Genomic DNA, 72,089 nt, shown 5'->3' with positions numbered 1-72,089 from the left:
AGGATTACTTGATGATGATGAAATAAGAATAAGAATTACGTTATGGTTATCCTCATCCAATTTGATTGATGGCAAGCGGATTTGGCATGCAACTTATTCTTGTTGAAAAGGATTAATGGGAATATGGTGCAAAACTTGAGAAAGTTTTCATGAACCACCGGTAGGATTTGGAAAGAACGAATGAATTGATATGATAACAAAGGAAAAAGAATCTGAACGAACCACCGTAAGAATTGAAAATGAAAGTAGCAAAGGCACAATTCACCGGGAAGAAATGGAAAACGAATGAAGATACTTGAGGGGATTTAGATACATGAGAACGAAGAGGCCATGAGCTGATTAGAGGTTATTTGAATGATTCACCGGTAAGATTTGGAGAACGATAGCTACACGCTGAGAATGAAGAATTATGACATGATGGCCTTCGGAGGAAAGAAATGGAAACAACTCATGAAATGCTCCGGATGGGTGAAAAGAATTCCCACAATCGAAAACAATTATGAGAGGATGGCGTCAAACTTGAACTACGCATCTTTGGAAGAACAGGTAAGGATTTAAGAGGAACTCTTCTTCGGTCTTCAAAATCCGAGAATGACGAGGAGAAATGCCACCCAATTGTTGAGACACTATGGAACAAAGAAGAATAGAAATGATGAACCAACAATGAAAATATTCTGAAAGCAATCTTGGAGAAGGAATATGACTGATGAAAATTCATTCTTACGTCAACCTTCGAAAAGAATTTGAGAATAGCTCCGGAAAAATAAAAGAGTCAGGTAAGATCCTGGGAAAAGACCTGTGGGTTAGGGCCCACTCAAGAGAAACATCATTGAAATGATTTAAAGAGATATTGCACCGGTTGAATTAAATGGCTTGAATGAGATAAGAGCCTCAAAATAACTTGAACGGATTGAGAATGGAAACACAAATCTTCCGAGATATCTTCATCACTCCGGATATGAACTGGGAGAGGTAAATAAATAAGAGAGCCTTGGATAAGAAATTCACATGGGAAGATATGTGAAACAAAAGGAAGAGATATGATCAACATCGAATCTTGAATTGAATCCACCGGAGAAGAAACAATAATGAAGGATGATGACCTTGAAACTGTTGAGCATATTCATGGGAAATCACCGGATAAGAACATTGATGGGAAAGAGTGGACAAACTTCACATCCATAAGATGGATACTTGATTAAGATATCTGAGTCCATGAAGAAAAGGGTGGGAGCGCGGGAAAACAAAGGCAACTTCGGGAAGATGGAACAAACACCGTTGAGAAAACTTAAAATTGATCTTGCGGATGTTGAAAATGATCGGATCCACTTGAAGAGAAGCACACCGGTTGGAAAAGAGTTGACATGACAACCTCAGTGATCAAGAAGGATTAGTACTCCCATAGAAATAAGAGAACACCGTTTAGAAAACGTATGGAATCAACACTTGACATTGAAGCAACTCAAATACCACAACTCAAAACAAAACAAAGGATTGGCTTGTAGAAATAAGCCGGAACAAATACATATGATAGAGATTTACCTAATCCCATATCAGGCATTTTCGGAAAGATATTCTAGGAGCTACTTGAATTCCCACCTATAAACTCCCGAAACTTTCTGGTTATGCAATCTGGTGTTGGGGATACAGGGGAAGCAATATATCTCACCCAAACTAACAATCCCTACATCCAGCTATATCCAGCCGTCAACACATAACCAAGAAAACTCCGGAAATCGTGTACCTCAACCTTTGAAAAGAATCTGTTATACAAGCTATGGCAATACTCCCGAACTCCCTAGTACTGGGTGGCGTCGAGGTTATCTCACCAACAACTGCATAAAAGAGATTTTCGATGGCGGCAAAACTTAGGTATTCCAGAACTGCAACGATAAAATTGTGACGACAACACCTCGGAGCTCAACTCCCCGGGACACTGCCACAACCCCTAAATGTCAGGAGGCACCAAGAACAATGTTCTCGTCACAAGAATATCAGAACGATCCCAAGATACCCGCGTGATCCTAAAAAAATTGTGAAAATTTGAGGAGAGGAAAGACAAAACATCTACGTCGAGAGTCCTCACCAGAGCGATGAAGGGGGCTGAGGAGTAAAATGAATCCTACTCTCCGATATATATATTCCTAAGACTCAAAATAGTTTTCTTCGAGACTCAACAACGGCCAACAATCAAGGGGGCTCCTATGGTCGGTCAAGGCTCTGATACTAACTTGTCACGCCCAAGGTGCGACCCTATCCTAAAGGGACTCGAAGGTCCCACCAAGGATAGAAGCGCATCTTGAAGATGCTTTTGCAAGGTGGATATCATTACATCAAACCATTACATAATAGTTGGGGATACATACAAAAGACAAACAATGCCACATGAATACAACAATACAATACATAAGAGTAACATCCGGCTATGGGTGAAACAAAAACAGAAACTCCAACGACATCCACCCTGCTAGCTATGCTGCCGACCTGGAACCTATCCCCTAATCAAAGAAGAAGCAGAAGAAGAACTCCAAAACAAGCAAGCATCGCCCTCACATCATGATCATCACAAAACTTGTACCTACAACTGTTGTTGTAGTAATCTGTGAGCCACGAGGACTCAGCAATCCCATTACCATGGGTATCAAGACTAGCAAAGCTTAATGGGTAAGGAAGGGGTAAAGTGGTGAGGTTGCAACAGCTACTAAGCATATATGGTGGCTAACATACGCAAATAAGAGCGAGAAGAGAAGCAACGGAACGGTCGTGAAGCTAGCACTAATCAAGAAGTGATCCTGAACTCCTACTTACGTCAAACATAACCCAAAAACCGTGTTCACTTCCCGGACTCCGCCGAAAAGAGACCATCATGGCTACACACACGGTTGATGCATTTTAATTCGAATCTGGTGTCAAGTTCTCTACTACCGGATATTAACAAATTCCCATCCGCCACATAACCTTGGGCATGACTCCCGAAAGTTTATACCCTGCAGGGGTGTCCCAACTTAGCCCATCACAAGCTCTCACGGTCAACGAAGGATATTCCTTCTCCCAGGAAGACCCGATCAGTCTCGGAATCCCGGTTTACAAGACATTTTGACAATGGTAAAACAAGACCAGCAAAGCCGCCCGATGTGCCGACAATCCCGATAGGAGCTGCACATATCTTGTTCTCAGGGCAACACCGGATGAGACTAGCTACGAGTAAAACTAGCCCTCAAGTTTCCCTGAGGTGGCCCCGCAGGCAGCTCGGTTCGGACCAGCTCTTAGAGAAGCACTGGCCTGGGGGGGGGCTAAAATAAAGATGACCCTCGGGTTGGCCGACCCAAGGGAAAGGTATAGGTGGTTGTGAGGCAAATGGTAAAACCAAGGTTGGGCCTTGCTGGAGGAGTTTTATTCAAAGCGAACTGTCAAGGGGGTGCCATAAATCACCCAACCGCGTAAGGAACGCAAAATCAAGGAACATAACACCGGTATGATGGAAACTAGGGCGTGAAGAGTGGAACAAAACACCAGGCATAAGGCCGAGCCTTCCACCCTTTACCAAGTATATAGATGCATTAATTAAATAAGAGATATTATGATATCCCAACATAATCTTGTCCATCATGGAGCAATTTTCAACTAGCATAGCAATGATAGTAGTGAGATCCAGGGTAGCGGTCATCTTGCCTGAAATCCCTCTAGGAAGCAGAACGAGTCCATGAAGAAGATGAAGCCACGAAGAGGAACCAAGCATAGACGAACGAATCCTCACAATCGCAACGAAACAGGAACTAACGAGAAGGAGCACAACCGGAAAGAAACAAACAACATGGTAAACACACAAGCATAAACATGGCATGATGCACAACCAAGTATGATGCATGTCCGGTTTAAAGAGCATGGCATGGCAAAGTGCAACAAACAACACCACAAATTAAGTGGAGCTCAATATGCAACGAGTTGCATATTGACGAAACACCACATCAATTATTTAGTTCTCTCTCGGTTTTGTACCCAACAATATTAAATGTTATTAAACATGGCAAGGGGTGAAGCATATGGAAACTACCTATCTAGGCAAGTTTAAATGAGGCCGGAACAACAAACAACAATTCCGGAAAATCCTCATGTGCATATTTCGAATTTGGTACTGCTCTGCTCTAAACCATATTTTAATGTTGTTAAGCAGTAAAACAAAGTGCACCAAGTTAATCTATGCATTTTTTCCACCCCACTTACATATAAAGTTTATTAAAATTGGAGCTATGGTTATTTAGTTATGAAATAAATCATTTTAACATGGCATTTAAGCAAATTAAATGCAAACAACATTTTAAACATTTTTAACATGGATGAAAGTGACAAATTATTAATCTACACACAATTCTAAGCATTTTACATATATAAATTATTTACATGTGATGCACGGTTTGTGAGTTATTAAATGCATGATCTAGAGGGACTTTTCTGTAAAACAGTAAATCCTGGATAATTAGCTAAAATCGTTTCGTGGAAAAAACATGAATCGGGCCGAAACTGATTGGGCCAGCAGTGCACAGGAGGGGCTGGGGGGCTGCTCACCCTTGGGCTTCGGCCCGGTTCGAAGCAAACGCTGGAGGAGGCCGGTCTCTGGGCTGCTCCTGGCTGGATCGAACGAGAGGTGGAGGGGACCCGGTCAACGCACAGACAACCTGCTACTGCTCGATCTGAACGAACAAGAGGGAGCGTGCACAGGGGAAGCAGAGCTCGACTGCGCTCGGTGCAGTTCGTGAAGACGACAGCGGCGCGGGACTTGGTGAAGGGCGGCGCGACAAGGGGCTTGGCGCAGTCGAGGACGACGGCCTCAGGTCAGGGGAATCTCAGGTGTGGAGAAGGCACTACTCGTCTTCCTCCCGCTCCATGCAGAGGAGGATGAGGGACTTGGCGGCGCCACGGCTTGGCGTCGGACTCTGGTGATGGCGAGGGTCCGGCGGGACGGCAAGAACGAAGCATACGGGCGAATACGGGCTTGGGTTGGCCGGTCCGTGCCAGATCGAAGAAGGTGCGGCGGCGCACCAGGGCTCGAGCGGCTCCCTGGTACAGAGAAGAGAGAGTGGAAATAAGAGAAGAGGGGGAGCATCGGAAGGAGCAAGGGCAGGGAGGAGGCCACTGACATGCGGGACGGGGAATCCGATGCGGGAACGACGGGGATGGCTGCCGGCGGCTGAACATGGAGGCGACCCGGGCAGCGCGGCTCATCTCCATGGACGGACGGCCATGGCTGCTCTCCTGTCCAGAACAAGAGAGAGAGATGAGTCCGAGGGGACCAGAGGAAGGAGAGAAGGGAGCCAGGGCGGCCCACATCTGAGACGGCGAGGGTCGAGCAAGGTTTGGTCTCGGGAGGAGCTCGTCTCCCTGGTCGAAGAGGAGAGCAAAGACGAGTTGGATCGAGGGGAGGCCTTGGGTGGAGTCTGGTTGGTGGGATTGGATCAGGGGGAATGAGGGGATTCCGAGGAAGAAAGGTAGGTGGGTGGCGGCGGTGGATGAGATGGATGGGACAAGGGGAGAAAATTTAGGGTTGTCCACAAATGGACTAGGGGTGGACTATATATATACGAAAGGGGAATGATTTGGATCCTTTGATCGTGATCGGGCGGCCAAGAAATAAATAGGTAGGGAGTCCAAATAAGAAAACAAAGATGTTTTATAGATGTTTGGAGATGATCTGAACCCATCGGTAATGAAAGCCCGAGTCGGGTTCGGGGAAGTTTTCGGACGCATGCAAGGGGGGTGGGTGGTTCTAGAGAGGTTAGGTGTTTTGACAAGAGGGAAACGAAAACACGGTTGGTCTCGGAATGGTCAATGGAAGCAAGGGGTGACGTGGCAACTACGAGCGGATACGGGTTTTATGAAAACATATGGATGCGATGCACATGATGCTATGAGATGAGATGCATGGCATGAACAAAATGCAAAACAAACGGCAAAAACCCAACCACAAAGGAAATCTCATATCGCATCTCCGGAAAAGGCAAGAGTTGGAGTTACGAATATGGAAAGTTGTATCCGGGGCGTTACAGTCACGAGCACCTCGCGAGGTACCCCTGCCTTGATCTCTCCGCCTCCACGAGAGCCTGCCTGGTGAGGCCGTCCCTAAGGAAGCCTTGTGTTGTCCGCCCCGTGAGGCTTGGCCCTTCACGAGGGTCTTGAGCTTGAGTTAATGCAGATGGGCCGTGCTGGGCCACCCCTTGAGCCACACCGCAGGCCGCAGGCAGGCAAGTCTGGGGACCCCCGTTCCCAGAACGCCGACAGTAGCCCCCGGGCCCAAGGCGTGCTCGGACTTGGCTTTGCAGCGAAGCGAAAGGACAGGTGCGGCCACAGGCCGCTGGCAGGCAAGTCTGGGGACCCCCATTCCCAGAACACCGATAGTAGACCCCGGGCCCAAGGCGCGCTCGGACTTGGCTTTGCAGCGAAGCGAAAGGGCACATGCGGAGCCCCGTGGGCCCCAACAGCCCGCGGCCTTGGTCGCCGCGTGGAGGTTGATTGGACGTGGGCGTCTCCACTTCCCCATGCTGCCTCGGCAACTGCCCGATTTGACGAGTCCCTGCTGCATGCAAAAAGAGTCATGATTACCTGCGATCGTGGAGGCCGATGGTTGGCCTCGCTTGGGTTATAAATGCGGGAGGGCGCAGGCCCCCGCTGCACATATCCCTTATCCCACTCTCTTCTTTTTCCTTCCTGCTCCAATCGCTCACCGTGTCCCATGGCGCCGACGAAGAGGTTCTCGGCCGCGGAGAAGGGGAAAACTCTCGGGAAGGGCCTGACTCCCCTCCGCCCAAGCGTGGTCGCGGTCGCCCCCGTAAGCACCCCGCGACTCCTGCGGTGGCTCCTCGTGGTCGCGGCAGTGGTCCCTCGCGCGGTGTCGGTCGTCCGGTGGGTGAGGGAAGGCACGTTGTGGCCGCGCGGCCTCCTAGGCCGCGCTTCCACTCGGTCGAGGTGCTGCCGGAGTTTGTCGTGTGGTCGGTGGACCCAGCCGGTAGCTGGCTCCAGCTTCCCCGCTTCTTTGCCAGCGAACTCCCGACTGGCGCTCCTGGCGGCCTCTGGCTCCAGGCGGATGGCTGCTGCAGCGGGGCTTCCTGGGTTCCGGTGGAGATCTCCACCGCCGGGAACGTGGCCTTGGCCCGCGGCTGGCAGACATTTGCCCGCACGTGCGGCCTGCGCCGGCGGAGCATGATACGTCTCCAATGTATCTATAATTTTTGATTGATCCATGCTATTATATTTACCCTTTTGGATGTTTATGGGCTTTATTTTACATATTTATATCATTTTTGGGACTAACCTACTAACTAGAGGCCCAGCCCATATTGCTGTTTTTTGCCTATTTCAGTATTTCAAAGAAAAGGAATATCAAATGGAGTCCAAACAGAATGAAACCTTCGGGAGCGTGATTTTTGGAACGAACGTGATCCAGAGGACTTGGAGTGCTAGTAAAGAAGCGATCGAGGCGGCCAGGAGATAGGAGGGTGCGACCACCCCCTCTGGGCGCGCCCCCCTATTTCGTGGGCCCCTCGGGCAGCCATCAACCTACTTCTTCCTCCTATATATACCCACATACCCCGAAAACATCCAGGGAGCCAACGAAAAACAATTTCCACCACCGTAACCTTCTATATCTGCGAGATCCCATCTTGGAGCCTTCGTCGGCGCTCCGCCGGAGGGGGAATCGACCACAGAAGGCTTCTACATCAACACCATATCCCCTCCGATGAGTTGTGAGTAGTTTACCACAGACCTTCGGGTCCATAGTTATTAGCTAGATGGATTCATCTCTCTTTTTGGATCTCAATACCATGTTCTCCCCCTCTCTTGTGGAGATCTATTCAATGTAAACTCTTTTTGCGGTGTGTTTGTCAAGATCCGATGAATTGTGGGTTTATGATCAAGTTTATCTATGAGAAATATTTGAATCTCCTCTGAATTCTTTTATGTATGGTTGAGTTATCTTTGCAAGTCTCTTTGAATTATCGGTTTGGTTTGGCCTACTAGATTGATCTTTCTTGCCATGGTAGAAGTGCTTAGCTTTGGGTTCAATCTGGCGGTGACAGCAGGGGTTGCAAGGCACGTATTGTATTGTTGCCATCGGTGATAAAAAGATGGGGTTTATATCATATTGCTTGAGTTTATCCCTCTACATCATGTCATCTATCTCAATCCGTTACTCTGTTCTTATGAACTTAATACTCTAGATGCATGCTGGATAGCGGTCGATGTGTGGAGTAATAGTATTAGATGCAGGCAGGAGTCGGTCTACTTGTCACGGACGTGATGCCTATATACATGATCATGCCTAGATAATCTCATAATTATTTGCTTTTCTATCAATTTCTCGACAGTAATTTGTTCACCCACTGTAATACTTATGCTATCTTGAGAGAAGCCAGTCGTGAAACCTATGGCCCCCGGGTCTATCTTTTATCATATAAGCTTTCAATCTACTTTTATTTGCATCTTTACTTTTACAATCTATATTATAAAATACCAAAAATATATTTATCTTATCATACTATCTCTATCAGATCTCACTTTCGCAAGTGGCCGTGAAGGGCTTGACAACCCCTTTATTACGTTGGTTGTGAGTTCCTTGTTTGTTTGTGTAGGTGCGTGGGACTTCTGAGGAGCCTCTTACTAAATTGATACCTTGGTTCTCAAAACTTAGGGAAATAGTTACGCTACTATTGCCGCATCACCCTTTCCTCTTCAAGGAAAACCAATGCCAGCTCAAGACATAGCAAGAAGGATTTCTGGCGCCGTTGCCGGGGAGGTCTTCGCTCAAGTCAAGACATACCAAGTACCCATCACAAACTCATCTCCCTCGAATTTACATTATTTGCCATTTGCCTCTCGTTTTCCTCTCCCCCACTTCACCCTTGTCGTTTTATTCGCCCTCTCTTTCCCAATCTTCCCCTCTCTTTTTGCTTGCCCTTTTTTTGTTTGCTCGTGTGTTAGACCGTTTACCTTGTCGTTATGGCTAGTCCTCCTATCCTTGTTATTACTCCCGAACATGAAATTCTCAATTTTAAGCAAAGGGAGGGAGAAAACTTAAAAGATGCTTGGCATAGAATTTGCAATGCTCAAAATAAATCTACTAGGAAGCTTTCTACTTCCATACTTCTTCGCAATTTTTATGTGGGCATTACTCCTTGGAAAAGATGAGTTCTTGATACCGTTACCGGAGGGGATTTCTTGAGTAGCCATACGTTTGATGCTGATAATGTTTTGTTAGATTTGTTTGGCCCACCACCTCTTTTGGTTAATGGAACTGTTTTAACTTTAGAACATGTTATGCAACGGCTTGAGATTATTGAAAATAAAATTGCCACTGTTGAGTTGATAGAAAATTTGGATAAAAAGATTCATAATCAGATTACCCAATACGGATCTAGGGCTGGAGTTACTTTGAAAATTTTTAAAGGGAAAGAACCTATAGTTAATGAAAAAATAGATCTAGATTCTGCAAGAATCGGTAAACTTGAGGATATCATTACCAACTTGGGTTCGGCTTTTCTTCCATGAAAAAAACTCAAAAAACCTCCTACCAAAATTGCCAAATTTATTTATGTTCCTAAAAATAAGGGTGAATCTTCTAGTAAGGGAGACGTGGATCTCAAATCCATAAGTGTTCATCACAATTGTCTCTCTATCATTAAGGAACCTTTTGCTACAAACAAATTTCTTGAATTTTTGCCTAAAGGTTTAATCATTGCTAAAAAGGGAGAAACTCCTAAAGATTATAAGTGCTCTATTGAGGAATTGAGTGCCAAAAATGGCACTACTTAGATCTATCTTCGCTTTTATGCCTAGCTAGGGGCGTTAAACGATAGCGCTAGTTGGGAGGCAACCCAATTTTATTTGTGTTTTTTGTTTTTGCTTCTGTTTAGGAATAAATTTTGCATCTACCTTCTGTTTAGATGTGTTTTTTATGTTTTAATTAGTGTTTGTGCCAAGTAGAACCTATAGGATAACCTATGGTGATAGTTAATTTGATTCTGCTGAAAAACAGAAACTTTGCACGCACGAAATTACTTTTGTTAAATCACAGAAACGTGCTTTTGCGTTGCTTATTTTTGCTGCTGATCAATAGACAAATTTTCCAGGACTTCCTATTTTTGTAGGATGTTTAGAGTTCTAGAAGTTTGCGTTAGTTATAGATTGCTACAGACTGTTCTGTTTGTGACAGATTCTGCCTTTCGTGTGTTGTTTGCTTATTTTGATGCATCTATGGCTAGTATTAAGTGGTATGAACCATAGAGAACTTGGAATACAGTAGGTTTAACACCAAAATAAATAAAGAATGAGTTCATTACAGTAACTTATGTGGTGGTTTTCTTTTCTTTCACTAACGGAGCTTATAAGATTTCCTGTTGAGTTTTGTGTTGTGAAGTTTCAAGTTTTGGGTAAAGATTTGATGGACTATGGAATAAGGAGTGGAAAAAGACTAAGCTTGGGGATGCCCATGGAACCCAAAGATATTCAAGAATAGCCAAAAGCCTAAGCTTGGGGATGCCCCGGGAAGGCATCCCCTCTTTCGTCTTCGTTCATTGGTAACTTTACTTGGAGCTATATTTTTATTCGCCACATGATATGTGTTTTGCTTGGAGCGTCGTGTATGATATTAGTATTTGCTTTTTAGTTTTGCACAATCATCCTTGCTGCACACACCTTTTGGGAGAAGCCTACTTTATTAGTAATTTATTAGAATACTCTATGTGCTTCACTTATATCTTTTGAGCTAGATAGTTTTGCTCTAGTGCTTCACTTATGTCTTTTAGAGCACGGCGGTGGCTTAATTTTGTAGAAATTGCTAGTCTCTCATGCTTCACCTATATTATTTTGAGAGTCTTTTAGAACAGCATGGTATTTGCTATGGTTATAAAATTGGTCCTAGAATGGTAGGCATCCAAGTTGGGTATAATAAAAACTATCATAGGAAGTGAATTGGATGCTATGATCAATTTGATACTTGATAATGGTCTTGAGATATGGAGGTAGTGATATTAAAGTCATGCTAGTTGGATGATTATGAATTTAAAGAATGCTTGTGTTGAAGTTAGCAAGTCCCATAGCATGCACGCATGGTTAAAGTTGTGTAACAAATTTGAAACATGAAGTGTACTTGGATTGTGCATTCTTATGAGTGGCGGTCGGGGACGAGCGATGGTCTTTTCCTACCAATATATCCCTCTAGGAGCATGCGCATAGTGCTTGGTTTTTGATGACTTCTAAATTTTTGCAATAGTATATGAGTTCTTTTGACTAATGTTGAGTCCATGGATTATACGCACTTTTACCTTTCCACCATTGCTAGCCTCTTCGGTACCGTGCATTGCCCTTTCTCACCTTGAGAGTTGGTGCAAACTTCGCCGGTGCATCCAAACCCCGTGATACGATACGCTCTATCACACATAAACGTCCTTATATCTTCCTCAAAACAGCCACCATACCTACCTATTATGTCACTTCCATAGCCATTCCGAGATATATTGTCATGCAACTTTCCACCGTTCCGTTTATCATCACGACATACATTACTTTTGTCATATTGCCATTGCCTGATCATGTAGTTGACATCGTATTTGTGGCAAAAGCCACCATGCATAATTTTTCATACATGTCACTCTTGATTCATTGCACCATCCTGGTACACCGCCGGAGGCATTCATATAGAGTCATATCTTGTTCTTGTTTCGAGTTGTAATTCATATGTTGTAATCACTAAAAGTGTGATGATCATCATTATTAGAGCATCGTCCCCAAAAAGAAAAAAAAGAAAGGCCAAAAGAAAAAAATGGAAAGGCCAGAGAAAAAAAAAAGAAAAGAAAAGAAAAAAAAACAAAAAAAAAACTAAAAAGGGGCAATGTTACTATCTCTTTTTCCACACTTGTGCTTCAAAGTAGCACCATGTCCTTCATATAGTGAGTCTCATATATTGTGCTTCAAAGTAGCACCATGTTCTTCATATAGAGAGTCTCATATGTTGTCACTTTCATATACTAGTGGGAATTTTTCATTATAGAACTTGGCTTGTATATTCCTACGATGGGCTTCCTGAAATGCCCTAGGTCTTCGTGAGCAAGCGAGTTGGTTGCACACCCACTAGTTTTCTTTTGTTGAGCTTTCATTCATTTATACCTCTAATGCATCCGTTGCATGGCAATCCCTACTCCTCATGTTGACATAAATGTGAGACTTTCTCCTTTTTTGTCTTCTCCACACAATCCCCATCATCATATTCTATTCCACCCATAGTGCTATATCCATGGCTCACGCTCATGTATTGCGTGACAGTTGAAAAAGTTTGAGATTATTTAAGTACGAAACAATTTCTTGGCTTGTCATCGGGGGTGTAGAATTTGGGAACATTTTTGTGTGATGAAAATGAAGCATAGCCTAACTATATGATTTTGTAGGGATGAACTTTCTTTAGCCATTTTATTTTGAGAAGACATGATTGCTTTTATTAGTATGCTTGAAGTATTACTATTTCTTTTATCAATATGAACTTTTATTTTGAATCATTTGGATCTGAACATTCATGCCACAATAAGGAAAATTACATTGAGAATTATGCTAGGTAGCATTCCACATCAAAAATTCTGTTTTTATCATTTACCTACTCGAGGACGAGCAGGAATTAAGCTTGGGGATACTTTATACGTCTCCAACGTATCTATAATATTTGATTGCTCCATGCTATTATATTACCCATTTTGGATGTTTATGGGCTTTATTTTACATATTTATATCATTTTTGGGACTAACCTCGTAACTGGAGGCCCTGCCCGTATTGCTATTTTTTGCCTATTTCAGTATTTCGAAGAAAAGGAATACCAAACAGAGTCCAAACGGAATGAAACCTTCGGGAGCGTGATTTTTGGAACAAACGTGATCCAGAGGACTTGGAGTGCAAGTCAAGAAGCGATCGAGGCGGCCAGGAGATAGGAGGGCGCGCCCACCCCCTCTGGGCGTGCCCCATGTCTCGTGGGCCCCTCGGTCGGCCACCGACCTACTTCTTCCTCCTATATATACCCACGTACCCCGAACACATCCAGGGAGCCATCGAAAAACAATTTCCACAATTGTAACCTTCTGTATCCACGAGATACCATCTTGGAGCCTTCGCCGGTGCTCCGCCGGAGGGGGAATCGACCACGGAGGGCTTCTACATCAACACCATATCCCCTCCGATGAGATGTGAGTAGTTTACCACAGACCTTTGGGTCCATATGTCACATCCCTGGTCCTGTTATGCACTAGGCTAGACCTCATGTGAGCATCATGTTCAAATTCAAATGAAATTTGAATTGAGGAATTTTCAAAGCCTCAGAAACCTTCTAAAAATGATCAACATTAAAATCTCCTCAAAGAAGTCCAAGAAAATGTTCCTCTTAGTCTCTGAAAATATTGCAAAGAGGTAAAACTCAAAACAATATTTTTGATATCTCAGAGTTAATTATTTTGGGCCTTTGAATTAAATAAATAGCTATCTGCATTGGATATATATTTGATATATAAATAATATATGTCCAATAATTACTGGAACATTTTATGTGGTTTGGTATATTTTACCTCTAGCCACATAACTATTTTCAGGATTTTATAAAATGGTTTAGTACTTTACTAAACTAAAACAACACAGAACAAAATAGATAAATAAAAACAGAAATAGAAAGAGAGAGAAGCCCAGTCACTTACCTGGCGCTCACCTGCAGCCCAGCCGGCCCAGCTCCTGTGCGGCCCAGCCCATCTCCACTTCCCCCCCCCCTGTCGTCTTCCTCCTCGCCAGAAGGACCGAGGTGTGGCGCGCGCGCCCGAGAGCCCCGGCCACCTCCTGCTTACGTGCTCGCCGCTGGAGGCACTTGACGGTACCACGCACTCCCCTCGACCCTCTCCTACTCTCCCCGTGCCCCTCTCGCTCTCCCTCGCCCTCATCCTCTCCCCCTCCTCTGTCCTCCTCACCTGAACGGAGCCGCCGCCACCGACGAGAACCACCGTGGCCACCGGCCACCCCACGCCTCACCGACGCCCCAGGAAGCTCTGCCTCGACCTACCCATCCTCCCCACCACTCCAAGCAACACCAGGAGCCCTGCAGTGACGCCATCGCCGCCATCTTCACCGACGGGCATCGAAGATCGCCGGCCCGATTCTCCGTCTCCCGGTCGCCCCCGAGCCCACTGAGACGCGCTCTGCAACCACAGTGAGCTCATGGACCGATTCCCCCTCCTCTCCTGCTCGCGTTCTTGCTCTAGCCCCGTTCCCCACCTCCGCCGAAGCTCGCCGCCGCCACGGCCGACGAGCTCCATGCTCCTGAGCTCGTCCGCTCGCCCGAGCATCACCAGCGTGCTCGCCGCGCTCCTGTGAACCTGCAGCACCCACGGGTTCTCCCTGTTGTGCACCGTAGCACCGTTTCCGCCAATGCCCGAGGTCCGGCAGCCGCTGAGCTCGACGCCGGCGAGGATTACGGCCACCCCAGCTCGCCCCGGTTGCACTGTTGGATGCGCGGGATCGCCAGCTTCCCGTAGAGCCCAGCGGCGCCTCGAATGGCTCCCTGTATCGCAATTCCGAGCCGCCCCGCCGCTACTGTCGTCGCCGGCGACATGTCGCCGGCAGGTTTGACCTGATCGGCCCAGGGGTTGACCCCCCCTGACGTGTGGGCCCAGGCGCCTGCCTAATTAGTGTTAGGTTAGTTAGTGTTAATTAACTTAGTTAATTAGGTGAGCCACTGACATGCGGGCCCCGCCCGGCTAACTAAGTTAGTTAGGGCTAATCATATTTAGGTTAGTCACTGACCAGTGGGCCCAATCCAGTTAGTTAGGGCTAACTAACTTGGTTAGTTGACTGGGTCCCACTGGTCAGGTTTGACCTGGTCGACGCCTTTGACCTGCTGACGTCACCCCGGCGTCATGCTGACGCAGTATATGCTTCTGGGATTTTAAATAAGTCAGAAATGATTTATTTATTTTCAGAATATGCCCTAAACTTCAATAAATCATAGAAATTCAACCGTAACTCCAAATTAAATAATTTATATATGAAAAATTATCAGAAAAATTCAAGGAATCCATCTGTACCATTTCCATGCATGTTAGAACAACTTATCACCACTGTTTAGGACAAATCAATTAAATGGCATCTGAATAATCACATATGGAGTTTGAATTTGAATCCTGGATTCAAACCAACTTCATTTAATCTGGTTTAGTTGCATCAGCACAAATCACATCATATTGCCATGACACATTCATGCATCATATTGTCGCATTGCATTGATTGCGTTCTTCCTTGTTTGCCGGTAATTGTCCCCTCTCGATAGACGTGTACCGGCGATGTGATCGATGACACCGATGAAGAACTATATTATCTTCAGAAGTGCCAGGCAAGCAAAACCCCCTTGTTCATTCCGATACAATCCCACTCTCTCGCTCCTGCTCTCTTTTACTGCATTAGGACAACAACGATTCATCTGTTACTTGCTGCGGTAGCTGAACCCCTTTATCCTTTGCATGACCTGTCATTCCACAGTAAATAGATGAAACCCACTAGTATGAGTAGGAGTTGTTTGAGCCCTGTTGTGCCTACTCATTCATGTTTGTTTGTCATGCCTGCTACTGCTTAGAGTTGAGTCAGGTCTGATTCATCAGGGATGAATCAGAGGTGTGTGAACATGTCCTACTATGTGTGAGCTAAGTGTGTGAACACGATTTGGTAAAAGGTATCGGTGAGAGGCCATGTAGGAGTACATGGTGGGTTGTCTCATTGAAGCCGTCCTCAGGAACTGAGTTCTGTGTTTGTGATCCATGATTCAGCTACTACCATACATTGGGCCCTGAAATATGACCCCGCTCGACTTCTTATTCACCCTAGTCCTCTGTCCAGGAGTTGCAAGTAGTTTCTGGTGTTTGTAGTATGCTGGAGGCCGTGGACAGCGCTGACCGTAGGGGTGGGCTGTGATGCGGTAGGCACGTGGCCGGGTATACCGGGCGCCCGTTTGGTGTCACGGAACCCTGTTCACATCGTTTGGGGCTGTGAGCGAAACTCCGGCCGGATCTCCTCATGGATGGAACCCGAATAGGCGATAAACCTGGACTAGAGACTTGAGTGTTTAGGTAGGTCATGGTCTACACCCACGTCGGCTTTCGCTTGAAGTCTGCCGAGCACATGTCGTGTGCAGACGCTAAGTGGTGGAAACATGTATGAAGAAGTACACCCCTGCAGGGTTAACATCATCTATTCGAATAGCCGTGTCCGCGGTAAAGGACTTCTGGGTTGCTTATATCAGTTCATAGACAAGTGAAAGTGGATACTCTAAAATACGCAAGATAAGTGTGAGTTCTATGGATGGCGTTCTCGTAGGGAGACGGGAGCGGATCCATAGTGGTGTATTGATATGGTGAATATGTGGACTCGTGTGCGCCACCTCAAAAGAGTACTTGCAGTCGTAGTTTAGGATAGCCACCGAGTCAAAGTTGGCTTGCTGCAGTTAAACCCCACCATCCCCTTGGTTGATAATGATGCATATGTAGTTAGTTCTGATGTAAGTCTTGCTGGGTACATTTGTACTCACGTTTGCCTATTTTATGTTTTTGCAGAGAGACTTCGGTCTCACTAGTAGTTCCACGTGGACTTCGACGTTTAGCTTGTTACCTCAGCTACGATCTTGTGCCCTCGGCAGGATCTGATAGATAGTCAGGCTTCTAAGCCTTTTTCATTTATAGATGTCTGTACTCAGACATGATAGCTTCCGCTTGTGCTTTGCTTTGTATGCTCTGAATGTTGGGTCATGAGACTCATGTTTGTAATATCTCGCTCCTCGGAGCCTATTGAATAAATACTTGAGTCGTAGAGTCATGTTGTGATGCCATGTTGTTTTGCACATATCGAGCATATTGTGTGTATGTTATTGAAATGCTTGGTATGTGTGGGATCTGACCATCTAGTTGTTTATCCTTAGTAGCCTCTCTTACCGGGAAATGTCTCCTAGTGTTTCACTGAGCCATGGTAGCTTGCTACTGCTCCGGAACACTTAGGCTGGCCGGCATGTGTCCTTGTTCGTTCCTGTGTCTGTCCCTTCGGGGAAATGTCATGCGATGAATACCGGAGTCCTGTTAGCCCGCTACAGCCCGGTTCACCGGAGTCCTGCTAGCCCAGTGCTACAGCCTGGATTCACTCGCTGATGACCGACACGTTCGATGCTGGGTCATGGATGCCTGTCCCTGTAAGTCTGTGCCACTTTGGGTTTACGACTAGCCATGTCAGCCCGGGCTCCTTATCATATGGATGCTAGCGACACTGTCATATACGTGTGCCAAAAGGCGCAAACGGTCCCGGGCAAAGGTAAGGCGACACCCGTGGGAATACCGTGCGTGAGGCCGCAAAGTGATATGAGGTGTTACATGCTAGATCAATGTGGCATTGAGTCGGGGTCCTGACAGCGTTGGTATCAGAGCTTGACTGCCTGTAGGATTACCAAGCCAAACTGGTCGAAGTTGAGTCTAGAAATTCTTTGGTTATATAAGGGAATTGATTGTGGGATGGAACGTAAGGCTCTTTTTACTCCTTATACCTCATGGCCTTCTGATCTGAGTCATCATCTTCTCTTCTACGGGGATTAAGAACTAGGTTATCTCTTCTTTCCATCAGGATCACGTGTTACTAATCCGTAGACTTATAGAATTGTTGGAATTAAGCCTTGTTTCAGATCCTATTACTTCCGTATGTTAATTGTTGATCTCGAGACCTTGATATTGTGCTTCTGAGTGGTTATGCCACCATTTTTGTGAATGTCTCAAATCTTTTCTGAGCATTTACAGCCGTTATGCTGTCCGAGTCATTCCGGGTTTCTAAATAGTCTGGTGCATTTGCAAAATCCTTTCCCTCTGGTTTCGATGCTCCTTTATGCCAGCTCAGTCACACTAATTGTTGAGTTGAGGTATTCTACTGCCTCGACCTTTATGTTGGAATAATTATTATAAACCTAGGTGTCTCAGGGGATCATCTAGTGGTCTAGCCATGATTTGTGTCCTAGTGTGATGATTCTGGCCTTTATTCTCGAAAGCATTCCGTGATGCTACTTAGTAGTAGGTATTCTATTTCTGGGTTCTTGAACCCGAGATTCATCCTACTTACATCATGTTGATAGTGTTGCTAGTTCCTTTAGGATAATAGTAACCTTTGCGATAGTCCTCGAGGTTCATGGTACATCCTTCTTCCAATTACCATGAATCATTCTTGGCAGGAGTTCTTCTGAACCAAAAGATGACAACAAGAGCGCTCTCGATGAGTTCTCCATGCTATATTGTGACTCTGCCAGCTCAACCTTTCTGCATGGGTCATCTGGAAGAATTATGTTGAACTTGGTTCGACATACTAATTTATGCATCCACAACTCAGAAAGTTATATGTTCCTTTGAGTTGTCCCTCTGTAGTTGTATTTTGATCCTTGTCTATCAGTTGATAGTCAAGTTGATGGCGTGCGTTCATTCATCGATGCCTATTACTCTTGTGGTCCGTCAAGCCATTCTATTCCAGAATGACTAGGAGAAACAAACTCCAGTACCTCATCCGTATCCAGGATCGGGTCAAAGAAGTTGTATTTCGCAGATCAAATGCCAATCCAGCTTTTGGTTCTGTTCTACCTTGGAGTATTACCATCTTTATATCGGGATTGTTATAGGAATTGCACACCATCCTATGAACTCTTGGTACAGTGATACCTCTTGCCATCATTGTTCATTCCTCGGTTCCTGGGTTATTGTAACCGGAATGCCGACAAGTGAATCGTGATGTGTGAATTCAATACCCCTAGCAACCTTGTTGCTTGGTAGTTAATGGACAATAATTTCATTCTTAGCGTGTTGGTTATTGAATCATCATTCTAAGATTGATTGTGCTACCTAGTCCTTGTTCCCGGTGCACTCCTCGACCGATGAGTTAGGATTATGTTAAATCTTCGCTCTATTAATCATATCGTCTTGCCTCAAAAAGCAAGATTGTTCTCGAGCTAAGTAACATATCGGTGGTTCGTGATTTTTCGAATATCCTCTCGAAGGTATCACCAGGTTGTCACCTGACTGTTATGTTGAGCTCGTGATCAAGTTGGTTTATCCTGTAAACCACCCTTTCCCCAAGAATCCGTGTTGGATACCCCTGAGCTAGTTGGTTAAGCTAGACAACAACTTGGAGAGTTGGAAGATAAAAGCTTGCCTGACTTAGTTTGTTTCAAAGGGATATTCTTGTGTAGTGTGTGTTGAAGAAAGATGATATCTTCATCGATTGGTCCCTGTGATCAGTTGCTGGACCTATTGTCTTATCAATCCTTTGATTTGAGTGTGGGCTATCGTCAAATCAAATCAGTACCAACGATATTCGTAATGTTGTCTTACTCGTGGTTGATCCCTCGAGCATACATTATTATATCTTTTGGGTCTGACCAATGCTATCACTTGTTCACTTAACTATGGAATTCCTTTTAAAAGGAAACCCAGATGAATTGTTGTTGAGCCATTGACAACATCCTTATCTCCTCCATGATCTTGTTGGACAACAAGTTAGTGTTGGAAACTTTTGAAAGCATTTTCTTCATGCTAGCTCATGAAGTAATTGTTTGATGAAAGGAGTGACTTTCTCTTAGACACGTGCATTGGTGAAAGTTGCCGCCATGAAATTGAGAAAGTTAGTTTTGCTTCCTCTGGAATCATCGCAAGTCAGTCATGCATGTGCGAAGTATTCTATGGTCTGATAGACTGATCATCTTCATTCCATATGTATATCCTAGCACACCAAGCCACTGATTGAGTTGTTCAAAGATAAAGGAGTCTGTCCAAGGTGAACTCTTTGGACTTCCACGCGCGGAGACTTCAATGTCATTAATGATGGTTCCCCACCTGAACTCGGTGGTGTTTTATTGCAAGACTACCATGGGATCATGTTTGTCTGGGACAGCGTGCTCACATGTTTGTAGCAGAACTAGCTCATGTTTTGGAGCTTACTATCGTAGTTCATTCCCTGAGAATCTCGCAACGTCATCTCGTCGATTTGTGTTGCAAACTTTCATTTTTCTTCCTAGACTCGATGAGTCTGGAATATCCTGACACCAACCAGATCTGAATCTCAGGCAGATATGATGGTTGGAACATTTCCCCAAGAACTATAATATTGGTTCCTCGATAACTGGTAAAGTGGATGTCGTGGCCAGCACCACCCAGCCGAAAGACCTATTATTGTAGTATCTTGATTGAAGAAGTTGGCCACCTCCCCATAAGGATTTCGTAGGATTTGCCTCCGTAACTGTTCCTTATGGATTCTATTGCTCCTGAAGTCCGACCTTTTACTTGATGTTCTAGTTATCAAACCATATCTATGAATGGGATACACTAGCACATCAAGGAGAACATTAGAAGCGGAGTGCTAAATGTCTCTCGGTCGATCATCCAAATTTTCTTTCCTTGGCATTGCTAGGGTGAAATCTGAGAAAGTGTTATCTTCCTTGCATCTGCATCATCCATCATCATTCATCATGGTAGCAAGTTGTGTTGCCAGGATCCTTGACACGGATGTTGGTAAAACCTTCATGATTGTGGAAATGCTCAAGTTCTTGAGAGCACGCACAAGCGCTCCGTGTTATCATCGGCACTAACTCGGATTCCTCTCAGTTTCCTCGACAATGCTATGACCTTTTCAAACAGTGAATCCACTCTCTATTGTTGGGTTCTTCCCCAGTTACCAGAATCATTCCCAGCATTTGCATTCTGTTCCCAGCTTGCACCGCCATTGTGCCATTCTACCGACCCCCTCCAAACGATCGCTCGAAAATTGCCTTAGGCTGGTTTAAAGAGTTTCAATGATTTCTGAATCAAAGGTAATTCTTTTTGCCACTTAAGGGGATATATCTACGAGTCACCATCCCTAAGGTGCCTCGTTGTGGTATCATGGCAACTCAACTCCTTGCTACGTTGACAATCGTCTACCACCTTCTTAAGTGTGGAATTGTTGTCTACCTAGTGACCCTCGTCATCTGCCTCACTCCATCTCTTCAGATGTATGCTTCGCGTCTCAGCTCAAGAGATGTTGCTACGACTCATTTTGCGAGCTGATCCTAGGTTGATTGATCTTCGAGAAGATAGATTCTTCTAGAGTTTTCCTTTCCTCTTCTCGTCATGCTAGTTGGAGTTCTCAGAGGAAGACTTCGAGTCAAAGATGGTGATTGAATCAACGTTCATTTGAAGTGCAACTGGATCGTGAAGATTGTGCTAGTTTGAGTTCCCCCTTCACCTTACCCTACGCTTGAATCTCGGGACGAGATTTTTGTTTAGTGGGGGTGAGTTGTCACATCCCTGGTCCTGTTATGCACTAGGCTAGACCTCATGTGAGCATCATGTTCAAATTCAAATGAAATTTGAATTGAGGAATTTTCAAAGCCTCAGAAACCTTCTAAAAATGATCAACATTAAAATCTCCTCAAAGAAGTCCAAGAAAATGTTCCTCTTAGTCTCTGAAAATATTGCAAAGAGGTAAAACTCAAAACAATATTTTTGGTATCTCAGAGTTAATTATTTTGGGCCTTTGAATTAAATAAATAGCTATTTGCATTGGATATATATTTGATATATAAATAATATATGTCCAATAATTACTGGAACATTTTATGTGGTTTGGTATATTTTAACTCTAGCCACATAACTATTTTCAGGATTTTATAAAATGCTTTAGTACTTTACTAAACTAAAACAACACAGAACAAAATAGATAAATAAAAACAGAAATAGAAAGAGAGAGAAGCCCAGTCACTTACCTGGTGCTCACCTGCAGCCCAGCCGGCCCAGCTCCTGTGCGGCCCAGCCCATCTCCACTTCCCCCCCCTGTCGTCTTCCTCCTCGCGAGAAGGACCGAGGCGTGGCGCGCGCGCCCGAGAGCCCCGGCCACCTCCTGCTTACCTGCTCACCGCTGGAGGCACCTGAGGGTGCCACGCACTCCCCTCGACCCTCTCCTACTCTCCCCGTGCCCCTCTCGCTCTCCCTCGCCCTCATCCTCTCCCCCTCCTCTGTCCTCCTCACCCGAACGGAGCCGCCGCCACCGACGAGAACCACCGTGGCCACCGGCCACCCCACGCCTCACCGACGCCCCAGGAAGCTCTGCCTCGACCTACTCATCCTCCCCACCACTCCAAGCAGCACCAGGAGCCCTGCAGTGACGCCATCGCCGCCATCTTCACCGACGGGCATCGAAGATCGCCGGCCCGATTCTCCGTCTCCGGGTCGCCCCCGAGCCCACTGAGACGCGCTCTGCAACCACAGTGAGCTCATGGACCGATTCCCCCTCCTCTCCTACTCGCGTTCTTGCTCTAGCCCCGTTCCCCACCTCCGCCGAAGCTCGCCGCCGCCACGGCCGACGAGCTCCATGCTCCTGAGCTCGTCCGCTCGCCCGAGCATCACCAGCGTGCTCGCCGCGCTCCTGTGAACCTGCAGCACCCACGGGTTCTCCCTGTTGTGCACCGTAGCACCGTTTCCGCCAATGCCCGAGGTCCGGCAGCCGCTGAGCTCGACGCCGGCGAGGATTACGGCCACCCCAGCTCGCCCCGGTTGCACTGTTGGATGTGCGGGGTCGCCAGCTTCCCGTAGAGCCCAGCGGCGCCTCGAATGGCTCCCTGTATCGCAATTCCGAGCCGCCCCGCCGCTACTGTCGTCGCCGGTGACATGTCGCCGGCAGGTTTGACCTGATCGGCCCAGGGGTTGACCCCCCCTGACGTGTGGGCCCAGGCGCCTGCCTAATTAGTGTTAGGTTAGTTAGTGTTAATTAACTTAGTTAATTAGGTGAGCCACTAACATGCGGGCCCCGCCCGGCTAACTAAGTTAGTTAGGGCTAATCATATTTAGGTTAGTCACTGACCAGTGGGCCCAATCCAGTTAGTTAGGGCTAACTAACTTGGTTAGTTGACTGGGTCACTGACCAGTGGGTCCCACTGGTCAGGTTTGACCTAGTCGACGCCTTTGACCTGCTGACGTCACCCCGGCGTCATGCTGACGCAGTATATGCTTCTGGGATTTTAAATAAGTCAGAAATGATTTATTTATTTTTAGAATATGCCCTAAACTTCAATAAATCATAGAAATTCAACCGTAACTCCAAATTAAATAATTTATATATGAAAAATTATCAGAAAAATTCAAGGAATCCATCTGTACCATTTCCATGCATGTTAGAACAACTTATCACCACTGTTTAGAACAAATCAATTAAATGGCATCTGAATAATCACATATGGAGTTTGAATTTGAATCCTGGATTCAAACCAACTTCATTTAATCTGGTTTAGTTGCATCAGCACAAATCACACCATATTGCCATGTCACATTCATGCATCATATTGTCGCGTTGCATTGATTGCGTTCTTCCTTGTTTGCCGGTAATTGTCCCCTCTCGATAGACGTGTACCGGCGATGTGATCGATGACACCGATGAAGAACTATATTATCTTCAGAAGTGCCAGGCAAGCAAAACCCCCTTGTTCATTCCGATACAATCCCACTCTCTCGCTCCTGCTCTCTTTTACTGCATTAGGACAACAACGATTCATCTGTTACTTGCTGCGGTAGCTGAACCCCTTTATCCTTTGCATGACCTGTCATTCCACAGTAAATAGATGAAACCCACTAGTATGAGTAGGAGTTGTTTGAGCCCTGTTGTGCCTACTCATTCATGTTTGTTTGTCATGCCTGCTACTGCTTAGAGTTGAGTCAGGTATGATTCATCAGGGATGAATCAGAGGTGTGTGAACATGTCCTACTATGTGTGAGCTAAGTGTGTGAACACGATTTGGTAAAAGGTATCGGTGAGAGGCCATGTAGGAGTACATGGTGGGTTGTCTCATTGAAGCCGTCCTCAGGAACTGAGTTCTGTGTTTGTGATCCATGATTCAGCTACTACCATACATTGGGCCCTGAAATATGACCCCGCTCGACTTCTTATTCATCCTAGTCCTCTGTCCAGGAGTTGCAAGTAGTTTCTGGTGTTTGTAGTATGCTGGAGGCCGTGGACAGCGCTGACCGTAGGGGTGGGCTGTGATGCGGTAGGCACGTGGCCGGGTATACCGGGCGCCCGTTTGGTGTCACGAAACCCTGTTCACATCGTTTGGGGCTGTGAGCGAAACTCCGGCCGGATCTCCTCATGGATGGAACCCGAATAGGCGATAAACCTGGACTAGAGACTTGAGTGTTTAGGTAGGTCATGGTCTACACCCACGTCGGCTTTCGCTTGAAGTCTGCCGAGCACATGTCGTGTGCAGACGCTAAGTGGTGGAAACATGTATGAAGAAGTACACCCCTGCAGGGTTAACATCATCTATTCGAATAGCCGTGTCCGCAGTAAAGGACTTCTGGGTTGCTTATATCAGTTCATATACAAGTGGAAGTGGATACTCTAAAATACGCAAGATAAGTGTGAGTGCTATGGATGGCGTTCTCGTAGGGAGACGGGAGCGGATCCATAGTGGTGTATTGATATGGTGAATATGTGGACTCGTGTGCGCCACCTCAAAAGAGTACTTGCAGTCATAGTTTAGGATAGCCACCTAGTCAAAGCTGGCTTGCTGCAGTTAAACCCCACCATCCCCTTGGTTGATAATGATGCATATGTAGTTAGTTCTGATGTAAGTCTTGCTGGGTACATTTGTACTCACGTTTGCCTATTTTATGTTTTTGCAGAGAGACTTCGGTCTCACTAGTAGTTCCACGTGGACTTCGATGTTTAGCTTGTTACCTCAGCTACGATCTTGTGCCCTCGGCAGGATCTGATAGATAGTCAGGCTTCTAAGCCTTTTTCATTTATAGATGTCTGTACTCAGACATGATAGCTTCCGCTTGTGCTTTGCTTTGTATGCTCTGAATGTTGGGTCATGAGACTCATGTTTGTAATATCTCGCTCCTCGGAGCCTATTGAATAAATACTTGAGTCGTAGAGTCATGTTGTGATGCCATGTTGTTTTGCACATATCGAGCATATTGTGTGTATGTTATTGAAATGCTTGGTATGTGTGGGATCTGACCATCTAGTTGTTTATCCTTAGTAGCCTCTCTTACCGGGAAATGTCTCCTAGTGTTTCACTGAGCCATGGTAGCTTGCTACTGCTCCGGAACACTTAGGCTGGCCGGCATGTGTCCTTCTTCATTCCTGTGTCTGTCCCTTCGGGGAAATGTCATGCGATGAATACCGGAGTCCTGTTAGCCCGCTACAGCCCGGTTCACCAGAGTCCTGCTAGCCCAGTGCTACAGCCTGGATTCACTCGCTGATGACCGACACGTTCGATGCTGGGTCATGGATGCCTGTCCCTGTAAGTCTGTGCCACTTTGGGTTTACGACTAGCCATGTCAGCCCGGGCTCCTTATCATATGGATGCTAGCGACACTGTCATATACGTGTGCCAAAAGGCGCAAACGGTCCCGGGCAAAGGTAAGGCGACACCCGTGGGAATACCGTGCGTGAGGCCGCAAAGTGATATGAGGTGTTACATGCTAGATCGATGTGGCATTGAGTCGGGGTCCTGACACCATAGTTATTAGCTAGATGGCTTCTTCTCACTTTTTGGATCGCAATACCATGTTCTCCCCCTCTCTTGTGGAGATCTATTCGATGTATACTCTTTTTGCGGTGTGCTTGTTGACATATGATGAATTGTGGGTTTATGATCAAGTTTATCTATGAGAAATATTTGAATCTCCTCTGAATTCTTTTATGTATGATTGAGTTATCTTTGCAATTCTCTTCGAATTATCAGTTTGGTTGGGCCTACTAGATTGATCTTTCTTGCCATGGGAGAACTGCTTAGCTTTGGGTTCAATCTTGCGGTGTCCTTACCCAGTGACAGTAGGGGTTGAAAGGCACATCTTGTATTATTGCCATCGAGGATAAAATATGGGGTTTATATCATATTGCTTGAGTTTATCCCTCTACATCATGTCATCTTTCTTAATGCATTACTCTGTTCTTATGAACTTATTACTCAAGATGCATGCTGGATAGCGGTCGATGTGTGGAGTAATAGTAGTAGATGCAGGCAGGAGTCGGTCTACTTGTCACGGACGTGATGCCTATATACATGATCATGCCTAGATAATCTCATAATTATTCACTTTTCTATCAATTGCTCGACAGTAATTTGTTCACCCACCATAATACTTATTCGATCTTGAGAGAAGCCACTAGTGAAACCCATGGCCCCCGGTCTGGGTGTCAAAACCGGTGGATCTCGGGTAGGGGTCCCGATCTATGCGTCTAAGGCTAATTGTAACAGGAGGTAAGCGACACGATGTTTTACCCTGGTTCGAGCCCTCTTGATGGAGGTAAAACCCTACTTCCTGTTTGATTGATATTGATGATATGAGTGTTACAAGAGTTGATCTACCACGAGATCGTAGAGGCTAAACCCTAGAAGCTAGCCTATGATGATTATGATTCTGTCTCTAAGGACCAAACCCTCCGGTTTATATAGACACCGGAGAGGGCTAGGTTTTACATGGAGTCGGTTACAAAGAAGGAAATATAATATCCGGATCGCCAAGCTTGTCTTCCACGCACAGGAGAGTGCCATCCGTACACAGGACGAAGTCTTGAGTCTTGTATCTTCACGGTCCAACAGTCCGGCCAAAGTATATAGTCCGGCTATCCGGATACCCCCTAATCCAGGACTCCCTCAGTAGCCCCTGAACCAGGCTTCAATGACGATGAGTCCGACGCACAGTTTGTCTTCAGCATTGCAAGGCGGGTTCCATCTCCGAATACTCCAAAGTAATTATTGAACACCTAAATCGTGTCCGGATCTGCAAGATGATCTTCACATACCACCATAGAGAGAATGATATTTCACAAGTGTAATCTGCTGACAACTTTAGACAACGTGGCATAACACTACGGTCGGGTCATTATTCGAACCATTTTCCCACAACCAGCCATAGCTCATATTGCGAGGCGGTTTCCTCGGCATGTCTTGTCAAAGCAGACATCATGTCCCCTTATCACGGGATTCCCATCAATACGGGTATGGGTAACCCAATCGCACAATCAATCGTGGCGCTTGGGAAATAAGCGACCCTCAACGGGCAAGTGGGGAAGCGCCCCATTTTCGTCGCCTCTATAAAGGGACAAGGATTCCTCATTTTTACCCATGCCTTCTTCCTCCTCTGCTTATCCATTCCCACACCCTCAAGCTCCAGCGCCCTAGTTCACGCCTTCTCCGCACAGCCAAACATGTCCGGAGTAGGAGGCAAGTGGGTGGCCTCCACCGTGAAGGAGGAGCATATTGTGAAGCTCCGGGCGGCCGGATACTTGGCCGCAAACATCACGTACCGGCTACCAGACGCAGGGAAGATGATTCCAACTCCGGAACCCCACGAGAGGGTCGTGTTTCTCGCCCACTTCGTCCGTGGACTGGGATTTCCACTTCATCCCTTCATCCGCGGGCTCATGTTCTACTACGGGCTAGATTTCCATGATCTAGCCCCAAATTTCATCCTCAACATCTCGGTGTTTATCGTCGTGTGCGAGGCCTTCCTCCGCATCAAGCCTCACTTCGGCTTGTCGCTACGAATCTTCTGTGTGAAGCCGAAGATCGTAAGCGGACAACAAGCGGAGTGCGGAGGCGCCATGGTGGGCAGGATGCCCAATGTTACCTGGCTTGACGGCTCCTTTGCGGAGACCGTGAAAGGGTGGCAATCGGGGTGGTTCTACATCACCAAGCCGCGCGATGCCAACTGGGCGGCGGCCCTCGAATTCCGATAAGGAATTCCCATGCGGCTCACCTCCTAGGAAAAGAAGGGCCTGGCCTGGGGTGAGCCCTTGGAGCTGACCGGACAAGAATATGATGGACAAGAAAATCAAGCTTGTCAACGTGGTCCAGGTCATGCTCGTCCGCCGAATTCTTCCGTGCCTAAGACGGGCATTTAATCTGTGGGAGTTCGTCCCAGCCGAACACCAGACACTTTGAGAGCTCTAGGGCACGACACACAAGGACACGTGGAAGGCGCTATTTAAGGCCTCCGAAATTCCTCCTCCCACATCCGAGGACCGGGGACTTCACGCCATGCGGCTCCCCCGCCCGACGAGTTTTTAGACTATCACCAGATGTAGTTTTTCCAGCGTACTCATGAGAGGGTCTTAAGTCATCGTGTGTATTTAATCAGGAGTACGTGGAGACGGCAGAGCGGATTGACTGTTCGGCTCCACTGCCAGAGGGTCCAGCAGATGCTCTCCTGACGGAGATGCTAGTCCCGGCGCCCTACAAGGCGTCGGAAAAGAAGGCCGAAAAGAAGGACCCGGGGACCAGGAAGGGTCTCCGGCGTAAGGTCGTACCGGACGCCTCGTCCGAAGACGACGAGGCACACTCCTCCCCTGAAGGAGAGGAGGGAGAGGAAAGGGCCGCCCCACCTGAGGAGGCCGAAAGGCCTAAGAGGGAGGCCCAGGGGATCAGGAAGGGTCCCCAACGCAAGGTCGTCCTACCATAATCGTCCGAAGATGACGAGTCAGATTCCTCCCGCGGAGGCGGGGGGAAACATGAGTAAACTCCGCCTCGCCGCACTGGGGAGGAGAGGAAGAGGAAAGCCGCCCCGGAGGGGGAGGCTAGGACGCCCAAGAAGGGAAAGGCGTCCCTTCCGGACTACACCACCATGGGAGAAGATACCATCCCGAGTGATTCGGCCGAATCACTCAAGGACCCATCCGAAGAAGATACCTAGGGTCCATCCCGAGGTATCTTCTTCGGATGGGTCCTTGAGTGATTCGATGATGAACTCGCTCCCGACGGCGACTATCCCTCGGCCTGCGGACGACACGGAGGTGTTGTCCCAAAGGCTCCCAGAGCAGGGGGAGGTGACTCTGGAGATGCCCCAAGGCGAAATTCCAGACACCGGGCACACGGGGCATAAGATCCCCGCGGATTGTGCCGACGGGAGCCGCAACAAGAAGGGCTCCCAGCCAGACACTACACCGGAACCCCCAAAGGTTCCGGATTCGAGCAGGCAGCCCCTCGCCAAGGAGGGCGAGCCGTCCGTGCCGATAACTTCCCTTACACTAGTGGCGTCGGATAGTCTGCTGGAAGCGCTTCGCGGCGCTTCCATGGATGAAGAGCACCGTACTCTTATGAGTGTGGTGATTCAGAGGGTTCTGTCCGCCAAAAGCAAATTGACCGAAGCCTGTACTAGCCTCCTAACAAGTTTTGAGGTAAGTAATTAAAAGTTTGGAAATTACCGCCCAATAGACAGTAGCCCCTGATACTCTGTTTGGTGTTCGGAAAGAAAAGCCGAACATAGGGTCAATTAAAGTCTGCAGGAGTCTAATAGTAGGTGTCTATGTGAATAAGCAGGCGGTGCTGCTCGCCGTTGTTGTCCATAGAGCAGAGGTCACCGGACTCAGATGGGACCTAGAGCAGGCCCAAGGAGAGCTCGACCTCACGAAGGGGCAGCTCGAAGAGAACAAAGGTGAGTGATACCCCGTTCACATATCTTTAAAGAATAGACAAAGTTAGTGATGCTAACGAAAAGACGTCACGATTGCGTAATAGGGGCCATGGCCGAAGTGGCGTCCCTAAAGAAAGCATTGTCCAAGGCCGAAGAGAAGGCGGCCATGGAGCGCATTGAGCGTGAAAAGAAAAATGCTTGGGTGGGAGAGGTACAGCAAGAGCTCCGAGAGCTCGGCAAGAAGTTCGAGTCCTTGGAGCATGACCTCAAGACGAAGGAGTCTGAGCTTGCGAAGGCCCTTTCGAGTATGAAAGATGCCAAGGCCGAAGCCGAAAAGACCCAGCAGGAAATCTAGGCAGCCAAGAAGATTGCGGCGGGTAAGACATTCTTTATGCAAAGAAAGCATGTGGAGGAGACGTTTCTTTTACTTACCTGAATTCGGAGCTCTCCAGGGGAATTCGTAGATCTGCCTCGGAGCGTATCAGATGCTGTGGAGTTCTACCGTGCCAAGGAGGGGAGCTCAACGGAGAAGCTGTTCTGGTCCCAGTATGCTGGAGCCGAACACCCGATGCCTCTGAGTGACCAGTTGAAGCAATTGGTTGAACTCCACAGAGCGGCCGAAGTAGCTATGAAAGATTTCATAGTCCGGATGTGGCCTGGTGAGCCCCTGCCCGCTAGCTACTTCGGCCTGATAAAGCGGATGGTGAATGCCTGTCCGCGGCTTGAAGTGATCAAGCGATCCATTTGCATTGAGGGTGCCCGCCGAGCATTTGCCTGTGTGAAGGTGCATTGGGGCAAGCTGGATGCGGAGAAGCTGGTGAAGGATGGACCGCCGGAGGGTAAGGCGCGTCGCTGTCCCGAAAAATATTATGATGGCATTATGAAAGGCGCTCGTCTCGTGGCCTATGAATGTACCAAGGACACGATCTTTGAGTGAATGTACTTCTGTCATTTTTGTAATATAAAGACGAAGTTACTTGCACTATATAGCGCTTTTTGATTTAAAATATTACCTTCTGTGCGGCTGTTTAGAAAATTCTGAAACTAGGCCAGTCGTCGGCTTTCGCCCCCGCATAACTAGTACCGGGGTGTTCTTGGAAAAAACCTAGACACTCTTTATCCAAATTTTTGGTCCGTGAAGGAGGTGTTTGGCACAGTGAACAAGGCAATCGGACTATGCGGCTTTATAACTTTCACTTAGCCATAGAAGTCTATAATTTTAAATTTCGGTGAATCCCCAAGAATTCGGAAAGCCTAATTGGGGCGCTATATACGCCTAAATCATACGGGGCTGATTGCTCGCCTAAAGCGGATTTTTAAAAGGATTTTAGGATCTCTCGAACAGCGACCAGCTCTTGCCGCATCATGCCGGTCTGTTTTCGGCTTTCTCTACTGAGGTGCTCGTCCGGAAGAACCAGGACACAATCGCAGTAGTTCTCCCTTTGCTACCTTAGCTGATATAACGGAACGTAAGGTACCAAAACAAGGGAGCCGGGCAAACCCAACTATTGACCCGAGACATGATTCGGAGCTGATGCATATAATGCTATAAGTTCGGGGTGCCGCATTGTTGAAAGTGTTCGGACTTGTCTTGTCGTATTATGGGGCGCCATAAGAAGCCCCTGGAAAACTGAACGTACCAAGGTGTACAGATGCAATATTAAATAAACATTTATAGGAAAAATGTGCAAATAGGAATAATAAGCTGACGCTATGTATTATCTCCCATTGATGAATAATACGTCTAAGCGTATGTTTACAATGAATGCGTTAAGGTGAAGTAAATAGGACTATTTAACATGTCCTATCCAAGGGCGGGCCGCATGTAGGTATATAAAACAGGTATTACAATCGTGAACAGATTCCCTGGGTATTCCCTTTGTGCGCAAAGCCATTTGCCTCCTTGGTTTTCTCTCCTGTGCAAGTCCGACAATCCGACTCTTCTGAAGAGGCTGCCTGAAAGCAGTGTCCTGAAAGATAAAGGGGGTTATTAAAGTATGTTGAGGCTGAACCGTACTGTTGACTGAGTCACTATTGCGCCTCCCCCTATGCCCATGGTATTTTTAGTGCATAATTGTGTATGCGCGGCAAGAATGCTGCCTTGATGGGGCTGGAGCGGAGGCCGGACTGCTAGTCACGCTCTTGGTGTGCCTGGTAATCCTGTTGCGGGTTGCTCCGGACTCGCTTGGTGGTGTTCGGGGTTGTTGTTGCCGGATTGGTGGTTTGCCGGAGAAGGCTGCATTGTACTTCTGCGGCGAGGGCTGCAGTATGCTCTTTTGTACAGAGAGAGCGATCCATGTTTCCGTTGACTGTTATGACCCCACGAGGTCCAGGCATCTTGACCTTGAGGTACGCATAGTGTGGTACCGCATTGAATCGAGCGAATGCGGTTCGTCCAAGCAGTGCGTGATAACCACTTCGGAAAGGGATGATATCAAAGATTAACTCCTCGCTTCAGAAGTTATCCGGAGATCCGAAGACCACTTCTAGTGTTATGGAGCCCGTGCAATGTGCCTCTACTCCTGGAATTACACCTTTGAAGGTGGTTTTGGTGGGCTTTATCCTTGAAGGGTCGATGACCATTTTGCTCACTGTGTCATGATAAAGCAGGTTCAGGCTGTTGCCGCCATCCATGAGGACTCGCGTGAGGTGTAATCCATCGATGATTGGGTCTAGGACCAATGCGGCTGAACCGCCGTGATGGATGCTGGTAGGGTGATCCCTATGATCGAAGGTGATCGGACAGGCTGACCATGGGTTGAATTTTGGGGTGACTGGCTCCATCGCGTAGACGTCCCGTAGTGCTCGCTTCCGTTCCTGTTTGGGAATGTGGGTGGCGTAGATCATGTTGACTGTTTTTCACCTGGGGAGGAAATTTCTTCTGTCCCCCCGTGTTCGGACACCAGGGCTCCTCATCATCGTCGCTGTGCAGCCCCTTGTCCTTGTTTTCGGCATTTATTTTACCGGCCTGTTTGAATACGCAGCAATCTCTATTAGTGTGGTTTGCTGGCTTATCCGGGGTGCCATGAATTTGGCACGAGCGGTCAAGTATGTGGTCCAGACTGGATGGTCTGTGATTGTTTCTCTTGAACGGCTTTTTTCGCTGACCGGATTTCGAGCCACTGAATCCGGCATTGACTGCCGTGTCTTCAGTGTTGGCATCGTTGTTCCGTCGCTTATGTTTGTTGCATCGTGGCTTGCCGTTGTTGTCGCGGACATCTGAGATGCAGGAATTGATTGGCGTGGTGCTAAAGCGGGTCATGAGTGTCGTGAGGGCCGCCATGGACTTTGGTTTTTCCTGGCCGAGGTGTCGGGCAAGCCACTCATCACGGATATTATGCTTAAAGGCCGCCATGGCTTCGGCGTTCGGACAGTCGACTATTTGGTTATTTTTGGTTAGGAACCGAGTCCAGAATTTCCTGGCTGACTCTCCGGGCTGTTGGGAAATGTGGCTCAAGTCATCGGCATCCGATGGTCGCACGTATGTGCCCTGGAAGTTGTCGAGGAATGCGTCCTCTAGGTTTTCCCAACTGCCAATGGAATTTGCCGGCAGGCTGTTTAGCCAGTGTCGGACCGGTCCTTTGAGCTTAAGGGGAAGATATTTGATGGCGTGTAGATTGTCTCCGCAGGCCATGTGAATGTGGAGAAGGAAATCTTCGATCGATACTGCGGGGTTTGTTGTGCCATCGTATGATTCGATGTTTATGGGTTTGAACCCTTTTGGGAATTCATGATCCATCACTTCGTCACTGAAGCAGAGGGGGTGTGCGGTGCCTCTATGCCGGGCTATGTGGCTACGCAGTTCGAATGATTCTGTTTGGCTGTATTCGGCCCGGCCGGACTTGTAAATAGTGTATCCGGCATGCCGATCATCATCACGTGTTGGGGCGCACCCCCGTGATACGTAGATCGATCTTGGCTGTCCTGCCTTGTTTTCCAGTATGTATTGCAGGTCCTGCCTATTACCCCGGATCGTAGTGTATTGGCGTAGGGGTGCAGGCTGGTATTCGGCTTAATACACCGTTTTATCCCGGCCACGAGGTGGTCGGTCAGCCGTGTGGTGCTCGAGTCCGTATTCCTCCGCTGCCAGGACTTCGGTCCTTCTGTCTGTGAGCAGGTCTTGATCAGCTTGGAGCTGCTGCTGCTTCTTTTTCAGGCTCCTCGCAGTGGCCATAAGTCGGCGCTTGAAGCGCTCCTGCTCCACGGGGTCCTCAAGCTCGCCAAACTCTTCATCGCCGAGGCTAATCTCGTCTTCGGAGGGGGCATGTAGTTGTCCTCCTCCGGATATCCGTCCGTCGCCTGTTCGTCTAGGCTGACCTGCCTGTCTTCCTGTTCGGCCTGCTGAAGGCAGGTTGATTGGGGTTGTATTCATATTCGGCATTATCCAGATTGTTTTCGTCTCCTGTGCCAGTATTGTTGTGGCGGGGCTTGGAGCGGTGCCGACAACGTCCATGCTTTGCTTTCTTCCTTGAGGGGTTATCCTCCATTGCTTCATCGGCATTGGTTTCTTTCGAAGTGTCCACCATATATATATCTTATGAGGAGGTGCCTGTCCACTGTCCCGTGGGCGGTGGTTCTTCTCCTACATCTTCGTCCATACCGTCGATGTCTTCAGAGTCGAAGTCAAGCACGTCGGTTAAATCATCGACCGTGGCAATGAAGTGGGTGGTGGGTCGGCCACGAATTCCTTCGACGCCTGCTTCCCACTCGAGCCGGACATAGTTCGGCCAAGAGTCTCTTGACAAAGAGAGAGACTTTAACGAGTTCAGCACGTCGCCAAAGGGCGAGTGCTGGAAGATATCCGCAGCGGTGAACTCCATTACCAAAGCCCAACCAGATTCGGCGGGCTCGGGAGTGCGCGGACTGGAACCTACAGTCGGATACGAGTCTAGGGGTCCGGTGTCACAGGCTTCCTTGTGGGTGAAGCCTGTGTTCGGCTCTACCGCCGATGAGTGTGCGGCTTCCGGGGCGTGGTCCATCCACCCGTCCTCGCAGATATCCCGAGTATTGTCCGACAGCAGGCCTAAGCCATGCTCATCGTGACTGTCCGGCGCTCCTGGCGCAGGCCCAAATCCGTTGAAGATCAAGTCCCCACGGATATCGGCCGTGTAGTTCAAGTTTCCGAACCTGACCTGATGGCCAAGGGCGTAGCTGTCGATCTGCTCCAGATGGCAAAGCGAATTGGCCCGTAGTACGAAGCCGCCTAACACAAAGATCTGTCCCGGGAGAAAAGTCTCACCCTGGATCATGTTGTTGTTGATTGAAGGAGCCATCAAGCCATGCAGCGACGACACAGAGGAACTCTCAATGAAAGCACCAATGTCGGTGTCAAAACCGGCGGATCTCGGGTAGGGGGTCCCGATCTGTGCATCTAAGGCTAATGGTAACAGGAGGCAAGGGACACGATGTTTTACCCAGGTTTGGGCCCTCTTGATGGAGGTAAAACCCTACTTCCTGCTTGATTGATATTGATGATATGAGTGTTAGAAGAGTTTATCTACCACGAGATCATAGAGGCTAAACCCTAGAATCTAGCCTATGATGATTATGATTCTGTCTCTAAGGACCAAACCCTCCGGTTTATATAGACATCGAAGAGGGCTTGGGTTTACATGGAGTCGGTTACAAAGAAGGAAATATAATATTCGGACCGCCAAGCTTGTCTTCCACGCAAAGGAGAGTCCCATCCGGACACGGGATGAAGTCTTGAGTCTTGTATCTTCACGGTCCAACAGTCCGGCCAAAGTATATAGTCCGGCTGTCCGGATACCCCCTAATCCAGGACTCCCTCACCCGGGTCTATCTTTTATCCTATAAGCTTTCAATCTACTTTTATTTGCATCTTTACTTTTCCAATCTATAATATAAAATACCAAAAATATATTTATCTTATCATACTATCTCTATCAGATCTCACTTTCGCAAGTGGCCGTGAAGGGATTGACAACCCCTTTATTGCATTGGTTGCGAGTTCTTTGTTTGTTTGTGTAGGTGTGTGGGACTTCTGGGGAGCCTCCTACTGGATTGATACCTTGGTTCTCAAAACTGAGGGTAATACTTACGCTACTATTGTTGCATCACCCTTTCCTCTTCAAGGAAAACCAATGCAAGCTCAAGACATAGCAGTGCACCCTACACTTCAAGTTTGACGGCGACGCGACCCTCTACGTGAGGGTGTTTGGAGAAGATGGCCGCCGTGTCGGGTGCTGACCTGAAGATGATGACGGTGACCAAGTGCTTGGCTTGGCGACGGCCGCCACGAGGACGAAGGCAAGCTTGCTGCTGGCGGCGCTCGCAGCTCGCCAAGCTTCAGCGGCTACCCCTCTGGTGACAGCTCCTCCAGCGATGGCCGCGATCAAACACCCTCACGAGCATGAGGAGGAGTCTGATTGAGCTCAGGAGGGTGGTGTGAATCCCCCCTCATGAGTTGTCACCGGGCACGCCACATTTATTTTGTTATCTCCTTTCTTGCTTGGAGAGAGAGAAGTATAGAGCCCCGTGGGGGCATGTTTGACTATTGCCCTTAATTATTATGCCATTTCTATTATTCCAATGTTGTGTTGTGGTGTTGCGGCTGCATGCTTGTGCGTAGGAACAACGTAGATCGAGGGGCTCGCTGCCATTTTGGCCTCGCGAGGTACCTGCCTGAGGCCTCGCTGGGTGTCTTGAAGTCTGCAAAATTTAGCCGGGAGGATAGCTTTCGAACCTTAGTCGTGAGGGTGACCGGCTCAGGTCCTGTGTTCGTGTCGTGATGCCCGTGGGGGCATGGACCGGGAGGGGTGCTCCCGCTGTGAACTTGAGTGAGGAAGCATCAGGAAATTAGGCAAGAAGGTGCTCACGAGGGCACCCGCATAGCCCCCTCGCGAGGCTTGCGAAAGAGAGGTCGAGTCAGGCGAAAAATAGAGACAAAGAATCACAGGCTGGGGACGACAAACAATAGTAAAAGCAACTCCAATAAAGTTTCGAACAAGGGTGAACAAGCCAACTGCGGAAAGCAAATGAAAAGCTGTGTCGGGCACCTAATCTAGTCTTCGACGTCTTCTGACCAGCGCGGAGCTAAGTGCTGCCACTGGACGTGGGCGGGAGCCCTCGAGGCCTAAGGGCGGCACTCCAGAGACTCTGGGGCGTGTACGGCCTCAACTCATTATTACGTGAGAGTGTCATGGGCGTCGAGCTTCACAGGCATTGGCCTTCTTCACAGGCACCGGGCCTTTTCTTGGGGCGACGAGCTTCACAGGCACTGGGCCTTCTTTGCAGGCACTAAGCCTTACTTCAAGGGTAAAATCTGCGGCGTTTGGGATGGGCACCCCCTCCTGGGTCTCCAAGCGTGCGGCGCCTGGTCTGGAAACATGAACAACCTTGAACGGGTCCTCCCACATGGGCGAGAGCTTGTTTATCCCTTCCCTGGAGAGCACCCGCCTGACCACGAGGTCACCTACCTCGAGTCTCCTGGGCGGATGTTGTGGCAGTGGTACCGCCGCAGCGCCTGCTGGTATCTTGCAGCTCGAAGCGTGGCCTCCCGACGGTGTTCCTCCCCCAGCACGAGATCCATCCCCTGCATGGCTTCCTACTGTGCTTCGTCACCGTTGTTCCGGTTGACTTGGTGGCGGTAGTGCGGATAGACCACAGCACGGACTGAAGCTTGTCGTACCAGCCCCTGCTGCAGGCCTCTAGCTTCTTCTTGAAGGTCCTAGTTTTGAGGCCTTTTAGGACCTCTGCGTTGGCGCGTTCAGCCTGGCCATTGCTCTGAGGGTGTCCTCCGAAGCGTAGCATATCTGCGTTCCAAGGTTAGCACAATATGTTTTGAAGAGATTGCTGGTGAACTGCGAACCGTTGTCGGTGATGATGTGATTAGGCACCCCGAATATGCTCACGAGGCCCTTGATGAACTTGACTGCGGAGCCAGCTGGGATAGTGCAGACAGCTTCCACCTCTGCCCACTTGGTGAACTTGTCAATGGCAATGTAGAGATAGCGATAGCCCCCTGGCGCCCGAGGAAACGAGCCCAAAATGTCCAGCCCCCAAACCACGAACGGCCACGAGAGTGGAATGGTCTGCAGACCCTGAGCTGGCTGGTAAATCTACATGGCGTGGAATTGACAGGCTTCACAAGCCTTCACTAGGTCGATTGCATCATTGAGCGCTGTAGGCCAATAAAACTCGCTGTGAAACACCTTGCCAACGAGGGTCCGTGATGAAGAGTCGTGCCCATAGTCTCCACCGTGAATGTCCGCTAGCAACTCCTTCCCCTATTCACTGGAGATGCAACAAAGGGAAACATCATTGGGCCGCTTCCGGTAGAGCTCTCCGTCTTGGATGCAGTAGGTCGTGGCCTGCCGGGCCACGTGTTCCGCGTCCTCTTCTTTCTCTGGTAGAGTCCCTTGCATCAAGTAGTCCTCGAGCTCCGCAGTCCAACATCCTTCCTGAGGCTCCAGCGCCAGGAGCAAGCGCGCTCCTAAGGTTGGGCCATAAGTGGGGGCTCCTGAGGCAGGCGGTTGAGGGAGCTCCTCCCGAGGTTGCGTTTTGCTTGATAGTGACGGTGATGCTGAGGGCTTGAAGAGTCGTTCCTCAAAAATGCCAGGCTCCTGAGGTACCGCCTTGATGACCTCTTGGCAATGTCATCAGCCTCCTCATTGGTGCCGCAAGGCACATGCTGCAGCTCCAGCCCCAAAAACTGCATTTCCATCTTGCACACTTCTACAAGATACGCCTCCATGTGCTCGTCCTTGAGCTCGTGTACTTTGTTGGAGAAGTTGACGAGGAGCTGTGGGTCACCCTTGATGATGAGGCGCTTCACCCCCAGGGCGGCTGCTGCCTTTAAGCCAGCTATGAGGCCCTCGTATTCTGCTATGTTGTCGGAAACCTTTTGGCCCTGTTGGAAATAGAGCTGCACGGCGTAGTAGAGCTTGTCCTGAGTGGGGGATATAAGCATTGCGCCTGCCCATGCTCCATGTCGCGAGAATGCACCATCGAAGTGCATAACCCAGCTGTCTGGCGCCTCCCTTCCTGGTGAAAGCGACTGATCTTCTCCTGCTTCGAGCCCTGGCGCCTCTATCCATTCTGCCACAAAATCTGCACGTGCGGCTCCCTTGACGACTCTGGTCGTGCTGAATTCTAACTAAAACGCTTGTAGCTCGATGTTCCATTCAACGACCCTTCCAGCGGAGTTAGGACTCCTGAGCACCCTCTCCAATGGGTAGGCTAAGACAACCTTGATGGGTGACCTTGGAAGTAGTGTCGCAGCTTCCGAGAGGCCACCAATATCGCAAGCAAGAGCTTTTGGGGCATGGGGTATCGTGCCCTTGCATCCTGCAGCACCGTGCTGACAAAATACATGGGATGCTCGACGAAAGTGGGCACACTAATGGAGCCCGCCCCTCCGGAGAGTCGAGCGCCTCCTGCGGCATTTGAGCCCCCGACTCCTGACTGCTCAGTGAGGTCCCCTCATCCCCGGAGGCGCCTTCCTGCTGAGGCTGATCCCCATCTGCCGAGGTCGTGGCCCTCACGAGGTCTTCCTGGCCCTGAGTTGCTGCAGTCGGGGTTGTGGCAGAAGCGGCCTTCACCCGGCGCTCCTCCCGAACCACCACTAGAGCTGCGCTAGCGGAGTAGGGTGTGGCAGTGAGGTAAAGCACCAAGGGCTCCTGAGGGCGTGGAGCCACCATCACCGGAGGGCTGGTCAGGTACTTCTTGAGATCTTGGAATGCTTCGTCAGCCTCTTGAGTCCATTCGAATGGACCCTTCTTCTTCATCAGCTTGAAGAAGGGCAGGGCTCGTTCCCCCAGCTTGGAGATGAAGCGTCCTAACGTGGTTACTCGCTCGATGAGCTTCTGCATTTCCCTTAGGGTTTGCGGCGCACTCATGCCTTCGATTGCATTGACCTTCTCTGGGTTAGCCTCGATACCTCTGTGGGACACGAGGAAGCCCAGAAGCTTGCTAGAAGAAACACTGAACACACAATTCTCCGGGTTGAGCCGGAGGTCCACTTCACGAAGGCTCACGAAGCTTTCTTCCAGGTCCTATACCAGGGTCTTGGCCTCCCGAGACTTCACCACGATGTCGTCGACATACGCTTCGGCGTTTCTCCCAAGCAGCCGGCACAAGGCGATATGCATCAGTCGCTGAAAGGTTGCGCCTGCATTGTGCAATCCAAATGGCATGCAGGTGTAGCAGTACACCCCGCACGGGATCAGGAAAGCCGTTTTCTCCACATCTTCTACCGCCATCTTGATTTGGTGATAGCCCGAGAAGGCATCCAGGAAGCACAATAGGTCACACTCAGTGGTTGAGTCGACGATTTGGTCGATGCGAGGGAGCGGGAACGGATCTTGTGGGTAGGCCTTGTTGAGGTTGGTGAAGTCGACGCACATGCGCTCCTTTCGTCTCCTCTTCGGCACAACAATACGGTTTGCTAGCCATTCCGGATAGCGAACCTCGTGAATGACTCCCGTAGCTTCTAGCTTACGAGTTTTTTGGACGATGAAGGCCTGCTTCTCGGTGGACTGCTGCCTTGCTTTCTGCTTTGCGGGGCGCACATTAGGGCACACATTCAGGTGGTGCTTGATCACCTGCCTTGGGACTCCCACTAGCTGCTTGGGTTCCCACGCGAACACCTCCTTGTTTGTGTGCAAGAATTTCACTAGAGCCTCCTCTTGCTCGTGGTCGAGATTGGCGCCTATGGTGAAGGTGGCGCCGGAGGATCCATCCTCATCGGCTGGTACCTGCTTGATCTCCGCCTTGTCTTGGGTGAACAGCTGCTTCTTCTTGGTTGGCGCAGCCCCCTTGGCCTTCAGGGTGTCGGCGCCGGTGGGCTGCGCCACTCCGGCCGCCTTGAAGGCGAGCTTGAGCGCCTGCAGAGCATCCTTTGTATCTCCAGCCACGGTGAGGGCGTTGCTGCTCCCCGGGCATCTTCATAAGGTTGTAGGCCGGGTGAGTCGCTGCCATGAACTGGGCCAAGGCAGGGTAGCCGAGGATGGCATTGTACGGGAGGCCGATGAGGGCGATGTCGAAGTCGACCAGCTCCGTGCAGAAGTTGTTGTGGGTGCCAAAGGTCACCGGGAGGTGGATCTGCCCCAGGGAGCCGGTGGAACTGCCTCCGACGCCCAAGAAGGACTTGCTGGGTCGGAGTCGCTCCAGGGGCACGTGGAGGAGGCTGAAATGAAGGACTCCACAGAGAGCATGTTGAGGCCGGCACCGCCATTGATGAGGGTCCTGGTGACGACCACCTGGTAGATGGTGGGAGTGCATAGCATCGGGAGCACACCCGAGCATGCGGTGTTGGTAGGGTGATCGTCCAAGCTGAAGGTCAGGTCGGCCTTGGGTGCCACCCAACCCGGAGGAGCTTCGTTGCGCGTGAGGGCAGCGCCGATCTGGCGGACGAACGACTTGACGTGGCAGCTCGAGGGTGGTGCTGGCGAGCCGCCCAGGAGAGCTGCAACGACCGGGGGCGCCGGTGGACCATAATGGGCGAGGAAGAGGTTGCGTAGCTCCTCCCAGGAGGCCACTGAAGCCGTTTGCAGGTGGAGCAGCCACATTCATGGAACGCCGGTGAGGGCCATGGGAAGCCAGTTAGCCATGACCTTGTCGTCTCCCGCGGCCTTGAGGACGGCCTCCTTATACGCCAGCAGGAAAGCTAGCGGATCCATCGCGCCGTCGTAAGGCAGGGACCAAGGCTCGGAGCCCCCTGGACCCAGTGCTGGCGTCGGTAGCCAGAGCGGGCGGCGCATTGTCCACCATGAGGGCGAAGGCGGCGTTGATGGAGAGCGGGTCAACGGAAGGGAGAGCTCCGGCGCACCCCTACCTGGCGCGCCAAATGTCGGATATCGGGTTCCGCCAAACCCTTAAGGTTCGAACTCTGGGGTGCTCGCAAAGATCTTCCTCCTACCAATCCACGTCCCAATGCCTCGCTGCGAATCTAAGCTACAAGATGAACAGCACAAGGGGCACAAGGTTTATACTAGTTCGGGCCACCGTTGTGGTGTAATACCCTACTCCAGTGTGTGGTGTGGTGGATTGCCTCAGGGGCTGATGATGAACAGTACAGAGGAAGAACAGCCTCGCGAGGGGTGTTCTTGTGGTGGTGTGCCTGGAGAGGAGTTGCTCCGTCTCTGTTGGCTTTAGGTGAGGTCTTGATGATCCTCCCCCCTACTATGGTGGCTATCTCTATATATAGAGGCCCTGGTCCTCTTCCCAAATATTGAGCGGGAAGGGCGCCAACAACGGCCATTTGAAGGGGAACATCTAGTACAAGTTATCCTGACTAAAGTTGGTCTTCGGCTGCCAAAGGCACTGGAGATGACGCCGTCTTGGGCTCCACGGTGTCCTCCGTCCTGCCGCTCTGCTGGTCTTGGTCTTGTTGCACTGAAATGGTAACCTTTGCTTGATGCCTCGGTACTCCGCGCCTGCGCTTGCCCCCTTTGCACCAAAGAGGAAAAAAGGACACTGCACAGGCCGGCGCCCGCCTGGTCTCGATTGTCATGGCTTGCGTCACGAGCACCTCGCGAGGTACCCCTGCCTAGATCTCTCTGCCTCCTCGTGAGCCTACCTGGTGAGGCCGTCCCTGAGGAAGCCTTGCGTCATCCGCCCCGCGAGGCTTGGCCCTTCACGAGGGTCTTGAGCTTGAGTTAATGCAGATGGGCCGTGTTGGGCCACCCCTTGAGCCACGTCGCAGGCCACAGGCAGGCAAGTCTGGGGACCCCCATTCCCAGAATGCCGACAAACACCTCACCTCCTGAGGCTTGTTCATCCTTGTACTAGTTCATCCATAGCCCCTCGAGGCAATCCACCACACCACACTGGATTAGGGTATTACACCACTTCGGTGGCCCGAACCAGTATAAATCTCTGTGTCTTTGTGTCTCTGTGAGCTCTACACGCTAGGCTAAGGAGGATCGCGAGTAGGCATGCTGGTCAGGTTGAGATCTCCACACGCACCCCAGAGTTCGAACCTATCAAGGGATGTTGGATCCCAAAATCCGATAGCAGCCCCCGGAAGTCACACCTTGTGCTCTCGGGAGCTGTGGCAGGGCAGAGCTGTCCTATGAAGGAAGAAAAACTTGTCGAGCGGCTCACTCCCCTTTACGCGAGCCCCCTACCACAGATTAGCTCGGACCTGATGCACCGCGTTGCGCTTCCCGGGGGCACCGACATGAGGGGTGCTTGTGCCTGGAGACTTGATCGAGGGCTCCTAGTGAGGATGAAGCCAAAATACCAGGGTTCGGCGCGGTGCATGTGTCGCACCCCTGGCATTGCTTGTAACTAGTTGCATTAAAGCATCCATGCATCATGCTTGAATTCAAAGGAAATTTTGAAATGGGGATGTTCAAACCCTAGCAGATAATAATTTTAACTAGGTTCAATTCAAATATTTTCATTGGACCCAAAATGCCCTCCAAAAATGTTCATTATTTCTGGAAAAAAGGTTAAAACCTTAATCATAGGTCATGCACATTTTCCCAAGGCATTTATTGTTTTTGAATTAATTCATATTGTATCTGATTTGGAGAAAATAAATCCTATAAATATTTCTATTGCTCCAATGATTCTGGAACATTTTGTGGAGCTCTGGGATAAACCAATTGCATCCACAATAGTTTCTAGAAGCTGCAAAAATAATTTGGTTAGCAAACTAAATTCAAAACAAAAGCATAAAAATAGAAAACAGAAACTAAAATAGGAAAAAGGGTTAGAGACGCACCTAGCCTTACCTGGCGCCCCACCGCAGCCCAGCATAGGCCCATCCAACTGGCCTCTGCCAGTCATCTTCAACCCCGCCGATCGAAGCAGCTGGGTGTTAGACGCATGCGCGCGTTGATGCCAGCTCCTTCTTCGCGCTGGAGGCTCATCCTCCTCCCTGTCCCTACGCCTGGAGATGCCTCGACCCCTCTGTCCTTCCCTCCTCTTTCCTGGCTCTCTCCTCCCCTCCCTCGCTCCTCCCCGAGCTCGGCCGGGAGCAGCCATGGCCTCACCCGTCGTCCTTGCAGTTACCAGCCATCCCTCGCCGCCCAATCGTACCCCGAGCTTCACCTCCATGCCCACATCTCCCCGCCGAAGCCCACGTCCCCAGAAGCACTGCAACATCGCCATCGGGCTCCTCTTACTCCTTGGATGCCAATGACCACCATCGTCGATTCGGCCACTCCGGCGCGTCCCCGAGCCCGCTAACCGTCCCTGCAGCTCCGCGGTGAGCCGCTGACCCGAACCCCCTCCTTCTCGCGTCGATTGCATTGTATAGCCGTCGTTTTCACCTGACCCGAGAGCTTCCCGTCGTTGGCCATGTCGCCATCGTGGGCAGGTCCCATTTAAGCCACGCCCGAGCACGTCATTGAGGTCCTGCAACCCTTGTAGACCCAACCGTGCACCTAGCTTGCTTTGCCATGCACCACAGCGCCATCCCGCTCGAAGCCGTAGCTCCGACCGCCGCCCAACTCGCCTCCGTCACAACTACTGAGCGCCCCACGCCATATTGCTGCTACCTCTAGATGCGCGGGAGCATGGGCTCCCTCCTGGTGCCCTCCGCGCGCCCAGCCGCCGGCCCTAGGCCACCCCAGCGAGCCGCCGCCGCACTGTGAGGTCGTCGGCGCTTAATCCGGCGATGCTGATGTGTCAAGATTAGTTTAGGTGCTAACCACCCATTTAGTTAACCCCCTAGCCACATACAGTGGGCCCTGCTGTTTAATTAGCCACTGCTTAGTTTTTAGGTTAGGTTAATTCATAGCATAGGCGGACCCACATGTCGGGTTGACTTTTCTTACGTGGCCGTTGACAGGACCCACCCGCCTGTGTCACTAACTGACACTGGGTCACCGACCAGTGGGCCCCACTGGTCAGATTTGAGCTGGGCTAGAGCTGTTTACCTGCTGATGTCACGCTATCGTCAGGCTGACACAGCAAATCATTTTCTGTATTAAATTTAGTTTAGAAAAATCCAGAAAATACTTTAAACTTAGAAAATTCATAGAAAATAATCTATAGCTCAGAATGATAAGTGTTATATATGAAAAATGATCAGAAAAATCCAAGGAATCTGTTTATGGCATTTTCATGCATGTTTGAACAACTTAAAGCTGCTGTACACAACAATTTGAATAAATGGCATTTGAAATGCCTTATGTGGAGTTTGAATTTGAACCTAGGGTTCAAACCAACTCTATTTAAATCACTGCTAGTTGCATTAGCTCAAACCACAGTATATTGCCATGTCACATTCATGCATCATATTGTTGCATCGCATTGATTGTGTTCTTCCTTGTTTGTCGGTGTTTGTTCCCTCTCGGTAGACGTGGTTCCGACGATGAGTTCGATGACAGTGATGAAGAACTATACTATCTTCAGAAGTGCCAGGCAAGCAAAACCCCCTTGTTCATTCCGATACAATCCCACTCTCTCACTCTCGCTCTCTTTTACTGCATTAGGACAACAACGATTGAACTGTTACATGCTGCGGTAGTGGAACCCCTTTCCTCTACATGACCTGTCATTGCCACAGTAACTAGACGAAACCCACTAGCATGAGTAGGAGTTGTTTGAGCCCTGATGTGCCTACTCATTCATGCTTGTTTGTCATGCCTGCTACTGCTTAGTGTTGAGTCAGTTCTGATTCATCGGGGATGAACTGGAGGTGTGTGAACATGTCCTACTGTGTGTGAGCTAAGTGTGTGAACACGTTTTGGTAAAGGTAGCGGTGAGAGGCCATGTAGGAGTACATGGTGTGTTGTCTCATTGAAGCCGTCCTCAGGAACTGAGTTCTATGTTTGTGATCCATGAACAGTTACTTACACACATTGGGCTCAGGGCACTCCAAGCTCTCTCTACTTATTAATCAACTCGATCTCTGTCCAGGAGTTGCAACTAGTTTCTGGTGTTTGTAGGTAGTACTAGTAGTCTACCAAGTGGCACCCGGTACAGGTGGGCTTGGGATAGACTAGGTGCAGTGGCACGGTGTACCAAGTGGCACCTAGATGGTGGGCTTGGGAACCCTGCTCACATCATTTAGGAACGTGAGTGACACCCCGGCCGGATCTCCTTGCGGATGGAACCCGAATAGGTGATAAACCTGGACTAGAGACTTGTGTGGTTAGTTAAGTCGTGGCCGACACCCTCACCAGGCTTCCGCTTGAAGGTTGCCGAGATACATGCCGTGTACATGGCAGTAAGTGGCAAGAGCGTGTTTGAAGAAGTACACCCCTGCAGGGTTAATATGATCTATTCGAATAGCCGCGTCCGCGGTAAAGGACCTATGGGTTGCCTATGCAGTTCATAGACAAGCGAAAGTGGATACTCTAAAATGCGCAAGATAAGCGTGAGTGCTATGCATGGCATTCTCGTAGGGAGATGGGAGCAGATCCATAGTGGTGTATTGATATGGTTAATATGTGGACTCGTGTGGGCCACCTCAAAAGAGTTAGTTGAAGTCGTAGTTCAGGATAGCCACCGAGTCAAAGTTGGCTTGCTGCAGTTAAACTCCACCACCCTCTTTGTTGATACTGATGCATATGTAGCTAGTTCTGATGTAAGTCTTGTTGGGTACATTTGTACTCACATTTTCTTAATTTATGTTTTTGTAGAGAGACTCTAGTCTTACTAGTAGTTCCGCGTGGACTTCGATGTTTAGCTTGTTACCTCACCTACGATCTTGCGCCCTCAGCAGGATCTGGTAGATAGTCAGGCTTCTCAGCCTTTTTCAATTTTAGATGTCTGTACTCAGACATGTTAATCTTCCGCATGTGCTTTGACTTGTATGCTCTGAATGTTGGGTCATGCGACCCATGTTTGTAATATCTCGCTCCTCGGAGCCTATTGAATAATATACTTGGGTTGTAGAGTCATGTTGTGATGCCATGTTGTATTTGCACATATCGAGCATATTGTGTGTATGTTATTGAAACACTTGGTATGTGTGGGATCTAACTATCTAGTTGTTTATCCTTGGTAGCCTCTATTATCGGGAAATGTCTCCTAGTGATTACACTGAGCCATGGTAGTTTGCTACTGCTCCGGAACACCTAGGCTGGCCGGCATGTGTCCTTCTTCGTTCCTGTGTCTGTCCCTTCGTGGAAATGTCACACGGTGTCTACCGGAGTCCTGTTTGCCTGCTACAGCACGGATTCTCCGGAGTCTCGCTAGCCCAGCTGCTACAGCCCGGATTCACTCGCTGTGAATGACACGTTCGTTGCTGGGTCATGTATGTCTGTCCCTGTAAGTTAGTGCCACTTTGGGTTCATGACTAGCCATGTCAGCCCGGGCTCCTTGTCATCTAGATGCTAGTGACACTATCATATACGTGTGCCAAAACGCGCAAATGGTCCCGGGCCTGGTAAGGCGACACCCATGGGGATACTGTGCGTGAGGCCGCAAAGTGATATGAGGTGTTACATGCTAGCACTACAAAAAAATACACTTCTGTGATGATACGTGTTTGTCACAGTAGGTCACGTTTTTTGTCATACATGTACATCCATGACGATTTTATGATAGAATCAAGTAAGTCATACCTGCGCTATCGTAGAAGTGTTCCATGACATTACCCAAATTATCATCGGGGAAGTGTCCACTTTCATGATGATAAATCGCGCGTCACAGAAGTGCTTTCATCAGGGGTGATTGACACATGGCATCCACTGTAACGGAACGCCGCTAAGCTATCGGGTGGGGTTTTGGATCCGATAACCCGTTAACTGCCCGGACCAATGGGAAATTTCCACGTGTAAAATTCTGATTGGCCCGAGGGAACACCTGTCAGCTCGTCAGTGGGCCAGATGTCGCCCGTACATTGGAGGAGACATGCCTATGATCCGTCGACACGTGGATGGGCCCAACAGAGGCCCATATAGGTTAAAAAGTCCAGCCCAGTCAAAGGCATGTAGTACTTAATCAGGTACTAGTGGGCCAGCCCATTAACGGCCTGCTTAATAAAGGCTCATTTACGGCCTGAAGCTAGATCTGGCCCGTTAATTGTTTGCCCAATATTTGGGCCCATTTACGACCCGAAGCCAGATCTGGCCCGTTAATTGTTTGCCCAATATTTGGTCCCATTTACGGCCCGAAGCCAGATCTGGCCCGTTAATTGTTCGCCGAATATTTGGGCCCAACTACAGCCCAGTAACTTTCGGCCTGTTAGAGGCCCGATGTAGACATGGGCACATTTCAGCCCGGTGTGACTTTCGGCCTAGGAATGGCCCATGCTGCCCATGGGCCATATAAGGTCCGACAGGACATCGGGCCCAGTCACGGCCCGTGCTAAAGGTGGCAACAGTTAAGCCCAACGTGACTTTGGGCCTGTTAAAGGCCTGTCGCGTAATTCGGCCCGTTGATGCCTGTACTAAGCTTTCAGCCTCTTAAAGGCCCATGATATCAGTGGGCCAACTAAGGCCCAAGATATGTTTTGGCCCGGTAATGGCCCGTGAGCTAACTGGGCCCAAAAAGGCCCAGTCTACATTTCAGCCTGCTGAAGGCCCGTCGATGACTAGTGAAAATTGAGGCCCAACATGCATTTCAGCCTGCTAAAGGCCCGTGGTTTCATTTGGGCCATAACAGGCCCACACAATATTCAGCTTGTTAATGGCCCAATGCTACCTGGGCCAAACTAAGCGCTGGGTCGACAAAAGGCCCAACTAAAATATAGGCCGGTGTAAGTTGTCGGCCTGGCGCAATGTGTGAAGGCCCCAATCATTCGGGCCCAAGACAGACGCAGGCGGGCCCAATTGTGGCCTGCTAAAAACCAGGCCCATTAGAGTTGAATGTTTCGGCCCGGTCGACTACATCTGATTTTTTTCAGATAGCGAATGATGGCAGTAACTAGTAGGAATTAAGAACAAACCTACTCTATATAATAAAGAAATTATGGCATAGTAACTAATAATAAACCTACATTATACAATAAAGGATTTAAGGTATATTACATCCACTGGGCATCGAAGTTTGCCACCAGTGATCATAAAGCGCAACGAAGAAACAGATTACAAAAACTAGGCACTATTGCGGCGTAACAAAATAATACTGAACCGAGACCACTTCCAAGACAATTCAAGAAAGGTTAGGCTTGCGGGGGAATTGCTGCACAAGCTGCTGAGCAAGGCTGTGATACCAGCCTAGCATGTCGGTCATAGCTTCCAGGTGTAGCTGTTTAGCGATGAGGTTCTCATTGTTGTTCTCCGCAATCTTTCTTAGAGATAGGACTTCAAGTCGAAGTTGAGTTGCAGAATGCCCTTCTGCTAGAACTTGGGACTGAAGAAGTCGAACTGATTCAGACAACGAATTCTGTGAGCTTGTCTGACTGCTAGTCTCAAGTAACTTGAACACTGCATCAAGACAAGACTTTGGGGTTGTCTCGCTATCTTCAAGATGTTTTGCCTTCTTTGCTGCAATATATGTTGGGTTTGTCTCATAGCCTTCAGCAGACTTGTGCATGCCATCAGGCATATCACCCTGAAACAAAGCAAAGAGATGACAGCTTTTGCACGTGTATAAACAAAGATGATAACTGTGTTGTCAATTCCATCCAATTTCAAATTAGAAAATAAAGAGTAAGTTCAAAATATCAATAGCATAATTTGGCATTGTTCATAATGCGGGGAGCTTCACCACACTACTGGATTACCATGTCAACATAACAAGCATAGATGAAGGGCAAAGAAAATCATTGTATCTATTTTGGATAATGTGCATGGCATGTTATTCATATCATCAGCCACATCAGTAAGATAAAACAAGAGATGACAAGGTGCAAACGTGGGCTGCTTCACCACACACTGGATTATAGATCCAGAAAAACAAGCATACATATAGGGAGTATTAAGTAATGTGCACGGTATGAATTAGGAATTTGGTTTTACAAGTAAACCTTAGAACTTACGGTTCTTGCGAACATGCATTTTGGTAGAAACAACAAACTAAACAGCAGTAAAAGATAGGGGAGTATGAGGAAATTAAATAGCAGTTGAGGATAAATGCTTTAGAAGGACTGAATTACATTAACAGTTAACACCGGTTTTATAATGCCCTTCTCCATGTCAAGGGAAGGATAACTCAAGAATTTCAGCACATAATCTTCTTCATAAGCATTGCCTGTACTCTACATTTTGTAGAGAGTAATTACAGATATGATAATACTGGAAGGGACAGAGGATAATGAAGATAAGATGCAAATTGATGCTACATAATCAACTACCAATCCCTGGAAGTACAAGCGTTACAGGACAAAATGTACTGACAAGAGCAATGGGCTACACTTCTGCACTAGCATTGTCTGTGTATTCTACTTGTTGGTAAGATTAAATATAGATCTGATATTTTTAGTAAATGGTGGGCAAGGGAGATAAGATGCAGAATGCTACACAATGAACCAATCCCTCTTCACATAAAACAAGAGTATTTTGAACACTGGTGTACTGTACAAGACGTTCTTATATTATGGGACGGAGGGAGTAGTTGTTAATGTAAGTACAATGATAGACCAAGTTCAGTCCTTACAAGAGGACTGCAGAGCTAAACCTCTTCAAAAGCATTGGGAGCTAAACCTCTTCAAAAGCATTGGGTAGATTCTAAATTTATGTAAGAGTCCATACGGATCTTATAATGTCCACAAAATGGACGATTACGAGGCTAACATGTGCATTGATGCTACATATAGGGCAAGAGGTACTACAATGCAGTGTGCAGTATAGTTGCGAGATTCTGTGGTCCCTTGAGAACGAATGTTCTTATGCTAACAGTTTTCGTACAAGTGAGACATTAAGGCAAATGCAGAAATGTTGTTCAAATTGTGATGTGATATCATAGACAGTACCTTATGCTGCAGCCGAGACCAATGTGTAACAAGATTATTCCAGTCACCTTCGGATAAATGTAGCACTAGAGACTTTACAGAAATTTCATTCAGAGGCTTGCCATAGAAGTGTGCTTGCCTCACGTAGGAATGATACTTCATCAACGAGTCCTTGAAAAGCGCAACCAACCCTTGCTCGTATTCACAATCCAGATTGCTCCTTGCATCTTTAAAAAATGAAATCTTGTGTCTTCTGTCAGGAGAAACATATGCAGTAATTACCATGAATAACATTAGTACATTACTTACGCGTAAGTTGCGGAGGAAGACTGGAAATTGTTCTGTGTCTGTGGTATAATCTTTCCATGAAGGAAAGATGCGCACAAAGTTCCTGACAACAACATAAGCTTCATCTTCTAAACTGGGAAGAAATGGAACAGGGGTCCTATTTGCTGCAATTGGGACTCTCTCTGGTTTGAAAAGGGATTTGGCAACTAGATTTGGTGAACTCTTTGCTGGAATGGGGGTTTTGCGTCGTAGAGCTGGTGCTATGTCAACTGGCATAATCATACTGTTTGCTGCAGTTGGGGTCTGCTGAGTTGGGGCATCAGAAATGACCAGTTTAGTAGGGCTAGAGTCTGCTAGAGTTGGGGTGTTTTGTGGGTCAGGTGATATTGCAACTACACCTAATGGGATATTTCATTTGTCAAGTGCCACTACCTTTTCCAAATACTTTGCTTGTGCTCCTCCACGATCAGCAATCGCCCTCTTCCTTTTGAACGTCTGATACACAAGAACATCATTTGAATGGATAAATATGGTATGAAAATGGATAGGCAGGGCGTATTCACATACACAATGTGTAAACTAAGCTACTGGCAGTTCAACAAAGTAGAAGCAATGCAAAGCATCAGTTGCAAGATATGTGCGACCAATGTAACCTTGGAAAGTTAGAGCAAGCACCTTGATGGGTGAATAAGATAGGGCATCTTCCTCTGACTCCTCCACTAGGGAGCTACATTGACTTAGGTCTCCCACTAGCTCAGAATCACTGTTAGGATCATATTCTGAGCATGAATCTATAGGTGGAGAGCGTTTGCATTGCATCCAGACTTGATTTTAGTCCCTAATGCCAAGTTTGACAGCCATGGCATTGTTCTGCTTTATTCTTTTCATGCGTGCAACCTCATAATCATTATGATGCTGTTCAGAATATGAGATTCATGAAAACATAAGAAGTAGTCAGATTATCTATGGAATGCATTGCGGATTCAACTCGAAGAGTGTCTCCCTATAAACCCCTGCATATGCAAAGTTCACCCCCCCAACCGTGCTGACCAGACCACACAAATAAATACAAACCCCTCTATGCAATTTGTATAAGAGGTAGACACACATTTCAAAACTGAAGTAGAAACATTAGAATCATATGAAATTCGTATTTGAACAAATAAACTAAGGAACTATGAGTGGCATAATGTTTAGCTTCAAGGGTGGAGTGTTGGTAGTGCGACACAAAGCAAGTAGGCAAATTGTATTCCATGTAAAAGATTGAAACCTATGTAAAAGCTTGAAATGACACTTTCTTTCTATGCAATGCTGTGTTCGTTGTCCACACATGATGGAAGAGATCACATAGAGAAATACTATTCACTCATGTCTACGGTTCTAATATTTAGAAACAGGGTGGTCCACCCTAAAAGAATATTGACAACATATATGACAAGGCAAGCATAGATGTAGTGAATGAATCATTTACTTGTGAGCTTACAAGGACAAGTATGCGGAATTGTAACTGCAGTAAGAGACCGTCCAAAATCTGAATGAAGAAGTTTATCTAGCACTTATTGTTTGCAACTAATCGACGCGAATAATTGGATATTATATCGAATGAGTAAGAAAGACAAGTAAAATTGTCAACAAACCTGGCTTGTAGTAGTAATCTGGGTCAATGTCAATACGACCAACAATCCAAAATGACTAGTGTCTGTTTCAAGGGCCGGAATTTTGAAAACCCTGTGAACTTTAGAGGTACTAAATATTACCGAAGTACATCTGAACCATTAAGTGTAGGTAGAACTGAGCACACAACAAACCCTAATGACAGTCCTGCCTAATGAGTAATGAATCAATTAGAAAATGGGTGATGAGTGATACGTCCATTTTGCATCATGCTTTTATATCAATATTTATTGCATTACGGGCTGTTATTACACATTATATCTCAATACTTGTGGCTATTCTGTCTTATTTTACAAGGTTTACCATGAAGAGGGGGAATGCCGGCAGCTGGAATTCTGGCTGGAAAAGGAGCAAATGTTGGAAACATATTCTGCATAGCTCCAAAAGTCCCGAGACTCCACGAAACAACCTTTTGAATTTAATAAGAATTTCTGAGCGAAAGAAAAAGGCCAGGGGGGCCACACCCTGTCCAGGAGACAGGGGGCGCGCACCCCTTGTAGGGCGCGCCCCCTATCTCCTGGGCCCCCTGGTGGGCCTCTAGCGTCCATCTTCTGCTATATCATCACTTTTACCCTGGAAAAAAAATCGTGGGCAAGCTTACGGGACGAAACTCCGCCGCCACGAGGCGGAACCTTGGCTGCATCAATCTAGGGCTCTGGCGGAGCTGTTCTGCCGGGGACACTTCCCTCCGGGAGGGGGAAATCATCACCAACGTCATCACCAACAATTCTCTCATCGGGAGGGGGTCAATCTCCATCAACATCTTCACCAGCACCATCTCCTCTCAAAGCCCTAGTTCAGCTCTTGTATCCAATCTTGTATCAAAACCACAAATTGGTACCTGTGGGTTGCTAGTAGTGTTGATTACTCCTTGTAGTTGATGCTAATTGGTTTACTTGGTGGAAGATCATATGTTCAGATCCTTTATGCATATTATTACTCCTCTGATTATGAACGTGAATATGCTTTGTGAGTAGTTACGTTTGTTCCTGAGGACATGGGTGAAGTCTTGCTATTAGTAGTCATGTGAATTTGGTATTCGTTCGATATTTTGATGAGATGTATGTTGTGTTTTCCTCTAGTGGTGTTATGTGAACGTCGACTACATGACACTTCACAATTATTTGGGCCTAGAGGAAGGCATGGGGAAGTAATAAGTAGATGATGAGTTGCTAGAGTGACAGAAGCTTAAACCCTAGTTTATGCGTTGCTTCGTTAGGGGCTGATATGGATCCATACGCTTAATGTTGTGGTTAGGTTTACCTTAATACTTATTTTTGTAGTTGCGAATGCTTGAAATAGGGGTTAATCATAAGTGGGATGCTTGTCCAAGTTAGCGCAGTACCCAAGTACCGGTCCACCCACATATCAAATTATCAAAGTATCTAACGCGAATCATATGAACGTGATGAAAACTAGCTTGACGATAATTCCCAATGTGTCCTCGGGAGCTCCTTTATCATTATTAGAAATTGTCCAGGCTTATCCTTTGCTACATAAAGGATTGGCCACCTTGCTGCACGTTATTTACTTTATTTACTTGTTGCTCGTTACTATTTATCTTATCACAAAACTACCTATTACCTACAATTTCAGTGCTTGCAGAGAAAACCTTACTGAAAACCGCTTATCATTTCCTTCTGCTCCTCGTTGGGTTCGACACTCTTACTTATCGAAAGGACTACGATAGATCCCCTACACTTGTGGGTCATCAAGACTCTTTTCTGGCGCCGTTGCCGGGGAGTGTAGCGCTTTTGGTGAGTGGAACTTGGTAAGGAAACATTTATATAGTGTGTTGAAATTTTCTGTTACTTGTCACTATGGAAACAAATCCTTTTGAGGGGCTTGTTTGTGGTATCTTCACCCCAACTAGAAGAGCAAAGAGTTGCTCCTCAACCTATTGAACTTTATGAAAATATTTACTTTGAGATCCCTTCGGGTATGATAGAAAAACTGCTAGATAATCCATTTGTAGGAGACGGAACATTGCATCCCAATTTACACCTTATCTTTATGGATGAAGTTTGTGGATTATTTAAGCTTGCAGGTATTCCCGATGATGTTGTCAAAAGGAAGGTCTTCCCTTTATCTTTGATGGGAGATGCATTGACATGGTATAGGCCATGTGATGATACGAGATCTTGGAATTATAAGCGATTGAAGTTGGAATTTCACCAGAAGTTCTATCCTATGCATCTTGTTCATCGTGATCGTAATTACATATATAATTTCTGGCCTCGTGAAGGAGAAAACATCGCTCAAGATTGGGGGAGGCTTAAGTCAATGTTATATTCATGCCCCAATCATGAGCTCTCTCGGGAAATGATTATTCAGAATTTTTATGCTCGGCTTTCTCTTGATAATCGCAACCTGCTCGATACTTCCTGTGCTGGTTCTTATATGCTCAAGACTATTGATTTCAAATGGGACTTATTGGAAAGAATTAAACGCAACTCTGAAGATTGGGGTTCCGACGATGGTAAGGAGTCAGGTATGACACCTAAGTTCGATTGTGTCAAATCTCCTATGGATACCAATGCTTTTCGTGGATTTAGCGCTAAGTATGGACTTGACTCTGAGATAGTAGCTACTTTTTGTGAATCTTTTCCTACTCACGTTGATCTCCCTAAAGAGAAGTGGTTTAAATATAATCCTCCTGTTGAAGTGAAATTAGTTGCACCTATTACATTCGAAGAAAAGACTATTACCTATAGTGATCCTATTGTTCCTACTACTTATGTTGAAAAACCTCCTTTTCCTATTAGGATAAAAGATCATGCTAAAGCTTCGGCTGTTGTTCGTAAGAGTAATACTAGGACTTATACACCTCCTGAGCAAATTAATGTTGAACCTAGTATTGCTATGGTTAAAGATCTCTTGGATGGGTGTTAGATGGGCATGTTATTTCTTTCTTGGGTGAAACTGCTAATATTGCTAGACCTGATACTAAGACACGTAGACCTGTTGTAGGCATGCGTGTCATTTATGTTAAAATAGAGATTATTGTTATCATGCCTTATGTGATATGGGTGCTAGTGCTAGTGTGATACCTTATGATCTTTATAAAGAAATTATGCATGACATTGCACCCGTTGAATTAGAAGACATTGATGTTAGTATTAAGCTTGCTAATAGGGATACCATTAAACCTATTGGGATTGTTAGATATGTTGAAGTTTTGTGTGGGAAGGTTAAATACCCTGCTGATTTTCTTATTCTTGGTTCCCCACAAGATGATTTTTGTCCCATTATTTTTGGTAGACCCTTCTTGAATACTGCTAGTGCTAAGATTAATTGTGAAAAGAATATTGTCACTGTTGGCATAGATGGTATGTCTCATGAGTTTAATTTTGCTAAGTTTAGTAGACAACCTCATGAAAGGGAACCACCTAGTAAGGATGAGATTATTGGTCTTGCTTCCATTGTTGTTCCTCCAACTGATCCGTTAGAACAATATTTGCTAGACCATGAAAACGATATGTTTATGAAGGAAAGGGAAGAAATAGATGAAGTGTTCCTTAAATAGGAAACTATGCTGACACATAACCTTCCCGTTGAAATTCTTTGGGATCCCCCTCCACCCAAGGGTCATCCCGTGTTTGAACTCAAACCATTACCTCATAATCTTAAGTATGCTTATCTTGATGAAAAATAAATATATCCTGTTATTATTAGCGCTAACCTTTCAAAGAAAGAAGAAGAAAGATTATTGAAAATTCGTAAGAAGCACCGAGATGCTATTGGATATACTTTGGATGATCTTAAGGGCATTAGCCCCACATTATTTCAACACAAAATTTCAATGGAGAAAGATGCCAAACCAGTTAGAGATCCTCAAAGACGATTAAATCCCAAGATGAAGGAAGTGGTAAGAAAGGAGATACTAAAGCTCCTTGAGGCAGGTATTATTTACCCCGTTGCTGATAGTGAATGGGTAAGCCCTGTCCATTGTGTTCCTAAAAAGGGAGGTATTAATGTTGTCCCTAATGACAAAGATGAATTGATCCCGCAAAGAATTATTACAGGTTATAGGATGGTAATTAATTTCCGTAAGTTAAATAAAGCTACTAAGAAAGATCATTACCCTTTACCTTTTATTGATCAAATGCTAGAAAGTCTATCCAAACACACACATTTCTACTTTCTATATGGTTATTCTGGTTTCTCTCAGATACCTGTGTCGGTGAAGGATCAATCTAAAACTACTTTTACTTGCCCTTTTGGTACTTTTGTTTATAGACGTATGCCTTTTGGTTTATGTAATGCACCTGCTACCTTTCAAAGATGCATGATGGTTATATTCTCTGATTTTTGTGAAAAGATTTGTGAGGTATTCATGGATGACTTCTCAGTCTATGGATCCTCTTTTGATGATTGTTTGAGCAACCTTGATCGAGTTTTGCAGAGATGTGAAGACACTAGTCTCGTCCTAAATTGGGAAAGTGTCACTTTATGGTTAATGAAGGCATTGTCTTGGGGCACAAGATCTCCGAGAGAGGTATTGAAGTTGGTAAATCCAAGGTTGATGCTATTGAAAAGATGCCATGTCCGAAGGACATAAAAGGTATAAGAAGTTTCCTTGGTCACGCCGGTTTTTGTAGGAGGTTCATTAAGGACTTTTCTAAAATCTCTAGGCCTCTGACTAATTTATTGCAAAAAGATATTCCTTTTGTCTTTGATGATGATTGTTTAGAAGCATTTGAAACACTAAAGAAAGCTTTGATCACTGCACCTATTGTCCAGCCGCCTGATTGGAATTTACCTTTTGAAATTATGTGAGATGCTAGTGATTATGCTGTAGGTGCTGTTTTAGGGCAAAGAGTCGATAAGATTTTGAATGTTATCTAGTATGCTAGTAAGACTCTTGATACTGCCCAGAGAAATTACGCTACTACTGAAAAAGAGTTCTTAGCAATTGTGTTTGCATGTGATAAGTTTAGAGCTTATATTGTTGATTCCAAAGTTACTATTCACACTGATCATGCTGCTATTAAATATCTTATGGAAAAGAAAGATGCTAAGCCTAGACTCATTAGATGGGTTCTCTTGCTCCAAGAATTTGACCTGTATATTATTGATAGAAAGGGAGTTGAGAATCCTATTGCAGATAACTTGTCTAGGTTAGAAAATGTTCTTGATGACCCACTACCTATTAATGATAGCTTTCGTGATGAACAATTAGCGGTCGTCAATGCTTCTCGTACTGCTCCTTGGTATGCTGATTATGCTAATTACATTGTTGTTAAATATATACCGCCTAGTTTCACATACTAGCAAAAGAAAAAGTTCTTTTATGATTTAAGACATTACTTCTGGGATGACCCACACCTTTATAAAGAAGGAGTAGATGGTGTTATTAGACGTTGTGTGCCTGAGCATGAACAGGAACAGATTCTACGTAAGTGTCACTCTGAATCTTATGGAGGGCACCATGCTGGAGATAGAACTGCACACAAGGTACTACAATCTGGTTTTTATTGGCATACTCTCTTCAAAGATGCTCGTAAGTTTGTCTTATCCTGTGATGAATGTCAAAGAATAGGTAACATTAGTAGACGTCAAGAAATGCCTATGAATTATTCTCTTGTTATTGAACTGTTTGATGTTTGGGGCTTTGATTATATGGGACCTTTTCCTGCCTCTAATGGTTATACACATATTTTAGTTGTTGTTGATTACGTTACTAAGTGGGTAGAAGCTATTCCAACTAGTAGTGCTGATCATAACACTTCTATTAAAATTCTTAAAGAAGTTATTTTTCCAAGGTTTGGAGTCCCTAGATATCTTATGACTGATGGTGGTTCACATTTTATTCATGGTGCTTTCCGTAAGATGCTTGCTAAGTATGATGTCAACCATAGAATAGCATCTCCTTATCACCCACAGTCTAGTGGTCAAGTAGAGTTGAGCAATACAGAGCTCAAATTAATTTTGCAAAAGACTGTGAATAGATCTAGAAAGAATTGGTACAAAAAAATTGATGATGCATTATGGGCCTATAGAACTGCATACAAAAATCCTATGGGTATGTCTCCATATAAGATGGTTTATGGAAAAGCGTGTCATTTACCTCTTGAACTTGAACATAAGGCATATTGGGCTATCAAAGAGCTCAATTATGACTTCAAACTTGCCGGTGAGAAGAGGTTATTTGATATTAGCTCACTTGATGAATGGAGAACCCAAGCTTATGATAATGCCAAGCTTTTCAAAGAAAAAGTCAAACGCTGGCATGATAAGAGGATACAAAAGCGTGAGTTTAACGTAGGAAATTATGTGTATTCAACTCTCATTTAAGATTTTTTGCAGGAAAACTTCTCTCAAAATGGGAAGGTCCCTACGTTATCGAGGAGGTCTATCGTTCTGGTGCTATAAAAATCAACAACTTCAAAGGCACAAATCCGAGGGTGGTAAACGGTCAAAGAATTAAACATTATATTTCAGGTAATCCTATCATTGTTGAAACTAATATTATTGAAACCATAACCCCTGAGGAATACATAAGGGACACTTTCTAGAACTTTCCAGACTCCGAAAAGGTATAGGTATGTGGTACGGTAAGTAAAGCGACTCCAAAACAACTCTAAAGGCAATTTTTATCATTTTTGGATTATTTAAGAATTTTAGGAAGTAAGAAGTAGTCCGAAAGGGACACGAGGCCCCCACGAGAGTGGAGGGCGCCAGCCCCCCTGTAGGGCGCGCCCCCTATCTCGTGGGCACCTCGTGTGCCTCTCGGACTCCGTTTTCTTGCACGTTACGTATTTGGGTTGGTAAAAATTCATTATATATACTCCCAAAGGTTTTGACCATCGTATCACGCAAATATCCTCTGTTTTCGTTTCGAGCTGTTTCTGTTTTAGATCTAGAGCATCATGGCGTCTCCAAGCGCTCCCAAGGACAAGTTTTTCAAGAGGGTTATCAACCCTTATCTCGCGGAGGTGCTGCAACACCTTCAAACCATTGAGATGCGTGAGGGGGTGCTGCACATCTGCGATGTGGAGGGACCAAGGCGTACCGGGAGCGTGGAGACAAAGCTCGAAGCCGTGGAGCAGGAAGTTTTCAAGTGTCAAAGGATGGTGGAGCGTGGACTCAACGCCAACCAGATGATGATCACGGAGTTCACCAACAACCACAAGCTAGATGTTAAAGTCATTGGGGAGACCATCTTCAAGCTTCAAGAGAAAATCAAGCACCTCCAAGCCCAAAACTATGACCTGCAAAACCAGAACTGTGAGTATGAATATAGATTCAAGCGAATGAGTTTGGCTGCAGATTTAAGGATCCCGGAGACTCGATCATCCTTTTATGATGGAGAGCCTATGCTTTGGAAGACGGACGACAAGCCTACATAATCAAACAACTCCTACTTCACCACCTCCGAGGAAATAATCACATGGGTATCGGCACTCCCCTTGGCAACTGCCAAGCTTGGGGGAGGTGCCCCGGTATCGTATCACCATCACACTCCTATCTTTACCGTTTTATTTAGTTTGATCCTTTTAGTATTATCTTGATCTAGTAGTTTGAAGTTTTGATATCAAGTAGTTTTGAGTTTTGCATTGTGATCTCTTTATGTAATCGAGTCCGTGTGCTATCTATAATAAAGATTAGTGTTGAGTCCAGGGCTTTGCTGTGTTGCTATGATCTTGAGAAAGTAGAAAGAATAAAAGAGTTCATATTGATCTTATGGATAGTGATAACTTCACACATAAAAAGTATGAGGCATAAAAATTGTTGAGAGTCGATGAACGTAGTCTTGGTCATCATTGCAATTAATAGGAAGTGATAAGGAAAGAGGAGTTCACATATAAATATATTATCTTGGACACCTTTTACAATTGTGAAGCACTCATTTAGTATGACATGCTAAAAGAGTTGATGTTGTACAAGGAAGACAACGTAATGGTTTATGTTTTCCTGACATCTCAGTTAAAGTATATTGTCATTGACCTTCCAAACATGTTGAGCTTGCCTTTCCCCCTCATGCTAGCCAAATTCCTTGCACCAAGTAGAGATACTACTTGTGCTTCCAAATATCCTTAAACTCAGTTTTGCCATGAGAGTCCACCATACCTACCTATGGATTGAGTAAGATCCCTCAAGTAAGTTGTCATTGGTGCAAGCAATAAAAATTGCTCTCTAAATATGTATGACTTATTAGTGCAGAGAAAATAAGTTTTGTAAGAACTTGTTGTGGAAGTAATAAAAGTGACGGACTGCATAATAAAGGTCCACATACAAGGGGCAATATAAAGTGATGTTCTTTTGCATTAAGATTTTATGCATCAACCCTAAACGCGCATGCCAACCTCTGCTTCCCTCTGTGAAGGGCCTATCTTTTACTTTATGTCTTTACTTTATGCTCGAGTCAAGGTGATCCTCACCTTTCCCTTTTTCATTTTATCCTTTGTCAAGCTCCTCGTGTTTGAAAGATCATGATATATATATCCAATTGGATGTAAGTTAGCATGTGCTATTATTGTTGACATCACCTAAAGGTGAATACGTTGGGAGGCAACACAATAAGCCCCTATCTTTCTCAGTGTCCGGCTGAAACTCTATAACCACAAGTACTGCGTGAGTGTTAGCAGTTGTAGGAGACTACGAGATAGTTGAGTATGTGAGCTTGCTGAAAAGCTCTATTATTGACTCTTTCCGATGTTACGATAAATTGCAATTGCTTCAATGGCTGAGATTATAGTTTGTTAGTTCCCAATGAAGTTCTTGAACCATACTTGACATTGTGAATTGCTTGTTACATGAGCATACGAAATCATATGACAAAATCTATATATGTTGTTGTTATTAGAATGATCATGATGCCCTCATATCCGTATTTTATTTTTATCGACACCTCTATCTCTAAACATGTGGACATATTTTTTGATTTCGGCGTCCGCTTGAGGACAAGCGAGGTCTAAGCTTGGGGGAGTTGATACGTCCATTTGGCATCATGCTTTTATATCAATATTTATTGCATTATGGGCTGTTATTACACATTATATCTCAATACTTATGGCTATTCTCTCTTATTTTACAAGGTTTACCACGAAGAGGGGGAATGCCGGCAGCTGGAATTCTGGCTGGAAAAGGAGCAAACGTTGGAAATCTATTCTGCAAAGCTCCATAAGTCCTGATACTCCACAAAACAACTTTTTGGATTCAATAAGAATTTCTGAGCGAAAGAAATAGGCTAGGGGGCCCACACCCTGTAGAGGAGACAGGGGGCGCCCCCCCCATAGGGCGTGCCCCCTATCTCCTAGGCCCCCGGTGGGCCTCCGGCGTCCATCTTCTGCTATATCATCACTTTTACCCTGGAAAAAATCGTGGGAAAGCTTACGGGACGAAACTCCGCCGCCACGAGGCGGAACCTTGGCGGAATCAATCTAGGGCTCTGGCGGAGTTGTTCTGCCGGGGACACTTCCCTTCGGGAGGGGGAAATCATCACCAACATCATCACTAACGATCATCTCATCGGGAAGGGGTCAATCTCCATCAACATCTTCACCAGAACCATCTCCTCTCAAAACCCTAGTTCATATCTTGTATCCAATCTTGTATCAAAAGCACAAATTGGTACCTGTGGGTTGCTAGTAGTGTTGATTACTCCTTGTAGTTGATGCTAATTGGTTTACTTGGTGGAAGATCATATGTTCAGATCCTTTATGCATATTATTACTCCTCTGATTATGAACATGAATATGCTTTGTGAGTAGTTATGTTTGTTCCTGAGGACATGGGTGAACTCTTGCTATTAGTAGTCATGTGAATTTGGTATTCGTCCGATATTTTGATGAGATGTATGTTGTCTTTTCCTCTAGTGGTGTTATGTGAACGTCGACTACATGACACTTCACCATTATTTTGGCCTAGAGGAAGGCATGGGGAAGTAATAAGTAGATGATGGGTTGCTAGAGTGACAGAATCTTAAACCCTAGTTTATGCATTGCTTCGTTAGGGGCTAATATGGATCCATGCGCTTAATGTTGTGGTTAGGTTTACCTTAATACTTCTTTTTGTAGTTGCGGATGCTTGCAATAGGGGTTAATCATAAGTGGGATGCCTGTCCAAGTTAGGGAAGTACCCAAGTACCGGTCCACCCACATATCAAATTATCAATGTACCAAACGCGAATCATATGAACATGATGAAAACTAGCTTGACGATAATTCCCAATGTGTCCTCGGCAGCTCCTTTATCATTATTAGAAATTGTCCAGGCTTATCCTTTGCTACATAAAGGATTGGGCCACCTTGCTGCACTTTATTTACTTGTTGCTCGTTACTATTTATCTTATCACAAAACTATCTATTACCTACAATTTCAGTGCTTGCAGAGAAAAGCTTACTGAAAACCTCTTATCATTTACTTCTGCTCCTCATTGGGTTCGACACTCTTACTTATCGAAAGGACTATGATCGATCCCCTACACTTGTGGTTCATCAATGAGCAGTGGTTGCTGAGTGTTGAGGACGTATCTCAGGATAAATCGGGTTGGCTTGGTGGGTGCTGCACGCCTGAGCCCTGAACAGACTGGGAAGGTATGCACGACGGTGCACCCGGGCAGCGGTGACGCTATTGGGCGAGCGGCTCCTGACCTCCTGTTAATTCGGCGTCTCCTCCTAGAGTCATGCCGTCCAGGGACGGCAAGTCACCGGCGAGTCAGACGGCTGGGGGTGAGTAGAGATCGGAAGCGCATAGCAGAACAGAGGGGGATCAGGGCCTAGGACGACTCAAAATCCCAGGGTGGGCGGGCCCACCGTGGGCACCCTGTAGAGATACACACTCGAGCGGAGAACATGCATTTTTGAAACTAATTTAGGAACATTTAGCTGACCAATTAAACGACTCTATTTTAATAATATTAGATTCATATTTGAACAACTAAACTTGTTTAGCTTGATGGGTGGAGCACTGTTATTATGACCTGAAGCATGTATTCTAATCGTATAGTGATCATAAAAGGGGGAAACTCTAAGCTTATTTTTTTAGCAAAAGAGGGTTTCCCCTCCAATTTCTATTAAAGAAACCACCACGGAACCAACATGATCAATTAAACCCTAAGCATGATCAATTAAACCGTATTATGACTGCGCCATGACAAATTTGAAGCTGCAAACCGGAGAAGTGATATTTAGCATCCATTGTTTGTTCAAACTAAGAACTAAATTCTAAGAGCTGAAAAGAAAGTAGAGTAACCAAGTTAAGATCTATTTTCAGGTTGAGATCAAAAAGTTGAGGAGATATGAAGTACCACCTCTCTTATGGTGTCGTGTAGGCATTTGGGGTGCGATGGCTGTCGGTGGCGTTGAAGCAGATCTGCGACGGTAGACAGGTGCATCGGGGGATAAGTCCCGTTGCGGTGGAAGAGAAGGTCGTGTGAGCGGCCCGGCAAAAACGACGATGGCGCCGATGAAGCGAGAGGACGCGATGCAAGGCTATTGGACCGTCGCCGTGGATGAGAAACGTCCATATCTAGCAGTGGACGACGCAGACTTGGTAGGCGCTCCAACATGGTGGAGGACAGTGGCGATGGATGTGGTGGAGGACGGCGGCGATGGATGGGGTGGCGGACGGAGGCTGGTGTGGGGATGGTGTTCTAGCGTGGACGGTGTATGAATGGGAAAATGGAGGGAGAGGTACGGGGAACCATGTTTTTGGGACTCGCCTGTCTGAAATATGGGAAAGTTACAAACTTAGCCCCCGTTTAAAATTTGGCGTCTCATCGGTTGGGGATAGGACGGTAATCTAGTATCTCGCCAATATTTGCCCAGAGCAATTTTTGGCGAGGAGAGGGTGGTTGGCTCCCATGGTTGGCGCCCACGGTGTATGATCGGGGCTGACAGGTAGGCTGGTTGTGTCACGTCTGAGTGAAGTTACAAACCTGTCCCTATTGAAAGTATTCGCCTACATCGATTTCGGCCAAGTCGAGTTTGTTTTGCCGCCCACCGTGTATGAATGGGGAATAGAGGGAGAAATAGAGGTGTTTCAGACGAGCTTGAATCAAATGTGTTTTGCCGCCCATGTTTGACGCCCACCGTGTCGGAATGGGCTCAGAGGCGGTCGTGTCACATCTAATTGAAGTCACATCTAATTGAATCAAATGTGTTTTGCCGCCCATGTTTGACGCCCACCGTGTTGGAATGGGCTCAGAGGCGGTCGTGTCATATCTAAATGGGCTTAGAGGCACCCTATTTAGAGAAGTGGAAATCTGGCCGATGGATTGTCCGTGTAATGGGTAGACAGTAATTTCCATCTCCCAAACACTTGGCTTCGGGCAGCCGACATGTGAGTGGACATTTTGCCGCTTCTTTCGAATTTTGGGACAATAAGCATCCATGTTTACCCTGTCAACTAAATTCAAATCCATTTTGTATTCCTATATGAATCTTTATAAATCATCCTATGTGTTTTTATATATCTTCAAAAGGACGACAAAGATGTATTCCACTATCATATATGAATATGGTTTACAAATGCCGATACTCAAATTCAGAAGCTAGAATCCAGTTTAAGGTGAATTCAAATATTTGGAACACTTCATGTCCAACTCAAATGTCACACGCAGCATAATGTGTACTCCCATTTAGATATGTACACAAGCGATGTATCAAGATTCAAATACCGAGTCAATCAACCAAGAATGTACAGAACTAACAGGCATAAAAACACTTATAGAGTATATGGATCAATAATATCAACTAACATACATAAGATAGGCCGCTGTACTTTTTTTTTGGCTACAACAGCATCCTTTTTTAGCCAGCATCTTGGCCCTTTCCGATGTGTGCCACCTATGGTCCATCTATACTACTATTATTGCTGAGTGCACATTCAGCCCGATTGGCATATTTGTAGGTCTGGCACAGCAATCCAAATGAAATGTCTCTGAGTCTTATCAATTAATACAAACTTGTGCTCAAATAAAATTACAAACCAAAAAACAAAAAACAATTATTACATGATCTCTAAAACAAATGGTTTACATGAACAAACAACACAAAGGTTATTCAACAATGGAAAGAATATTTTACCTATGATTTACCAAGTAGGAATTTAATTACCTTTTTCCTTCAGGACCTTAACAATCTGGTCAGTCTCAGCTTGCTTCATTTTGAAATCCACCAAATATTTAATGTTGGTCTTGAGTACTGCTTGTGATTGTGTTGTTTGCTTCCTCAACATGTCAACTTCATCGCTAAGTGCAGAAGGAGAATCTTTTTCTACCACTAGTTTAGCCTCTAGAGCATCAGCAGTTGGCAATTCATAATGCACAATTGGGTCGGTGCCACTGCTGTGGGATGATGCAACGTCCATGGGGACCTCGCTCTTTGATCTTGGGCTAACCTGTTTTGCCATTAAAATTCCGATTGGATTCAGAAAAGTTGAAGTTAGAAAAACATCTCAACTGGGAGTTATAATAGCAAAATAGTTAAACAAACAAGGAATTAAAGAGTTTCAATTGGATGTTGAAAAGTAGTTATTAACATCATTGTAACCCTCTGTTGCCGCAGCAAAGCAGTTAAACAAACAAGTAGCTATTTAAGTTAAGGCAAATAGGTAATTCTTAATAGTAAGTATCAAACACATAGATAGGCGCAGTCTACAATAGGATTAACAGGCTGTGGCATTATGTAATCAGTAGCAAACTAAATTAATCCAAGCAATGTAATTGAACAATTTTGCAATAAGTGGCTAACTAAAATTCTGAGAAGCAGGTAACTGAACTTATGCTAGTTCTTTGTACAGGCACACTGCAACTTCTTTTTCGCTTACAAGGTTGTACGAAGGAGTCCATGGCATCAATTGCTTGGATACGCAATCCCAATACTTCTTTCTTCCCACACTGCATTGGTAAGTCGAATGGTTAATCTGGTAAGATGGTGCATCCTTGATATGTTATATGAGGACGTGTAGTCAGATTAGTTGTAGCCACACACATCACACTGGCTTTTACTGTATATTTCATGCGATTACTTTTAGCATATCGAGATCTAAGCAATCTACAATAGGATGAAAAGACTGGCATCCTTCACATTATTGGAGAACTCAATTCATAGAAACAAGCAATTCAACCATTCTGTGGGTAAATCAAAAGCGCCGCTGAAATATTTTTCACTACCCAATCATACAAGCAAAAAGGGGCGACGGCACCATAGGGGCTGGTATGGGCGGCCGTCTCAGGTGGCTGGAAAGTGTGCACCTAGTTTGAGTCGTCCAGGTTGGCCCAGGCTAGTTTTGTTCATCCCAACGCACGAGCAGGCAATGTAAAAAATGAAGAAAAATCTTTCAATTTGGATGGGACAATAACATAAGTGCAAGGCAGGCCCTATAGCAGGCTCGCGGCCCAAACAAGCGCCTCCCATATCAATCGACAACAGGAAAAATCCCATTTCATTCGCTCTAGCCTCCAGTCTGGTTCGCTCCTAACCTAGCCGCCGCTGGACAGACCGACACAGCACTTCCTCGCGCCCTTGTTGGAGGGCGGTCGCCGGGCTTCAAGCGAACGGAAGGACAAGAAGACGAAGATCCAACCCTGGGTGTAGCCTACATGGGAGGCAGCGACGGTAGCACAGGCGTGGCATCGAGCTTGCGTAAAGGATAGTCGCAACTTGCAAGAGTAGCATGCACAACAAGCAGGTACATCACATCCCTGCTTATATCTAATTCAACTCTTCAATTTCTGGCCAATAGTTAAACCTGACGGTGTTGTAAAACTGCCTGTATGTAGGGAATCTATGAGAAAATGAAACCAATTTCTACTTATTTTATAACTCCCCCAATCAATACTGAACTGACTGAATCTTATGTATCTAATCAAGTTTCCAGTGCAAACATACAAGCTCATGTTGTTCTTGAGCCTGAAGTTTCTAATGAACAAACTGCTAATGAAGGATTTGATGCAAACATTTTACATGCTTCTGGTGATGAACATATAGTGTCTAATGAGGGATCAAATGCAAGCATTTTGCAAGCTCATTGAAGGATTTAGTGTCTAATGATGATATGCTATGTTGAGAGAGACAGAGATTTGCAGGCATTGATGACAAGCAAATTATAGTGCATTTTCATAGCTTGAGGAGAAGTCGAGGCCATCTACTAGAAAGTCCCCGTATCATGACAACATAGCATAAATACTTTTCTAATCTGTTGTTTGAAGCTATTGGCATACTTGTGCAGGATAGATATATTGATATGCAGTTTGCGCACTAGTTATAGGTGCAATTACACTTCGATATTTTCAGCCAGAGAACGAATAATTCAAGCAGGTACAGACCATGTTTGTAGTCCACCATGTTGCATTTTGTGTTTTTTGCTGCTTGCATCATTTAGTGTTTATAATCTGAACTACTTTGGATAATTAGCTTGTTTTCAAAGTGCATGTACCTTCACATTTCTCAAGTTATGTTGGTTTCCGGAGTGCAAGTGCCTTCGTATTTTTTAAGTTAAATGTTTGCCCCTAGTAACTTGAATTCGTGGATCCGCCACTGCACACAAATCATACACGAATGCTAGTACGAATTAAATGAAATGCAGGGACTTACGCTAGCTCGTTGTATAGGCTCACTGTAGCTCTGCTTGCGCTTGGGATGTTCCATGTACAAGTGCATGTTACCACTTGCTTGGATGTGCAGGCCTTGTTCTCCTTGCATCCCCCTCTGCATTTTTGACACGACGAATGGTTGATCAACTAAGAGGAATCGACCTTGATGTTGTACCGGAGGACAGATACTTACAAGGTTATACGGGTGTGCAGGATGGGTACCAGATCCCGTAGCGCCATCATGCTTCGTTAAAAAATGGATTTGCTTGTTTCAGATGATAACTCCAGAAGAAATAAGAGTTAAAGTCAGAGTTGCATAGGGGTGTAAGCTAAGAGAGGAGTGAAAGGATATCCAAACATCGTCGGAACAGTGCACAAGGGAGTGATGTGTGGATACCTAGTTCAGGCTGGCGTTTGGGCATGCTTTCCTAGCTAGAGAGCGGGTCACTTCAGAGCCGTTGAGGGTGATGCGCTGGTGTTGGATGGACGCGCACGGATGTAGATCTTGAGTGGCAGCGGAGCACTACGATGCAGTGGGCGAGACCGTTGGTGAAGCCCTAACGGCCTCGGGGGTGGAGGTGCGACAATGTGTTCGGTGTAGTAGCCCCGATGAGCTGGGAGACGGTGTTGGTGAAGCGCACCTGATGCGGTGGAAGTCGGTGTCTGTGAGGCACGTCGGTGTGGTCGCATAGTCCTGTCGGGGTTGTCACGTGTGTCGGACGGACGCGTAGCACATGATGTGGGCCCAATAGGTGGCTGCCCCACATGTCAATGAACCAAATGCAGGTGCCTTTAAGGCACCGAAGCAGCGTCCACCCCGACACAACCCTCGTCTGCCTGGTGCGCCTACATTTGAGAATGCAAACGAATATGTATGTATTACCATGCCCGTGTTTTCCTTGCAATAATTAGTCATTCGAAACGAGATACTCCCTCCGTTCACTTTTGTAAGTCGTCTCAGACAACTTAAAATGAACTGTTTTGCACATTGTCTGAAATGTCTTCAAGGTCTTATAAAAGTGACCAGAGGGAGTACTATAAATTAATTAATGAGGAGTTATTTGAAAAAAAATCGAAACGGTTTCCACGGTATCCACGCTAACGTGGATTAGAGTGTGTGTCACATAATTAGTTATTTGAATTAGAGTGTGTGTTACGTAGCGATCTCCAATTCTAACGTGGATTTCACATTTCACTCTATCCGTCCTACTTATTAATACAAATTCATATGTATATGATGAACACCATGGTAGTGAGAAAACTTTTGGATGGATTCAAACATCTGACCTACAAAAAAGCACAACAAATTGAGTCAATGTCAACTTTTCGAAACTTTGTATGGCACGAATTCGAAATAATTACTAGTATGCATGGTCCTCAGTTCAAATCTTACAATGTACACCAAAATGAAACATCGATATTAAGTCTCGTACTATGTACATTCAAATGTTGTTTTTAGCCCCCCCCCCCCCGCACACATGCTACATACTTCCTGTATCGGTCAATCTTCCTGTCCTAACCACCTCAGGAAGCTATCGGTTTCCAACACACGTTCATTCTTTCTCTCCATGTTTCGATCTCTAAGTCTGTCAACTACACAACCCCTGTACCTCACACACCCGCCATTGCAACCCATGCTGAGCTCTCTCTCTCTCTGTCTCTCCCTCTCCCTCTCAACCTCTCGCGCTAAATACATGCATTGCCTATCTAGCCCCCCAACCTCGCATGCGCAAGCACGCACGTTGTCTATCTAGGTCACGCCCTCGAGACTGTCTCACTCTTTCTTCCGCACGGCGGGTCACACTCACTCAATCTCGCTCTCTTTATTTGAGTCTCATTTAACCTTGTTTTCTTTCACACACAAATGACATATCTCCCTGTTCAGGCCTCAATCGACACACTCTATACTCTCTCACACAGATTGTCTATCTAGGTCAGTCCATCCAAGCCGCCTCCACTCTTTCGACCTCATGGCTGGCCACGCTCACTCAATCTCTCTCTCTCTCTCTCTCTCTCTCTCTCTCTCTCTCTCTCTCTCTTTGTTTGTCTCGATTGACCTCGCTCTTTCTCGGACAAAAACGATATATCACCATGTTTGAGCCCAATTCGACCTATTCACATTGTATACTCTGTCATGCACATTGTCTATCTAGGTCACTCTCTCCAACCCGTCTCACTGTTTCGATCGCACGACAACCCTATGTGATCGATTAACCTTGCTTCCTCCCACACACAAATTATATCTACACGTCTGTGACTGGATCATCTCTCAAGCTCTATCTTATAGCCCTCACCTTTGCCAAAATCTCAATCCGACAATATCGCTCTAGAGCATATATATATTTGTTTAATGAATGTCGGACCACACTCACTTTGTCTCTCTATCTATATGTCCCTCGATTGACCTCGCTTTCTCACACTGTATCTTCCACGCATTGAAGGTACCTCTCCATCCCTCACAAAGCCGGAGCTATTTACATTGTGAGGGGCACTCCAACCTTGGATTAATTTGTGTAGACATTTACTCCGGTCGGTTTAGATTATATTTTCGTAGCATTCGGCCAACAACTACTCCAAACACCATTACAACCCTCACAACTCCCCTAGTTGATTTCCCTCTGGCTCGGTTATCACTCTCTTGCACGTCCTTTCTCGCCTTCAACGTCGCACCATGGTATTATTGCAAAAAACTCTGTTGTTCTCTTTAATTATTACAAATAAGCTACAAAACTACACACCGATAGTCCACTTGGAATGGAACAAATTTTGACCCCAAAATGAAAGTGCTACAAACTACACACCGAGGGGCCCACATGTCATGAAACAAATTTGGACCCATATACAAATTAAAAAAATAAAGGACGAGGACTGAACATGCGACTGTGCCTTCAAGCCGCACCTCAATAGGTAGCATACGTAGAACAACAATGTTTGTTGTACCCCCCCCCCCTTTGTTCACATAATGTTTTTATATTACCACGGCCTATTTAATGAATAACATGTAATATTATTTTTACTACTATTTGCCTTCACTTACTGGTGGGTTTCATGTGTGCTCTCTCTCTCTCCTCCCCTTCTTCATTTAGACGCACGGGCAAACATGATGAACTTGCGGGCGATGTTGCCGTTGACCATATCTAGACGCGTTCACAAGTTACGACACCAGTTTCACGTACTAGCATCACTAGTCAGTGTGTATGTGCAATGCACGTTAATTTTGAAGTATATTAAGTGCATGCGGATATTAAGTAGGATATTATTTGCGTGTTATTATGTGATTAGCACTATTTTTGGCATGAAATTAACTGTACGCTAAATGTGTTGAGCGCTCGACATGAAGCAGTCTAGGTCATTGGATGACAAGGAATACATGTGGCTTGATGACATTTTATATTTAATTTGATACGACTCTAGCAAAACATTCAATCGATCAAACCATAGATTTCGTTTAGTCTGACTCCGACATTAAATTATACGACGATCGATATAAAATAAATGAAAATGATAAAAGTTCAGATTTTAAGCATGGCAATCCGAAGATTTTTCATGGAAAATTTAGATTACGTGGCGGCAGCAGGGGTGTCTTGCGGTGGGAAGCGGCTCCTCCGCCGTGCTCTGTGTGTCGTCGGGCCACTAACCGACGGTGACGGCGGCATCTTGTGTCATTGTTGGCGTACTCCTGGACATTGGCCTAGCTTCAAGGAAGGCCAAAATGTTCTGGACTTTGGAGCGAGTCAACTGGCGGGAGGAGGCGACTGGCGTAGGTGCAAGGAAGCGGTCGACGGCGGCCATCCATGCCACTCAGGGGGGTACTGGCACCCGCGCGGGGACATGCGCTGTCAACGGCGCGGCGGAGACATTCTTGTGCATGGGCACCAGCACGAGCGCGCACATCTATGCACGCGCAGGCGCATGCGCTGGCAGGTGCACGAGCACCGGCACGGGCGTGCGCGTCAGTGCACGCACAGGCGCATGCGCTGACAGGTGCACGGGCGTGTGAAAGTCGACGGGGACCTCGTGGAACCCCGTGGGGTCAAGCTCGGCGACAATGTGCGGCTCCCAGCCCATCAATGCCACGAGGATGGGCGCTGGCGCAGTCGGGGCGATGGGAGCCGAAACGGGGGCAGGGACAGGCACGGCGTCTTCCCGCAAGGCCAGTTCAAGCTCGCCCCAAAGCGCCTTATGTTCTTGAGACTCCGGCTGGGTGTCTTCCGCAGGAAACTGGAAGACTAAGGGTAGACCATCGTGATGCGGCATGGCGTACGTTTAGGTCAGGCTAGTTGGAGGTAGACGACAGGAGAATCGAAGAGGAAGAGAGAAGATTGTAGCGATACCGGGTGGTGCGGGGTTGATTTC

This window comes from Triticum dicoccoides, chromosome 3B (assembly GCF_002162155.2).
Source record: "Triticum dicoccoides isolate Atlit2015 ecotype Zavitan chromosome 3B, WEW_v2.0, whole genome shotgun sequence".
Lineage (NCBI taxonomy): Eukaryota > Viridiplantae > Streptophyta > Magnoliopsida > Poales > Poaceae > Triticum > Triticum dicoccoides.
The sequence above is the reverse complement of the archived record's forward strand: the minus strand, read 5'-3'. Positions refer to the sequence as shown.